Below are 72,089 nucleotides of genomic sequence, written 5' to 3' on the forward strand. Positions count from 1 at the left end.
CTCTTTTTCTCTCTATAATCTTTAAAAATTCCCTATTATTTTTTTAAAAATGTCATCACTATCTTCTTCCTCTTCGTCTTCGAGCGAAGAAAACAACGCTTTTATGTTTCGTGCTTTCGCAACGGGGTTTTATGAGTGGTGGCAACAACAAGAAGAAGAGGCGGGTTCGTCAATACGACACGAAACCCGACGTGAACGTTTGAACCGTGACCGAGCGGCTACGCAAATGAGGATTTTAGAAGACAACGGGTTAGCGATTTGTCAACATAATCCAAATGAGGATGCGCCTATGTCAAGAAATTCGAAGCCGAGAGATTCATGATGCATTAACGGCGGACTTGATCGAATATATTCACGTTCGTTCAAGCAATCGGTAGTTTATTTATGTAACTTTTATTGTAATGTTTTATTTATGTTTATTAGTGTTTGAATGTATTGTAATTTTTATTAATCAATTAAATTTTTATTAGTTAATATTTAAAAACAAAAAATTAAAAAATAATAATAAAATAATTAAGGTTTCACATACCCTGTTTCACACAGGGTATATCCAGTGAAAATGTGCATGTGAAATGAGTATGTAAAAGCTGATGTGGCGCAGACGTGGCAGAAAGAGGGTGTTTCACCCCCCCCCCCCCCCCCCCGTTTCACACAACTCATTTCCATTATTCTTATTGTTATTATTATAATTATTATGATTACGATCATTATTAGCATTATAATTACTTTACGATTATTATTACTATTATAGGGCTTGTCGTTACGAGCTTTTCCCGACTTTTTCCTAGCAACTTCAAGTTATTTGAACAACCTTGTCATCATAACATTTGATTTGTATATTGTATATAGTTTTAATTTGACAACGTAGACATATGTTGTGTCATCAATATGACATGTATGAAAAACTCGGGCTTAATATTTTGTGATGTAAAATAGCATGCATAATCATCAATTTATTATCCTAAAATTGTGAACATTAATAGAATTCGAGAAAATGTATTGGTTCTAACTTCTATTCTAAAGTCGTCATTTTTAAATAAACATTACACCATTCTTTTATAAAATCATATCAAAATTTTGATAAAATAAACACACAGTAACAATTTATTTAATTAAATATGAAATATCATATGCTAAAAATTGGGAAAATCAAAATTTTTACTAAAAACCTAAATGTAATCAAACTTCAATTCTGTCACATACAAATAGTAATTCAAAAGCAAACTCGATGATTTTAATCCTTACAAACTCATTCTTGTCGCCCCTGGCAACAAACATGCATGAACCATTTCACGAAGTATGTGTCCAGATAGTACCGAGTCTCGGTAGTTAGCTCTTGACCTTCACAAGACACTCACATCACATGCGTGGATTTACATGGTTTCGATCCAAGTCCTTGATCTATACTTAGTAAGAGGCTGTTTCCATGACTCGAAACATAACTAGTAAATCGCATGCCAATAAACTTCGTTCCACCAAAATTTCACCAACCCTGAACTATTCCAAGTTGCCACATTTAGCCCCTAAACTTTGGATCCACAATACCAGCTACAATTATGTACCAAGAAACAAACACACACCTCTCATCTTCATCCTATCAACCTCCACCTTCCTTCCTTCCTTCCTTCCTTCCATCCTTCACTACCGTTAATCTCTCCGTTCATCCATCATCATTCCTCCGCCATCATCCGCCTGCAAAACATGGACAACAACAACAACAATTACCCATATTCCACATACCCAGATTCCAACACCTCCACCCCTCGTTCCCGCGAAGTCGATTCATGCGAAACCGCCTCATACGAGGATCAACAACAACTGACGAACAACAACCTTAACGGTTACAAGGTAAAACTCATGTGCAGCTACGGAGGTAAAATATTACCACGTCCGCATGATAACCAGCTCACGTACATCGGCGGAGACACCAAAATACTCACCGTTGATCGGAATATTCGGTACGCATCAATCTCAACCAAACTCCATTCGCTAACAGATTCCACCGATGTATGTTTTAAATACCAATTACGTGAAGATTTGGATGCTTTGATATCCGTTACAAATGATGAGGATTTGGAACACATGACGACGGAATATGATCGCATATTCCGTACATCTGTGAAGCCAGTGAGGCTTAGACTCTTTATGTTTTCGTTATCTCCGCCAACTTACGGCGGAGATAATAAAACGGAGCAGCAATGGTTTGTGGACGCGTTGAACGCCGTGCAAATCTCATCCGCGCAGAATTCGTCACCGGCGCAGGAGAATAACCAGGATTATTTATTCGGGTTTGATTAAGGTAGTGCGCCGGTGGCGGTTCGGTGCAGGATGTGTCGACTTTTGTTGTCGCGCAGGCGAATGTCTCGGATGGCGCTCGCCCGGGTTCAGAATGCTGGTCCGAGGATAGTAATAGTAATAGTAACAGTAATAGTAATTGTAACCGTCATGTGATGGCGGACCCCGTGGTTTCGCCTACGATGGAGATTCGGATGCCAATGCAAGAGTATCAAATGATGCAAATTGCTGCTAGTCATGAGCAAGCGATTAATATTGATCCGAGAACTTACTACGGAGAATACTACACGCAGAAGATACAACCCGCGGCTGCGGCGGGTCAGCCGCGGTACTGGCAGGAGCAGCGGCACATGACATCTGGAGGTTACCAGATGCCGGTGGCGGGAAATGATTCTCCGGTTTATTTAATTCCGTCTTCGACTGGTGTTTATCCGTCACCGTTTCCTACTCCGGTTGCAGCTCCTGGGACCGGTCAGACGCTACGACCGGCGACTCAGGTGGGTCAGAGTCAGACTTATTGTGGCATGCAGAGGGTGGTTAACCAGCCCGAGTTTTATCGGGAACAGCAGGCGAAGGTGGGAACGTATCAAGAAGCGATTGGAATGGTGAGGCCGCAGGCGGAGATTGGGTACGGGCAGGTGTATTATACGACCTCACAGGGCGGAATGACTCCCGGGTATCAACCGGTGGTGGCGGTGAATCAAGAGGGGAAGATGGTTGTTAATCCTAATTCTTAATTAATAAGTTTGTTAAGTTTAATTTAATTTGGTTTATTTCAATTTGGACAGCATGAATAATGGTAGTCCCATAATGATATAGGTGTAAGTGCCTGTTTGCTTGTTGTTTTGAACTATGTTAATTGTATATTAAGTATGGATATTGTTTTTCTTCAATGAATATTGTGTTTGCTAACAAGGCAAAATGTTTTAAAGTAAAACGTTCAGCTGTACAAATTTTTGTTCTCTGGCTCTGTGAGTTTTGCGAAGACAGATTCTCATATTATTATAAATGAAAATTTGAGAATAATTGTTACACCTCACTTTAGGGCCTAGGCGTGTGACAACAAATTGGTATCACTTTTGTAAATACATCAGAGTTGCGGGTTTTATTTCAGCGGAAGTCTTTAATAAAATATTATTATATTGAAAACTTATTAAACTCTCAGGTTCAAATACCCATTTGATATTTCAAATACATTTCTTTATAAAACATAACTCTTTTATATATTTTCAAATAAAATATCTAAGCCATCAGATAGTATCTAATGACTATACTCCAATCTTTTATTTCCTTCTTGCTTGTCTAACATTTCTTGTTCCCTGTAACATGGGGGAAAAATACGTCAGCACAAAGCTGGTGAATAACGCTGACTCTAAAATCTCTTTTCAATACCTTTGTGAAACCAACAATAATACCTTTGTTACTACTCATTAGGCACCCAACTAAATTGGGATCAAATTACCCTAAGTACCATGTACTATTAATTATATACACAATATCATTTCTCTGAACAGTCTCGTAGACCTTCAGAGGCATGTTGATGATATGCATGGCCTCGGGGAAATGCCGAGTCACCATGTATGTTTGGATCCAGACACATGTATACTCTTAATCAGAGTATCCGTTTCTTATTATTGTAACACAAAGTTTTTAAGGATTCGTAAATCCTATGCAAACATTCAGACTCATTATAAAAGGTTTGGGGCGTATTCACCTTGTCTGTTTATAATCAGTTTCTTTTACTGATTCCTGTTTTCTGTTTCTTCTTCTCGTTTTGTTACCTCGGACCTATAGTACGAGAATAACCTTTGTATAAATAACTAGATCAGCGATCTAGCTTCAGACCTTTAGTCCGTTTCGTATAGCTTTAACCTTGATAAAAGCATTTGTTTATTCAAAACATTTGGACCTTTAGTCCCTTTGTTTGTTTATCAATCATATGCTACGTTTCTTCTTCAAGAAGAAACGTCTATATTGAGTTCCTTCTTCAAGAAGAAACATTAATCAAAATTTATTCTTTGAATATCATATTTCTTAATAATAAAGAAATACTATTTTAACTATAACCATCACTTAAGAAAAGTTATATGATTCTTAATCGTAATCAAGGTTTGGCTATAACTTTGACTATGGTCTAAGCCATTTATAATAATAAAATAATAACTTAGGCAGAACTCCTTACCTCGCACGGGTATTTGGAGTTTAGATATTCCTAAGTTTATATGGGCAGCACTTCTACTCTATATGCACGTTTATCGAGGCGTTCTTGATCAACCCTTCTTGGCACGCAAATTGAGACAACTTTCGGGTGTCGCCGGGTCGTGCACGTACTTCGAGACGAAAAATGTCGGGTTTCTTGAGTGGCACGCACTTCGAGGAAAACACCGGGTTTATGGCACGGATTACGAGGTTCGGCACGCCAAAATGATACTCGGCACGCAAAACGATATAGAGAGAGAGTGTAAATCTAGAGAGAGGGAGTATGGGAGGTGTGTGGGAATGAGTCCATGGCCTCCCTTTTTATAGCTGATTTCGGGTCCCATCGCGATACGCGATGGGCTCCTTTCTCATGGTCATCACGTATCGCGATAACACATGTTATCAGACGTTGCCACGTGGCCTGACACGTGTCGCCACGTGGCCTGACACATCTGCCACGTGTCCTGGCCTGCTACCACGTGTCACCAGAGTGTGACACGTGTCCCTGAGTCATCACGGCCCATCGCGTTTCGCGATGGCCGTCTCCTTGGACTCATCGCGTAGCGCGATGGGTTCCTGGATATTATTTTTCAGTTTTAGTCCATCGTCTTTGATAGCTTGTCTTTTCTAGTATAATTCTCGTTGTCCAAAAATACTAAGGCGACTTTAAAGCGACTCGCGGAGATGCGAGCGTGCGAAGTGCGAAGTGCGCCATCAAAGTGCCACATAGCGCCCAACGCCCTTCGCCATCGTCCTCGTCGGCCATCAAAGCGCCCAACGCCCTTCGCCATCGTCCTCGTCCGCCATTAAAGCGTCACATTGCGCCCAACGCCCTTCGCCATCGTCCTCGCACGAGCGTGAGCGCGAGCGTGTGCGCGTTGGATGCCACGCACCCTCCGCTAGGACCACTTGGTGCATGATATTCATAAAAGAATATTACTATGGAAAATCTCTTTCTTATAAAGAGCTTTCATTTCTTTACCACTTTCCATGTGGGATAGATTCCATCTTCCTTATTTATACCTTAGTGGAATGCTTCTACTTTCTTGCATCCTTCCATGTGGGATGGAGTTTCCTTTATGTAAGTAAACTTATCTTAGGAAATATTTTTATTTCCTTATTTAATATTTTCCCATGACTTATCTTTAATATTATTTTTGATCCCTTAACTTTCCTAAGTTGTTAAATTTGGATCAAAATTTTAGAGATGTTACAATAATTGCTCTTAAAGAATTGTGATAAATTTATGATTATAAGAAGAATTAATTATAAGAAGTGACCTAACAAAATTGTTTAATGGGTGGTCTAAAAATGCTAACATAAATTACACGTTTTTATAAAGTCTAAAATTCATTTGTTGATTAGAAAATTAAACTCAAAAACCATATTGAAAGCCATGCCTTGGGAGGAGTCTTAAAGTAACAGCTGTCCAGAAGGAGGGTGATGGAAGCACTAGAGAAAGGTTTTCCATATAAAAAGACACAAAAGGTCACTTTAAGAGCTAGAGTAAACGTGTCACTGCTAAATTATATGTTCATAACATGTCAGTCCATTATGACTTGCAAGTTGCAACTTTAATTAAGAGCTCCATATACACTAACAGGCTGTTTGGCAACTTCTGAAAGGGTAAGTGCTAAACTAGTAAGAAACCTGAATCATTAAGTGCTGAACCAGTAAGAGACCTGAATCATTAAGTGCTGAATCAATAAAAGGTCTAAATCATTAAGAGTCAATATAATGTTTAACCATTCAAAGATAAATGTGTGACCAATTCAGATAAGAGGTCTTAACCATTCAGACTCAGTATAATGCTTACCCATTCAGAGGTAAATGTCTGAATGATTTAGAAATTTACTCACGAAACAAACAGTCTGAACCATTAAGTGCTGAACCAGTAAGAGGTCTGAACCATTAAGAGCCTTATTAAGAGCTAAACAAACAGCCCCTAAGACGCTGTTTGTTTTGTCAGAGGTAAAATGTTTGTAGTCTGTGGACTACATCTGTAAACATCTGGAATAGAAGAGGTGGACCAAATCTCTGCAGTCTGCGACAAGAAGACTGTTTGTTTTTTAATATCAGCAGACTGCTAAAATAAACTGAAATTTAAATAAAAAAGGTCTTCAACATCCAAATTTAAATAATAGTCAACAACACTGAAATAATATCATAATACCACAAACATTTTCTAAATAATTTATTCCGTACTTTACATTAACTGCTTAGCAATTTCATCTCGAAAATGAGTCATACATTCTCGATCTGATGCAGTTCCAAGTGTTTTAACCTCATCTTCATCAGCATTAATTTGCCCACGACTAGAAAGAAATCAAGGAAGAAACACAAACTAGAAAGAAATCAAGCATCCAAAGCCAATTGTTAGATTGCAATCATCAATTCACATATTCACTAATCAAACTATTTGTTTATATGTTGTTTATTATTATTGTTATCATTATTATTATTATTATTATTATTATTATTATGTCAAAGAGATACAAATTGGAATCCAAATTTGGATGACTATGGTTAATGTTTTGTAGCACCCCAATTTGGAACAGGTCGATGTGTTACTATTACAGATATCATAACAAAATTCGAATAAGCCTAAGTCAAATTATAATTACTCAAATAACCGAAAAATGAATAGTCTTTAAAAAGCATGAACTTCATTATTCTCTCTCATCACTAATTTCCCCGAGTCCCAAATTACCTAAAAACAAAATAAGAAAACAAAACAAGAAAATATGAATGAGCCAAAAATTACCCAGCAACGGAAATAACAATAGTATAGGTAAGGACAGATGTAAGAAAATAAATATACGGACTTCAATTCAAACTCGAAACCAACCTTTTTACCGAAACATATACTTAATAAAATTCAGATTTATGATCTGACACTTGGCCAGAACATAATCAAACGCATACAAAAGCATATCAGAAACATATCATAACATATACACACATCAAACCACGTGACTACACATAAAAAAAGAACTCAAAGTCACGTGAAACGGAAGCACCCACGAGCCAAAAGAGAACAGACTGGTACACAGCTAGCTAGTACATGCATCTATGAGACGGTGAGCATGGCGTACACCCGTTATTCCATCTCCACAAAACAAACGCAAACTCAGAGCTAAGATCAATCTATACGCCTCTAGGGGCCAAAGAGCTACGAAAGCACAAGCTAGAGACGCCGTGAACTTTTATTACGCACTGTCACGATAAGTGCATGCCGTTGACGCCCATACGACATTTCAGACAAACTCGGGTGACAGAGTACAAAAGCTAAAAGCATACAACTAAATATATTTATAACCGGAACATGCAATAAAGAGTACAAATAAAAAAATTCTACTGCATGCTATATATTATATAAAACAACTGAACTCAAAATATAACTGACGCGTAACGAAAATCCGTACTACAAAGTAACGGAATAGAGTCAATACTATAAGTAACCGAAAACAGAAACCGAAACGAAGTAACAGAATATAATTTATACTATAAGTGACAGAAACCAGAAACCGAACCTTAATTTGGCAAAGCAAAGTAAACCACAAAACAAATAACCTGTCTTTAACCAATACGAGCACCTATAGTTTAATTAGGTTGTAAATTAGATTTACAAAAAAAAGGCCATGTATGTTGACCGATTCGAGTGGTGATTGATTGTTTGTCCGGCGATGACAACCTTTAGAATAATTAACTACTTTGCTAAACTCATCAAACCATTTACTTGTTCATTTCATTAATCCTGTTACTGATAGTAAATAATTAACATATTATTAAAAAATTATAATATGATTTTCTATATTTAAATCATAAATACGATTTCTACTTACATACAACATATTCAAAATTCTCTTTTTGACTATTATATGATAACTCATTCTTATGTTGTTCTTCTTCTTTTTTTTTTTATTTCTTTTCTTTTTTAGAAAAAAAACCAAAAACAAATAAACATAACCCACCCAATAATCATTAACTGGCTATTTAGCATGAGAGCATAAAACAAAGAAACAAAGGAGTTTTAGAATTTTTTTTTAAATATTATTCAAATAAAATAATTGCCATGTTGGAAACGACGTCGCCGTAAACCAAATAGAACCCATGCACCATATTAAACCATATTGGTTAAACAACAAACGATTAACAAAGACGACCATTACCTTCGTAACCGAGCAACACCGAATGTATGGAGGAGTGAGAGTGGGCGCCGCGCGTGACGATAATTGTCTCCACTAGAACAGAAGGGTCGATGGCGGTGGTGGTAACTGATGTGACGGTGAAGGCTAGCTCCGAATACAAGCGATAGCGGCGGCGGTAGCTTCTGACACGTTGCGGGACGATGGTGGGGGTTAAACTCAGTCACAAACAGAGGCTGGCGGTGCAACGGAGCCGCCGAAGAAGAATAGCGGTTCACGAAGGCAGAATTGATTGCAGCAGCGGACCAGGCTAATTTAATGGTGGCGGTGTGATGCGGTGATGATGATGGGTGCGATGGAGTTTGTTGCAATTTATAACGGAGGTCGTTTGTGAAGTAACGAGGCTTCGGAGTTAATCCAAGTTATCCTGCACGTTTCAATTTGAAACAAGTTGATCTAGATTATGATTGGAATTTAAAATAATAAACATGTGCAAAATCATGAGTTTAAACTCATCCAGGTTTCAATTTTAAATTATTATTATTATTATTATTATTATTATTATTATCTAAACATTAATATATATATTTTGTAAAACTTATATTTACGGGTATTACATGTTTACTGTCATAGAATCTATCTAGCTTACTGAATTTACACATACATTCTTCCCATCGATTATTTCTACTCGTTTAACTTAGCAATTAACCAATAACACCAGACTTAATTTACGTCTTCCCCCAAATTAAGTATCCAATTAGCCGTAATTTCCACAACACATATACAAACTCAAATTCACACAAATTAATCACGCAATTAGATAACTTATTGGAGAGAGAGACGGCATCTGTGTTGGAGAGAGAGAAAGGCAACGGATCTTTGGAGAGAGAGAGAGGCGGACTGCGACGGATCTTTGGAGATAGCCGGCGACGATGGAGGAGGAAGGTCGGCGGCGGCGGCGAGGTTGGAGTCAGCTAGGGTTGGGGTGGAGAAGGAGGAGGGTGGAGGTCTACTAGTGTTGTTGATAATGAAAATAAGAAGAATAAGAGGAGAAGATGTGAGAAGTGATAGGGGCAACACTTCTAGAAGAAGAGGACGCGCATGCGTTTTTAAATGAAATATCTTCTAAAAAACAAACACGCTACAGAGCCCAACGTCTGCGCGTGTTTGCGCGGCGCAGACAAAAGATGTGGAGAAGTGCTTTTAATGAAAAACAAACACCACCTAAGATAGTATTGAATTCGTATGTAGGAATAAGAGAGAATAAAATGAACTATTACGAATGAATGAAAAAAATTATACCTTCAAGCATGTTTTATAATTTAAAACGTTCAAGTAATGAGATTTTAATAGAGTGGATTGATTTACCATCAACAAATCCGGCCAACTAGTAATGAAATGAGCAAGTCTATGGATTCTATGTTAAAAGTCTTCGGTAATCTAAAAAGTCTTCGGCCAAGATTATCGAGAGGGCAGGAAAAGTTTGGTATCATCGAGAGAGTCGAAGAAAACACAAAGGACTCATGTTACAAAACTTGTAAACATGAAGTCAGTCCCTAGTGTATAGAAACCTACTACCGAAAAGGAGTTGCTACCTAAACTGATACATGCATGAGAGTTGATACCAAAATAGAAAAGCTTTCTAAGGGAAATTGTTAAGTCTAATATATATATATATATATATATATATATATATATATATATATATATAATACTCCCTCCGTCCCATTATAAGTGTCATAGTTTGACTTTTCAAGTATTTCTTTTGCAACCTTGACCGTAAATATTTTTGCTCGTGTCATATAATACTTGATGAAAATTATATTAATGTAAAATACATTTAACCCGATCCATTCATATATCTTACATCAAGTATTATATAACACAAACAAAAAGATTATCGGTCAAAGTTAAACAAGAAAGACTTGAAAAATCAAATTAGGACACCTATAATGGGACGGAGGGGGGAGTATAATAAAAGAGTCATTGTTTGCTGAATAAGTTATATATTAATTAATATTATGTTGGTGGGGGAGGCAGGTGACCCCCACCTTCTCCTGTTCCCAGATATTTTTGGAAGTCTCACGAAGTCAGTCACCATCTCTCGCTCACATCATGTCTTTGCTAACAATAACATGAACACATTACCCCCACACACCACAGGCATGTTTTCTGCTTCCTTCTATCAAACATCATGCATCTTAAATACGATGCACCATGAAATCAATTAATATCAGTTCATGTTTTTCTACTTTTTTTTCTTTCTGGAAGTACTTTGATCCATCAAATTTGAACTACCAAGTCACAACGAATTTAATCTTCTTCTTTTCTGGAAGGTTTTGTTATTTCAGACAAACAAATTGAATGGATTACATGTTGGAAATTGGATGGCTGGATTTAAGAGCTTCTAAGTTTTAACTCTAGTTGTTAAAACTTTATGAGTTGCCTATTTATTTATTATCATTGTTTTGTTCCAACAAATGACTTGAATATTGGTTAAGGTCTTACTGAATAAATTAATTGCTTGTTAACTAGGAACTGTAATGTGTTTTTGTTTGCATTAGTGTTTAATAGGCAGAACATAGCTTTAATCCAATCTTCTAACTTACCAGGATCGGTTTAGACTTAGACTCATGGGATGGATGTATGTCATCTCTAATTTGTTTATCATCAGTAGGCTAATTAAGAGTGTCTTTTAAACTATTGTGATTGTAGAAAGTAGGTAGTGATCTATACTGAGTTGTGGACTTGTGGTGTTTCAACATATTATGAACATGTGGAGTTGGAATATCTCTTATCTGTTAGGTTAGTGTAGTCTTGATTGGGCTCTGTTTAATGAAGACAACGCTACACGTTTGATGGAGATCGATAGATAAGTTTTGGGCAGGCGCCTTAATTCTTTATTTAGGCCTATTTATCTTGTCTAGCTTGTGCACTAAGTTATTAACCTTAATGTTTTTCTATACATACTGATCTTGTACTATGTAATTCCTCATGAGTGAGGCACACAGCAATAAAAGAGTTATCCTAGTTGCAGGCATGCAACCCCGTGGATGTAGGTCACCTTGCTTGATTGAACCATGTAAATCTCGCGTGTTCATCTTTGTTTGATTTTCTCTCTGTTTCAATTGTGTGTCGTGCGTGTTGATCTATACTCGAATCCCTAACATTGTCAAGTTAGAATCACGAGGGGTCTGTTGTCGTGAATATTTGTGTTAAACTATTCTGTGGTTTTATATAATCTATTGATCTATAAATATAATATAAAAAACTTTCATCTTTGTTTATATATGACTTTTTGTGACACATGTTAGTAGTTTCGTTGTTCATTCAGAAATAGGTAAAATATTCCTCAAGTATGAATTAGTAAAGACCCTGCAAAATTTGATGCATGGTATTATCATCTAAAATAATATGTTGAAGATTCCTGCTTCCGTGATTTGAACAATGGCATCGTGATATACTGATATGCTCTCCATTCTAAGCAGTTATATTTTAGATTAGACTCAAGTACTCACAATATCGATTTCTATGACCAATTTTACTTGTTTCAGCGTATCAGTATTATTCCTGTTTTGAGCATTTACATTGTATCTCAGTAGCTATCTTTTTCTTAATTAAATGCTTATATCGAACTTCGAAAAGTATTTCTTTTGACTTTTAATAATATGCACCGGTTCCTTGTTCTTGGACAGAGGAAATTGTTCTCACAGAAATAGCGTTCAGGAGTTTCTCTTTGGTCAATGAATATGCATTCGTAGTACAGTATGCCATCATTTAAATAATAAAGATCCAGTTAAATGTGAAAAGGTACCATATCTTTCCTCACAGTCTCCATTTATCAAAAGCTTATATTTGGTAGGAGTAACCATCTCAAAATAAATGTGATTCAGCTTATTCATTATATAACTAGTGAAAGTATTTGAAGAATAGTAATACAGCATTTGGTAAGCAAACACATGGTACTACTAGATAGAAATTATTTCTAGTTCAAACGGATGTTCGTTCACTAATGCCTTTCACAAGAAAGTTTACATTAGTGCTTGGTCTTTAGTTCTAGGAGTGTTCATGTATTAAATTTATATCATATGCATGTAAGACAATGCATGGGTGTAAAATGCATAAGAAGATTAATCTCAAGAAACAATTATTTTGTTAAAGTTTCATCTTTACTACCGACGTGTTAGAAAAATTTCGAGCTGCACTTAAAAATAAATGATAAAATGTTATAAAATGCCCTGGTTTTTCTAATGAGGCCTTATTTAATGTTTTCTATGTTTAAAGATGAATAAGATGTGACAGCATAGGCCTTAGTGGTTATTCTTACTTATGTGCACAATAGTGAAATGTTACTTATGTGCTTCTTTATTCCAAGAAGAATACGCAAATGTGTTATGTTAGATAAAAGTCTAGAACTATGTAGTAACACTTAAATATGTCCTCTTTAAGGATTATTAACTTGTAATAATTTACTAATTTAGATTGCCCTCACAGAATTTTAACTTCTAGTTGAATTGTGGTTCTTATTCATGTTTTCTTCTAGTAACAGTAAGTGTTTTGACATTTTAATGACCAATGAGCTTTTGATTAATGAAGTTGCATTCGTTATAAAATTGAACAGTATGGTACACTTTGGCTACTTGTTGAAATAGTTGTGGTATGATATGATGTTCAAACAGATAAATATATACATTTCTGTCTATGATGACAGTCGTTTCATCTCAATACTTAAATCTGAAATGACAATGTTCATTACACATAATGTAAAACCGGACTCAACCAGTTATTCGGCCTTCACTTTATTAACTTTGATCTAAATTGTGCATGATCCAGAACCCACTGACTAATAATAGATACATTTCAACTATATGCGCATTACTCCCGTCATCTTTTTAGTGCAGCTGTAATCTGCAAAGTTTTTATAAATAGTTATTGTTCATTCGTGGTTGCGTGTATAGGATTAAGAAGTAGGAAAGAGTGAATCATAAATTACCCCAAATTAGTAGACCGTAGTGACGCTTCATTTGGTTCATGTTGGTCTGGCTGTGACAGCTGGAGGTGGATGGTGGCATGTGGATTCTCTCTTATACTTAAAGCATTTGGTAAAAATACGTTTCTGTTTGTTGCGTCTGCTTCCCTCATTTCATAAACCTTTTTATACAGTTCTGCGTTTTCTTCACGAATTTGGTTTACCTTCTCACACAGTTCCACATTTTCATGGTGGATAAGACTCCCCTGAACAAGCAAATACTATTTAGTTAAAGATACTTTCTCGAGCGCTTACGTGTAATAATCGGTTATAGGTTTTGGGTTGACCTTCCGGGTTAGTTCTTCGATTTCCTCAAAAAGAAGCTTGTCCTAGCGATTCAACAGTTGTTAATGAGGTAATTTTTCCTTATATACCTTTGGTTATAAAAGCATATAAGGCTAGTGTTCAAACCTTTTTCATGCGGACGCTTCGCAGACTCATTTCCAGTTGGTTTTCCATGGCCTGTAGATCTTTGACAGCTAAACCAGAAAGCTCTTCACCCATCATTCTCCTGTAATTGTCAAAAATATCAAGATGATATTGTAAAGACAGTATTAGTACCTTCTTCTACTAGTCTTTGTATTCATGTCAGTCGGATGAGTTTACAGATTTTTGTTCACTCTTTAAACATGTTATAAATAATGAATATGTATTAAATGAAATAGAAAGAAAGGGTTGAATCAGATTTCTCGTCGCTTCTCGTGGATTTTCATAACCCAATATCCGGTGTGGGTGTTAGAGCATTGAGAGGACCGTATGGCTGACCGGCGATTACTAGCGATTCAGGCTTCTAATGAAGACGAAGTTTTCTATTTCAATTGGCGTACCGTCTATTAATCTATTATTGATGGTAGCATGATGGCACATGATATAAAAAAACTAGTATACTTTTTGGGTCTGCAAAGTCAGCAGCAAATATATTTAAAAGGCTTTCTAATGAAGACCTACCTGTAGATGATGCCATTCTTCCCAAAGAATCCAATGCAGTTGGCTAAATTGTTTTGAACCGGTTGGGTGTTGTCTCAAGTTGGAGGTCAGTATATGATTGTATCACATTAAACTATATAGTCCGCACCGCTAGTTTTAATGCTTCGTAAAAAATGCACACATATGTTCTTCATCGGATAGAAAAATTACCTATGATTCTCTTGCAGACTCTGTAGTTGTTGCTTTAACACTGCAGCCTCCCTCTGCCAGAACTGCATTTATAAATTAGAGATTTTGAGGGCCTTCTGTGTAATTATCATTAATTAAATGAAAACATGCAGCAGATTACATTGTGTTTAAGAAATTATAAAGAGAAATTTCAATACAGCTAAGATAGTTGGTGACTGGTGACGACTTTTTTATTATGTTTGCTTGTGCTAGTTTTCTAAGTAGTCATGCATGAGACTAGATGAAGCTTTATCAAATGGCGAAATTACTGCAAGTTCATTTGGATAATAAAACCAATTCATAGTGCGGATTGCTTGTGGTGCAAATTATGAAATTTTCCTGCTTAAGATATTATATAGTCTTGGTTTTATGCACTTAAATCATTTTATATTCGGAGAAAGTTTCTATTTTATATTGTTCCAAAAATTCCATGTTTTTGGAGGTGGATTCCAATCAAAAGTTTCCTATATGGTATTTAGCAAGTTGCAGCATTGGCAAACCCTAATTTAATATTTTACGTAGTTTGTGCTTGTAGGGATTTCAGGTCACAGTCTTTCATGACAGGGTATGGCTTACCTTAATCCGTGTTTTAAAAGCGTTTGGTTGAGCTGGGCGGTTACCTTACGTTCTAAAGCTTAATTGTTAAAGAAAGGATCAACAGACATCAAAGTGGATGCATGGTTCGCTTAATTAAAAATTTGTTTCTACATATTTTTGGTAAGCTGTTTCCTAGCATAACTAGTTTCATTGTTCAATAGATGTGAAGATTGCTCCCTACTTGAGAAAGTCGATTGTTTGCACTGGTCATATAAGTAGATTAATCTCCTCGTTATTTTTCAAACTTACACTTCGAGAATTACTTGCTAATCCAAGTGGTTGTGAAAAGTGAAGGTGGGGGTTGCTTAACTTTGGCAGCTAATTTTGTGGTCTTAACTTAAGTCACTTTGTATGTACAAACATGTCAGCAGTAAGTTTCTGGTTGTGAACCAAAACATATTGTTGATTTTGTATATGCTTCTTTCTGAGTCATGCCTATAGTTCGGAGTAGAAAACATCTGTTGAAACTTTAAGAATTTTGTGAACTCTTGTAAAGTAGTTGTGATCTTAGCTTTTCTAATTCAAGTTTTGACAGATCACATCATCTGGTTCTTTAACCTAAAATATTAGGATCTATCTTAAGTCAAAGCTTCATCTGTTCCCTACTTCTCTTTACTCTTTAGCCTTGTTATTTATATATATTATCTTTTTCTATCCTTAATGCATACACTAATTAAGCGTTCTTCTTGCTAGCATCTCATCTCATTGTCTGATTATGCATATGAGGAACATTATATGCTGCGAAGTTTCACAGAGAAGTCTTGTCATGGGTACGGAGAAAGCTATATAATTGATATTGATCATATTCTGTTACTCACACAATATAAGTTTAACTTAACACCTTTCTTTTGCATGTATATCACTTTGTGCCTCGAATGTGCTTGGTGACTTTGGCTACTATGAGAACCTTAAGTGGAAGGTTGTGGCTCAAGCATGGATTTAAGCTTTACTTTGTCATGATCTTCATTTGTGTTTTGTTTCGTGCCTTTTTTTTCTCAATATTTGGTTCCACTATTCTATCTGCAAATTATCTCCCATGAATCCCATAAAGAATCATGTGATGTCCCAGCACTATGGCTCAACGGTAAGGAGGTGGGAATCTATAGAGGACACAAGATCGAAAATGAGCACCAACCAGCTTCCCTAAGACATGTTCTTTGCCATCCCTCTGACCCTTCCTTGGTCATGGGACCGTCAGAGGAACCTCCTAATGGTTGTGTTGTGCGCACGATAAGGAGCCATGTAGGGTCTATTCATTTTCGATAATGTTGTATGGTCCTTCCTAGGCCAACGTAAGCTTTTCAATGGGAACTTGGGCCAACGAGGATTTGCATTTGTTGTATGATCCTATATATGGTGGTTTTGTGTTCCTACATTTTAGTATTAAAGCTTATCGAATAAGAAAAGGTGAGACTTCATTTTAATTGATTGGGCATGGAGTATAATCAGCATGGTGAAAGGAAATAAGGACAAATTGATCCAGGAAATCAATGTATCCTTGAGGTTGATAGGTGTAAGAAAGGGCAAGCCCGGGGCACGAGGCTCTCATGGATGCAGGGTTAGGGGGGCTTGACGTACGCATCCTTACCCTGCATTTTTACGAGAGGCTGTCTCCATGACTTGACCGGTGATCTCTGTCACATTGGCAATCTTATCGTTGCTCAAAGGTTTGCCCCTCGAGGTTGATAGGTATGAACTTGCATGTAATTTCCAAGACTTTCGTGGAAATTATTCATTTTGTTATCATGTGAATTTCTGTGCAGGAGTTCATGATATTGCATTGAAAGGAGCTCTAGTCTGGAGAAAGATAGTTGAGTAGAGGGAGTGTCAAATTAATGAACCAAGAGGTTGACGGTCACCATTTTTTGGTTTTTATGCCCCGTTTGGTTCGCAGAAGTCATTGAAAATTGAATTAATTCCACTAAAAATATGTTTGGTTGGTTAGATATGGCAGTGTAATCAAGTTCTCCCAACTAAAGGAATTCAAGATTCAAAAACTTGAAACACTCCGGTGGAATTTGTACACTTTTACCAAAATGCCCTTAAAAGAAACTACATTTTAATTTATATAGTCTAAAGTTTTAAGAACTTAAAAAAGTTAATAACTAAAACAGCTTCAGTATTTCGAATTATATAATTTTACTCAAAAGTTAACAAAACAAACATTAAAAAGTATATATAGTATATAAATAGAGCTGTATAAGTTGAAAATGTTATGAAGTTTGAAAGGCTAGTTTATTGGGTCAAAAAAATTAAAGATTATATGGAGTGTGTTTAAAATTGAAAAGATTGGGAGAAAGTTTATAAAACACTATAGGGACATTTACTTATTTGCCATTATTTACATTCCAATTCCTTTTGACAAATTTTCAATCCAAACATGAATTCTATTTCTAATTCCTTTCACAATTTTTGGATCCTTTGAAACACATTTTGCTAACTAAACATCCCCCTTAAGGTAGGTTCCTACTTTCATATATTATTTACTTCACCAACATCTGAAATTATACCTTTATTTGGTTGTAGGGAAGTGTATTTTTAAACCTTTTAATATGTTTACTAGCTAGCTTGTTTATAACTTTATATCATGCAAACATTCACATCACTAAGTGTTAACTTTTAAGCTCTATCTGCATTAAAATATAGTAATCTAGAAATTCTATAACCCCTCCCCATTTTTTTTGTTGTAACTTATTGGATAATTTTGCTCCAGTGAAAGTAAGTTTTATTAATCCAATGCTGCTTTAGGAATCACAAATGAGACAAAACTAAGGGCTGATGTTCAGAGGGATTGGATCATTGTGATCCCTGCATTTCAAGTTTTCCTCTTAACAATTGATCACCTTCACTTCAAGGTTTATCGATCCTAGAGTGTGTTTGGTTCACAGAATTTAATAGAACTGAAATTTGAATTCCATCTCTTTATATACTCCGTTCGCAGAATTTGTTCATTTTCGGAATTGTAATTAATTCCATCATATTCTTTCAATTTAAGGATTTCACAATCCTTCCAAAATGTGAAGGACCATTTTGCGACCCTTGCTTCCAAAATGCGAAAATCTTGGTACCACTTCGTCCCAGTACCGATATAGTTTGGGCATCAATACGTTGTATGGACCAGACCGGTCAACGTCTGGCTCTAGGTTTATGCGTCTTGGGACAGTACGTGCTACGATGCGGTGCTGGTACGTTTGGTGCCGATAGGTTCCAGATGTAAGTGCCAATATATTTTGATACCGATACGATCCAAGGTGGCGACAGGGTGAGTTGTTGGCGGTGGTTCAACCGATTGGTGGTGGTTGCATTGATAGATTCTAAATCCTTTATGATTGGTTTGGCACTCAAATTCATTACAAGTTCAAAATCCTTTCATAGATTCCAATGAATTATAATTTATTGGAAAACTACGGCGAACCAAACGCACCGTTAGTCACTAAACCTCACCCTCATCAACTCATGCACACACAACCAAAATAGCCTTTGGACAGTGATTATTGAATAGTTAAGGTTGGGACTTGGGGTACATATGCCATAAACACACACAGCTGCTTTGGTCTTAGGTGTGCACTGTCTTAATGAAAGTGATGTCTAGTGACCATTTTAGGAAAATCTTGGAAGCAAGGGTCAAACAATTAATAATTCTTTGGTCAGATAATTTCTAGTTGAATCCTTGCTGGCATTTAGTAATTTACCAGATTTATTGAATCTGTTCCTTGCCCGTAAAACATGCGGATTCCATGTTTATTAGCACTCCTGGATGTAGAAAGTAGAGACAATAAGACTGTAGCACTAAATTGCTTCTTTCACCTGCATCTTTATAAGAAATTGGGACTCTGTGTTCCCTGATTTCTCATTATGACACATGCTGTGTGACTGATTAACTTGAAGATTGATCTGTTAAGAAACAACGAACTATTTTTCAATGGAAAAGTTCCAGAGTCGCGCCGTTTCTTGGATGCTTTTGTGTTTCCCTTGCTGTTGAAGAAGAGCATTTTCTTTCCTAATTCAATAACATTTTTAGAAGTCTCGTATAAAATGATGAAGATATAAAAACATATGTAATAGGTACTTTTAGAGCAGTCTCTATGCAAGTCATCCATGCTGCTGAAGACATCTGCCACCTTGTGCAGTATAATTAGGCAATATTAGAAGTCAATTGTCTGTCATGAATCATTTTCAATTTGGAGGTATATCGAAGGGAGTGCGTGCGTATATTGTCTTTGATAGGATGGAAGAGACAAATCAGGCACTATGGAAATCTTAAGCAAAAGGTAAGAATACTAGTTCTAATGATATCTTAAATTCTACAACATTTATCGGTTATCCTGATACCTCCTAATGTACACAACTAAAGCACCAAAAAAGGTGCCGGCTTCCTTATGAATCGAACATCCATTCTATCTATCAACGATTTGGACAAAGAGACATGGGATTTGTCTTGTTTTATCTTTTATGTTTTGCTATTCCTTATTATACTCACCTGCGGGTTACTTTTGCATTGTGTTGAATTAACATGACTATCACAACACAATGCACATTCTTGATTTACGTTAGTTTAATTATACGATAATGTGCCTATTAATCATGGTATATAAATAAAAGCTTACGTACCCTAACATCTGAAACCGGATTTGTAAGTTGCTGTTCCTCTTTTGCTTTGTGGTATCGATCAATCACCGACTTCATGCTGCACACATTTTTCTTTAGTTTATAGCTGCAATTATTGTATGTATAAAAAAAGAAAGAAAATGTATATGAGATATGATTTAAGGTTCTTCCGAGTGCTGGTTTCAACACTTCAAAACTGAAGTTGCTGAGGGCCAATTGCTAAAATACTTGCAAACCCAAATAACTTTTACAAGAACTGATTTAGGCTGGAAGTAGATACGTACGGGACCCAGACCTTGAGTTGAGTCAATTCATACATGACATGTTACAATAAAAAGGTCAAACTGACCCGTTTTAAGTGTATTAAAAAAGGTTTCTGTTATGAACACGCGTACCTAAGTTGGGGAATGTTGTGTTCAAGCTCTCTTGTAAGTTACACGAGCTCGAGCTCCACTCAGCTCGTTTACACCCCTAATGGGGAGAATTAAGGTGACTATAAAACACAAATTGTAACCTAAGTACAATCTCTCTATTTTCATTAAACGAATAGATATAAAGTAACCGAAAAACACCCAAGTAACAAACAACAATCTAACAAAACCGTAAAACGAAAATAGTTTACATTTTACAATACATTTAACTCAACAGTCCAATAAAAACCCAATTACATAAGATGGGGCCAAGCCCATTGAACCACCCCTAATTCCCTAAATTCATAATTCATATCCTAACAACAAAACAAAGCAACATAAAACCACATTTGTTCAATTTATACAGTAAAAATCTTATTATTTGTTTTTTCTTACAAAATCAATTTTAGTGAGGCATAATACACGTGAATGTAGTGCTTGACAAATATAATTAATTATGAGAGCTTGAAAGAGATTGTAGTGAGCTACATGACTATCTTATGTGTTTACATTTATGTATTATGCGGTTTTTGTTATTATCTGTTTAAAATTGGTTATGTTTGTATTAAGGGGGGCCTTCACACACATGTGATGTGTGTGTATTTTTTATATATGATGGATTCAAAGCCAAGATAAGAAGTTCACAAAGCTTTAGAGGCTAGTTTACAAATCCAACCATATGCATATTTAACTCAATAACCGATGCATGTTGTAAGTTTATCCAAATAATGAGAAAAATAGGATACCAACATATATTAATAAACAAACAGGTAGAAGTAGCTAGTTTCCAGTTTCCATACATGTTTATTATATCAGTTTAGAAAACCACTAATGAATTTGGGAAAACATATTATTGATTTATTTTGATATTGATGAAGATTGGAAGTTGTCAGTTGCTATGGAGGCATTGTAGTTGCGATGCCTGAAAATTGAGACCATTTTTGTTAGTTCATAATCTTCTTGTGAGTAGCTATGAACTTTTAAATTGTAATTTGAATATCTTGGATGTTGACTTGTATTCTTTATTTTAAAATAAAAAGTCAAGTTCGTAGTGTTGGACTTAATCATTTGAGCTCACATGTTAATCAGGTCAAAATCTTGAAAGTTGTCTAATTTGGGTTAAGAATGTTCTAGAGGTTTTTTTTTTTGTTTTTTTAGAACGACAACTTTGTAATTATGCTACCGCACTTTCCAAATTTGAAGAGTCCCGATGTCCACTCTGGCCAAACTATGTTGTCCTAACCGGGCCTACGCTGGCTTCATAGTTTGGCTTGGGCGTACCCCCGGGAAACCATACCGCCGACTGTCACTTGACAGTCGTTGTGTCACCACAACAGCAGAACTCTCTGGCGTAACACACGGTGGGACGAAAACCCTGGAGAGCTCAGAGTTCGAACTAACAACTTCTTAATAAGGCTTCAAATCCTTCATTGTCAAGATCCATCCAAAAGTGATACAAGTGAGATTCAAACTTAAACATTCACTAAAGAACCCAACATTCTACCACTAGACCACATATGAGGGATTCTAGTGGTTTTTATATTACTTATTTTGGGTATTACTTAATAAGTTGGGTTGTTTTATTTTTGAAAATTCTATTTTAGAATTAAATAGTGGTTTTTACTTAGTTTCTATTTTGATTGGTTTTAGGTTTCTTGTTATTCAAGTTTGGGTTTTCTGGTTCATAAAGAGTCGATCAAAATTTTGATCAGGATTTTGAGTTTTTGTTCTTCATGCTTATGATTTAACTAGTGCCATTAGTTGGTATCTAATTGGTTTGACAAGGAAGCAGTTTTAAAAGTTGACTCTTGAGCGAGGCGAGTAGCCCGTTGTAGCTATGGGCTGGGGAGAATAAGTTGGATGAGTGGTAACTTGTGATGTTGGAGAAATAAGTACAACACGGAGCTTCAAACCCGGTTTTTTTATTGTATTTTATTTTTTTCGGACACTCTTTCTTGCCATGGAAGAAATTTGCAGCTTGGAGTTCGATTTTTTTTGGCAGGAAAAAACAATGATTATGTCTCGGAAAGAGCATGGAGCTACAAAATTTCGTTTCGCGATCGAAAAGATATAATAGCAAGGAGCTAGTTGTTCTCTTTGTTGGTGTTTGATACTAGAGGGGCATAGCAAGGAATGATTGTGACATGGTAGTAAAACCATAATTAAAAAAGGATTGAGATAGAAGAAGTGTTATGGGAGTTCAAACTCAAACTTTGAAGACCTAGGATATGACTGAGGCGAAGGTTATGGGGTCCGAGAGAGGTTGATATGATGGCCAGTCTAAAGAAGATGCGTCTAAAGAAGATGCTGATGGTTCAACAATGTTTTGCATGTCAGTGTGAACATCAAACAATTTGGGGCGTGATTATTGGACTTATTCGTTTGAGCTTACATGTTAATCGAGTCTTAATTGGGATTAAGAATGTTCTAGAATCAGTTTTTGGGTATTATTCATTTCTTGGGTTATCTTAGTTTTAGTCTTATTTTGGAAATTATGTTTTAAGATCTATGTGTTGGTCTTTATTGATTTCCTATTTGATTCGATTTAGGTTTCTTAAGCTATGAAGTATGGTCAAACGATGGGAGAGTGGTCATATGTGCCATGTAAATGCTGAGAATTGTGGGAATGGAACAACGCGCTCCTTATTCTCACCATTCTTTTCCATTATCTATGTGGTAGATTTTAATTGATATAAGTTTTTTATTTTTTTATTATTAATTTTTTTTCAAATAAAATGGGTAGCGAAGAATGATGGTTGAGTTGCTGAGGTGACAAATGATTAGGAATGGAGAATGATATGTATAATACTACTCTCATTAGTGATATAGGATTGCAATCCTAATGATTAAGAAAAAAAAAAGAAAAAATGGCATAAAAGGGGCAAACAGATCGGTCCACCAATTGGGATTGCAATCCCATATTTTTCCCAATAATGGCCACTTGTCACCATATGAATGGATGTGCTTTTATTTTATTTTTTCTTTTTAATTCATAACAATTATTTATATATACATTTTGGTTTTTGTTTTATAACTTATTATATTTGACTTTTTAAAAAAATCTAAAAACACAGTCTTACTTATTTTTTTTGTAAGCATTCGGTATAAATTTCGTTAAAAATAGAGTTTGTTTAAAAAATCGTATTTTTTATATAAAATTTTAGTTTTAACCATTATTGAATTATCTTATTTGAACCACTAGTTTTCTATTGGTTAGTCAGGTTTTTGGATAAGATTTATAATCTAAAAAATTTTAGTTTTCTATTCAGTTATATGACGAATAGGGCACAACTTCGTAATAGAGAATCTCATAACATTCTAAAAAACGATTTGATTTAGCATATATGACAAAAATTTGGTGTTGATGAATAAGTATGTAGTTTTGTATCATTAATATGTGTAATTTTGTATTTCATGCTACTATTGTAACTTATTTTTATCTATTTTATAAAATGTGTTTGATTAATATATATTTAAAAAAATATAATTACTTAATTATATTTATATAGTTATATAAATTGAATTTATTTAATAAAAAAAGGATGAGATTGGGTTGTTAATGGGAGTAAAAGATTGGAGTGGGTTAAATTTTGTAGATTGAAAAGAGAGAAATTAATTTTATAATGTGAGATTGAGATTGTGAGATTGTTGATGGGGGTAGTCTAATGCAAGCCTAAATAGAATCATGGAATCTTTGTAATATAATTAGATTTCTAGGTAATATTAATAACAAGAGTAGATTATAATTTTAATCAAGATTTTGTGTTTTTTATTTTAATTAGATTATTCGAAATTCGATTTGTGGAACATCCCCTGATTCAAATGGCTAGATATAAGATTTATTTTGTTTGAGACGTTAAACACCCCTAATGCTTCAAACATGTATTCATATGACTAAGAATACTTATGTATTTAGTGGTTGTATATATAATTTTAATGTTGATTAACAAATTAAGATTTGCTTAAAAATGGTTGTCGTTCAATTTTTGTAGTAAAATATGAGTTAGTAATAGCATTTATTTAGTAACTATTACTAATTAGTTCGAAGTTCAATATTTTTAACACAATTTTTTTAATTCTCCATGTTTGCCTATTGTGAGACTCAATCTCAGCCTTTATTGGATAACACCAATACATTTACCATCACACTAGAAGGGGCGGAGTAGATATTTTTTTAATTGAACTTTCTAATCAAAAGTTTTATTGATCAAATATCATTCTATACAAAAGTATCTTCATTTATATTTCTTCAATGCGTCAAATATTATATGCATGTATTGCCAACACATATTCATATACTATGTAACTGCTATCACGAATGTGTATATAAATTTTACAAATGTAGGTTATTAGCATTATTTGTCATTAATTATTATATGAAGGTTTAATGTGGAGATAAAAAATAGTTTATTTTCAGTATATGTTCACATATGTGTAATGTGTAGACAGCACTACGAATTGTGTTTATGTAACTTTTGTTGTGCGTAATTCATACATATATTATGTAGGTGGTATTACGAAGTGTGTATGTTATATTAAGAAGCTTGAATTGGGGTTACTAAATCAAAACGAGGTTGAATCAAGTTTATTTGGATATTGTCAACAAAAAGTTTTGTACATTTGTAAAAACAAATTAGGATGATGAAAAATCATGAATATTGTAGTTGAGATCAAATAAAAAGAAACATAAATGAAAATATAATGATTTGTAACTTACCAATAATTCGTATTAGTTATCAAAAAATCTGAAATTTTTACTAATACACCTCTATAATTAAATAATTTAAAAAAAAAGAAAATTTTTGATTGGTTATAATAATTTCTCGCACTAAGAAAAGTAGTATGTATACATTATGTGAATCTTTTCAGAATTTTAAATAGTATAAGGCTTTTAAAGATTCTTAATAACTTATTAAACAGTATGTATACGTTATTGTGTATTGTGTAATTTATTCTATAATATATTATATCTTTATATATGTTAAACAAATATTTTATATTTCACATTGTGTTATTATTTAAATTTATTTATTCTAACTTGTGATATACACAGGTACCTAACCTAGTTTTTAATATTATCTGAGAATAGTTTTGCATTTATTATATGTAACCGTATGATTATATGTAAATTGGTTAGTAGAGCATTCTAAGATTAGAACATTTTTAGTATGTGCCCTGTAATTATGTGAGTAAGTTTTACGCTCACAATCATCACTCAAATCCAAAGCCTCTACTCTAATGGATCTGCTACTTAGGCCGCACCGAACAACTATGATTTCTGTAACTTTTTGAGTATCAAACTCACTTCCTTTCGTGGTGAGGAAAATGCCACCAAGCTGCTACAATGGTTTGAAAAGATAGAGAATGTGTTCATCCACTATGAATGTCCGGATGCCAAACGGACTAATTTCTCCTCTAGCGGTTTTGAGGACCGAACTATCACATGGTGGAACGCTTTGAAGGCTGACCAAGGACCTGATTTGGTGGTAGCCATGCCTTGGGAAGACCTCAAAGAGGCAATGAAGAAGGAATTCTGCCCTGAACATGAGCTGCAAAAGCTTGAAGCCGAGTTTTGGGAACTCAAGCAAGTTGGTGGGGATAACTCTACCTACTCTAACCGCTTCTGTGAACTTAGCCGATCATACCCCACTTTGTAACCCCCAAGAACTGCGACATTCAAAACTACATTCGTGGTTTACCAAACATTTTCCATGATGTTGTGGTTAGTCATGGCCCCTTAACCATCGGTGAGGCTATGGACCTAGCTGCCTCCATCACCGACAGTCATGTTAGGGATGGAACCTTGTCCCACAAGGATTCCAAGCCTTTCCTGACAAGACCGAAACCGACTCATCCTCTGATGCTAAAGCTGAACCCAAGCCTGCTTCAAACAATAACAATCACCGCAACAACCACAACAACAGGCGTAAAGCGAACCATCAGAACTATGCCGTTAACCAACCCAATTACCAACCTCCTCCTAACCAAAACCAAAATGCCTCGAACAAAAAGGCCTATGCCAGACCTTGTCCCCTATGTGTCAAGTGTAACCTTCATCACTCTGCTCAATCCTATTGCCGACTATGCACCCAATGCAATCATTATGACCACTTTTCTAACACTTGTCGTGTTCCACTTAACACATAAGCTGCCTCACATGCTCAACCCGGTGTTCCTAATACCCGTGCTTGCTACCAGTGTGGAGAACCAAATCATCTCCGTAATACGTGCCCTCAACTTATCCATGCTCATCAAGCACAAACTATGACTGCACCCTACTACTTTACCCATGCTCACCAAGTTTAAACCCATCAGCCCGTTGTCCTTCAAGCTCCTCCCATCAATCAAAGTCAATCTTACTTAGCCCAACTCTATCAAACCCCGCACCCGCAAGCTCAAGTGTACCAAGTATACTCTACTCAAACCCCTACTATGCAAATTCAACCATTCAAGCTATCCCAAGTCAATCTACTTCGACTGCTCCAACTCCTATGAATGCAACTCCTCATGGTGATTCAAGTCACGCCAATTGAGCTACCCAAGGACCTTGAAGAATTTTGTTGTTTTCCTTATTTTATCTTAATCTATATTTTTCCTAATTACGTATTGTAACGCCTTTTTATGGCATTGAATTATTTCAGTTTGAACTATTTATCCTTCACGTGTCGTACCTTATGAATAAAGTTTCTTTTGTTTAAATAGATTGTTTATTAAAGCCTACCTCTGTCCTATTTTCTTACCCTCATTCATCACTCATTTTACTAACCTCAACTAATAATAAGTTATCTCTTTTCAACTTTAATACTTATACTTTTACGTTTAAAAGTTCTTTTAGAAATTTTTTTTGTTTTATTTAAAACTCACTACAACTTTTGAAATATCTTATACATTGGTGATTTTCTGGTTTTGTAATATAAAACTCCTTAAAACTTTTGTTTCCTCAAAAATCATGTTCTTTCAAATGTTTTGTAGCCCACACTGGGACGAGTTATGAGAACTATCCGACAAATTATGAGTCAACACATAATTACCAAAGTCCTCGCATGAAAATCCTAATCCGAATAATTGTGTGCCATAATATAGAATCGTAAGTAGTTGAGATAACGGTACAAATGTAAAGATGATATGGACATGATGGATACGCCGCTGGTACATCCTATATATAAGTGTCATTATCGGATTTCATTTGGAGCGTTGCTTCAACTATTCAAAGTTATGTATTATGATTAGTTTTAAATCATATGTAATATTGTTATTTTTCTTAAAATTTAATGGTGCTGGTATATTATTCTTTAATTTCAGGACGAAATTCCCTAAAGTAAGGGAGACTGTAACAACTCTGACTTTTCAAAATTTATATTTTTATCAAATGCCCGACCCATTTCGATGTTTGGGAAATTTTACCGCATTTATCGAGTAAATTAACTAATATTATACTATTATTTAATTACTTATAAAATATATAGTTATAACTTTCAATATATGACAATTTTAGCCCTAAACTAAACTTTAACCCAAATATGTTTCCACCTTCTTAATCCAGGGACTAATGTGTAACTTTTACATTATAACCCACATAATCTGGTGACCCTGATCCAAACCCGTTAACCCATACCCATTCAGTAAACCCGTTCGTATCTCGATTCTCTATTAGTTTATTCATTGATTCGTCGTATTCCTCGTTATTACACTTGTTAGGATTTGTCTTTGTTGCGTCTCGGCAAGCGTGACTCATAATATTTGTGTCCTTATCATATTCCAACTGTTGCTTATTTACTAAGGTGAGTATTTCACTTCCCTTTTTTACTTATTTTATCTTTTGGGGACATATGTGTAAGTAGATATTTTTATTTTTTATAGTATTCAACCGAAACTTTTATCCATCTATGTATATCAGTAATTGCGTAACTTGCTATTTGCTTACTTGCTTTATTTGAACGCATTTCGAAAGGTCCATCATTTATAGTATGATCATACGACTATCTTTGGTAACCAATGTCCATTTGTATGGAAATGGTTTAGCTCTATCTTTATTGTTTGGTTGAATTGTTTATGTGCTATGACTTAACTGTATATCTCACAGGAACAATTTTCATCTTTCATTATTTATTATATATTTTACTTATCTGGTGTTTTACTCGCTCAACCTCGTGTTGACAAAACCTATTTTTATTTTCAACGCATATGCAGGTCACCAAGTGATATGATTGTTTAGGATATTTTGAAGAAACTTAGGCTTTATTATGCTAGAAAGAAGATATAAAAATTAATTTGGATTTTGTCTTGTTCGTTTATTTATGGATTGTTGTATTTTTTTTTATTCGAATCTTGTTGGAATATTTGAAATTAATTAATAGATATTGTCATTTTAAATATTGCATGATATTACCTTGAGAGCTGTGAGAAATCAGCTCACGCCCCGACATTTCTGCCTTAGGTTGGGGTGTGACATGGCGGATCCAGGAAATTTTTCCAATGGGTTCACTGTTTTTAGGTGCTCGATTTAATAAGATTAGGCATAAAACTTTCGGGTTGATGCAACAGTTTGGGTCAAGTAAGGTTAAGCACATAATAAAAATACGATATAGTAATTAAAAAAAACGTCTCCATTAAAAAACAGAGGACAATCCATATGCATTTGCCATTTGTGTAACTTTACGAGTGGGCTGATGACCGCATTTTTTCCTACAGTTAAGTCTATCTTAAATTTCCTCTTAATTTCACAAGTCATAAGCAAATAAAGTTTCATAAAAATAAATACAAATGCTGCAATTGCATACACCTTTACACTTAGAACAAACCTATTTGTTTAATTAGGCCACATCTTCATATTTTTTTCCATATCCAGATTCTAGATATATATAAAGCATATACATTGATAAATAAATTATTAAACCATAAATTTTGTCATAAATATTTAAAAAAAGACATTAGCACAATTACACATCACAACAAGAAAGCTAACATGGAGGCATGTCCAACAATACTTCATGGCTTAGCCTTTGCTTGAATCTAGTTAATGTATATTATGATGTATGGTGGAAGCTGTGATGGAGAGTGAAAGAAAGAAACCCTAAATCTGTTTTGAATAAAAAAAATATTAGAAAACATGCAACAAGAGAGAATTGAACGTGTATCTTCAATTACAAAGTACAACCTTAACTACTAGAGCATTTTTTCAATTTTTTTATGGGTTCACTTTGTATTTTATATATTGGTTCACTCTAGTCTTTTTATATGACCGTTCTATGAAAACTCCGAAACTCAGTTGGTTCTCGTAAACCAGGGGAACCCATAGTAGATCCGCCCCTGGGAATGCTCTTATGAATATGTAAATTAGTAATAATCTAACTATACTATTGAAACAAGACATATTGTGCACATGACATTCAACTAGGCCTTTATGTGAAATGTACAAGTTTCAAATATAACAAATTTCACTTCATGGGTCATGTTATTCTACAAAGTGAGACAAAAATTAGAGGATTTGTAGGAAAAAAGAAAAATCCCTCAAATAAATAATGAAAAATTAATTAAAAAAATCATAACTGAATTTTTAATAAAAAACAAAAAATATAAAAACACAAAAATGTTTTCACTATCTTTATCATTCTAAGAACAAAAAGCTTGAAAAAGACACAATATTGAGAATAAATAATCATAATGTCTTTTTATTTATCATTGTATTTTTTTATTTTTGATATTGATTGTGTCTTTTTCCTTTACTTGTGTCTTTTTTCTTGATATTGTGTAATATTACTGAACATTGTGTTCACCATTGTGTTATATTTGCGATCAATTGTGTCTTTTTTTGTTTATCATTTTTCGACATTGTGTCTTTTTTTTGGAACGGGAATGACGGGGGAAACATTTCGGTCTTCTAAAACTTTTTTGACTTTTATTTATATTTTAAGTTATGATTTTTTTAATATCTATTTGAAAGATTTTTAGTGTGGCTACAAATCTTTCTTTTACTTTCATTTTTGTCTTCTTTGTATTTTAACTTTACTCTCCACTTCTATTTTGGTTTAATTAAAATTTTTGATGGGGATCGAACTCACTACCTTGATTTTAAAATGTTTATGGCTTGCCAACTCATTTAAGATAATTTGATGCCAACCCTTTCTTTTCCTTAATATATATGTATAGATTTACAAATTTTCATTTTAATTTCTTTTAAAATACACATACAAACTATTGTACTAATATATCTATTTTAGAAAATATGCAATTACTCATTCATTATATAATAACTTATAATTTATAGAAGTATAATGTTCACTATTTAATTTATATATGTATATTTTATATTTTATATATTTTTCACTCATGTATTATACGGGACATTAATCTAAGTATTACACTACAGCAAAACTGAGGTATGGTAATAATATTTGCTACTTTAAGATAATTACATTGGCATTTAGTATCGTATAACATTATTTACATAAATGCAATTGTGTGTTTTTCTTTTGATTCATATGCTTGCCATCGAAGCCTCTTTGTATTTAATCATAATCTATACTCTCTAATAAAAGGCTACAAGTTTCAAAACTTGTCATTCCTATATTAAACCTCATCCTTTTTAACAAACTTATAATAGTAAAATAATAGTTATCATTCTTAAAATTTATGCTTCAAAATTTGTTATCTTAATATTTACTTCCTTTTTTTTCAAACATTTGATATTTATAATTATCTTTTACTTTAAAATTGTTTTATAGACTATTGTACAACGATTGTATTAATAGTGTTTAACGGGTTTATTGTTCTTGTACATTAATTATTTATTGAATATTGTATTTTCTAGTACTACTCGTGTAATACACGAGCCTCAAATAGTTAACACTATATACATGTATATATTACAAACACATACATGCACATGGTGGAATCTTTTACAAATTAAGGTGTCATGAAGCCTAAAAACAAACTATAGTAATTATATAGTAATTATGTCGGAACTGGAAATATTATCATTATTATTATTATTATTATGCTATAAATTTGAAGTGACGTGACAATAATTTCTATAGTTATCCATATGCTATTCATAATGTTTGGATTTTATCCTTACACTATATAACACTTTGAGAGACTCCTTGAGTTGCGAGAACTCGAAAGATCTCCATTTAGTAATGTTTTAAAAAAAATCATATGTAAAATAAGTAATTTACATTTAGGGAAAAAAATATGTGGATCGATCGGCTTCAGACACATGTTTAACAAATATGTAAATGCTCGTTATGCTTATTTAAATTGCGGCATTCATAGAAACATGTAAATGTTCGTTACGTACATATTTTAAAAGTCGATCAATGAAAAAGAAAATTGTAGATATAACTTGTTTATAGGACATAAAAAACAAAGTTTAAAGATATTGTTAAGTTATTTACAGTTTTCACAGCTTCAAAGAAACATGAATTTGAATGGCCATGCAGCAAAGTCTTGACCTTTTCTGACTAGTTATTACACATTATATATGGTTGTAATTTGAGCAAGCTAAACTTGTTGAGATCAATAGTGTAGCTGTGATGAATATGCTTTAAAAAAGAGTACCCTTGCATGCAAAGTTGCAATTTCTCATGCACTCATGACTCATGCAACCGTATTTTTCTTCATATGGTAATCCCGTGAAAATTATTCCTATTCCATACATTATTTATTGGAATCATAAGTTGATCCTTCCCTATATATATAAATTATTATGTTATAACCTAAAATATGAAAAACCATCCAATAAGATATTACATATCTTTGTATATTATCATCAGCCTCGCTTCAAATGATCATCCCTACATAAGTCTTAGTTCTCGATCTATATTTTTTAGTTTTACACATAATCCTTGTTATGATCACTTGAATCCTCAACCTTAAATACATGATCTTGGCTGAAAAACTCGGTCTAGATTAATTCTTAGTATCGAGAGTGAGTTTTTGGAAGAAATATGTTCTAATTTTAACTACACTAGCTGGTTAAAATGGCTGAATATGAGCACCGAGTAGGCTTATCATAATTTATTATAGTGTATATATATATATATATACCTACTTGGTCTTGATTAATACAATAATACATATATAATTATAATTTCAGGAATGAACTACGTAATTTGATAAACCTAATGCTGATCCTTCAGCATTTGTAGATAGCCTATGCATGCAACAAGAATGTTATCTCCATACGGAGATAACAAGTTTCATTTCATTGGATCGAAATTTACAAGTATGATGAGTTACAAACTACAAGTATAAAAGATAAATATACAAAATTTGATGAAGGGCTTCTCAAGTCTCCACGTCGACGTCAGCCGCTTCATCATCCTCATCATCTCGCGCAGCATCTGGCGCGGTCTGCTCTTCATCTCCGAACTGACCATAGTCAAGTTCTTCCTCCTCATTGGAGTCTTCGATCACAACGGTGTCACGAGCAGATTCTTTCGCCGCGCCAGAGCCGCTGGCAGGGGCAACATCCCCCGCGCCACCATCATCGCCACCAGCCCTCTCGCAATCATCAAGCAACTTCTTTAGTGCGCCGAGGTCGGGCTGGTCAGCAAGCGCAGCTATCTGTAAATCATTAGAAAAGTAATGAGTACAAACACTTAGAAAAGTTAGTAAAGTAAAACTCATTAAGATCAAGGTACCTGCATAAGGATGGGGATGGGAGTATTCATATACTTTTCCCCCACCGCGGCCATGTCCGCGCAGGCCGCATCGAACTTGTAAGGGTACTCGGATGGGTTCTTCCTCAACATGCCATACTCATACCCATCCGTAAACCCTTCAGCTCGGCCCACCAAACGCGCGGCGGCATTGCAGTCCATCACAAGGGCTTGAAACTCGGCGGAATATTTCATCGCCAAAGCGCAGCGAGCCATGCCCTGTGACACCAGCCATTGGCGATCCTGCGCGAGGCCAGCAACAGACGTCTCGAGGGCAGGAACCTGAGAGTTTAATAACTCAACAGTTTCCTTAGCCTTTTTTAGTTCCTCCTTGTCAGACGCTGCTGCTGCCAAAATTTTTTCTTTCTCCGCCTGCGCAGCACCAAGTGCTTCCTGGCTGGACGCCGCCGTGGCCAAGGCCTCATCTCTATCGGCCTGCGCGGCCGCCATATCCCTTTTCAGGCGCGCAACCTCGCTCTCCAACGATGATTTCTCAGTAATACTCTTGATGATAGCTTGGTCACGCGCCTCGGCCTGCTGTTCCAAGACACGCACTCTGCGCGCGTACTTGGCAACTTCGGCCTCCGCCAACTGCTGCTTCTCCCGCGCAGCCTGGAGCTCATGCCCGCGCTTGATGTATGCGGTGTTGGCACTTGCTCGGTTTTCACTGAGCTCCGCCTGGAGTTTCTCAGCTCGCGCGCGAGCATCAGACAGGTTCCAGGCGGCCACCTTAGCCTCTCGCTGGGCTTCCACAAGAGCGTCGCGTACTTTAATATAATCACGACGAAGCTCTTGGGAAGCAGCGAAAAAAGCCGACCCAGCGAAAACATGGTCGTTCAGCAAGTCCGCGCGAGTGCGCTCCTCTTGATACCTCCTTTCAGTAGGAGGCACGGCATGAGCCCAGAAGTCCTCGCATACGCCCATGGATTGAAAGGAACTTTCTTCATTAATATTCCATCTCGGGCGGTAAACGTGGTCACCTTCCTGCAAAAATGTAAGAAAAGTTCTAAGTCATAAAACATACTTATAGGGAGATACGCGCAGCGGACCAACAAATCAATACATACCTGCGGGGATGAAGCAGGAAAGTCAGCGCCAGCCCCACCAGAGGTCTGCGCTGCGAACACTTGCGGCATCGCAGGGCTGGCGCGATCTCCTAAGGAGTCTTCACCTTGAAACCCCTCGTCCTCCTCGTCTCCTTCAACAGGCCTCTTCTGCTGCGACCTGGAAGGCTCCAAACCAGCCTCGCGGGGAGGGCTACGTGCAGGAGGAGGCGAAGGAGGTCTCGACGCCGCCAGTTCGGCGCGCAACACCGTTTCCTGCTCCTTGGTTATCCCAACAAGGGGAGACTCAGCACTAGCAGGAGCAGGACCAGAACCAGCGGCGCCGGCAGCTGCGCCAGGAGTATCATCAGCAACTGTTGTACCAGCTACAACTCCTATGAACAAATAAACAAGGAATGGTTTATGACTAAGTCCAAAAGGAAAAATTCAGAAGACAAATGTGCAACACTTACCTTGGCGCAACTCTGTTCGCGCGTCGAACATCGCCATAAAATTCATTCTACCCTTTTCAGAGGGTAGAACAGGGGACTTCGATGGAGTCCCCGGCGCAGCCGTAGCACCTTGTGGCGCCTGCGGCTGATCTGTTACCGTCGCCGGCTCTGCAATCATTCAAATAACCAACGGTTTAATAATAACTCAGTCAGATGAAGATAAGCAAAGTATACCTGTTGCAGGCGCGGCGCGGCTTCTCTCTTCAGCAGCGCGAACGGAGGAGGCGACGGCACCATACCTCAAGTGGACAGGAGGTCTGCCCACTCTCACAGGCAGAGAACTTAAAGAAACCTTTGTGGTTTCCTTAGGTCTCTTCGTTTGAGCATGGGGATGAGCGACAGGGGTGTCCTCTTTCTTCTGTTTCTTACTGGCCCCTGCGCCAGATTTCCCCTTAGCTTTGCGCTTTAGTAGAGGCACCTCCTCTTCCTCCTCCTCCTCTTCCGCGAGCTCTAGCTCGTAGTTTTCAAGCGCATCTACAAAAACAAGCGACAGAACTGTTAATAAACTTGGGTATTCTAAAGGAATGAGCAGGATTGCGAAGGCTTACCAGGCGCGTCACCGTCAAAGTCAAAATCCAGATCCACTGGGATGAACATGTCATCGAAGCGATCCGGGAAACCAACCTCCCCAACGCCAAGTTCGACGGAGCCGCCCTCCACATGTTCATCATAAGCGGCAAGGATGTAATCCTTGGTGACTGCGCAAAGACAAGTTAAATGATATCAGCAAAAGAACGATGTTCGCGCAACAACAAAAAAAAAAAAAAAAAAAAAAAAAAAAAAAAAAAAAAACAAAAACACTTACACAACCCGTCGACTTGGATAACGGGCTCAAGCGCGCTGTCGGCCCAGAGCCTGCTCATGCCGACCCCAACCAGCGCCTCCTCGCAAATTTTCTTCGCGGGGGATGGTTCGGCGGTCAGCTTTTTAACCCATGCGCCAGTTGGGTTCTTGAGGACATCCTCATCCGCAGGCGCAGAAGTGATAGAGCGCATGGTCATACGGATGGGGATCACACCGGCCTTAATGTAAAAAAACCTCTCAGACCAGTCATGAAGGCTCTTGAATGAAACAGTGGAGCACTTCACCTTCTGACTGCGAGGAATAAAAGAGATCCAATTGTCTTGGATCTTGGCCTTATAAAAATATTGAAAGCGCCGAGGAGTGGGTTCCTCGCGCTGGGATTTGCACATGAACTCAAAGTGAGTCACGCGCACGAGTCCAAACGGATGGACTTGGGATATGTGAATCCCATAGAACTTCAACAGTGCACCCACAAACCTTGTCATCGGGAGACGAAGGTTGCAGTGGGTGAAAAAGTGGCTATATAGGGATATATAGCCGGCAGGCGGGTCCGCCGCCGTTTGCCCGGACCTAGGCAACATGCAGCCAAACAGGGTGGGAAACCCCTGAGAGGCGATGAGGTTGTCGAGATCGGCCTGCTTCAATTTGCAGGGGATTTCATTCCACCTTTTGGTGGCCTTGGTCCTCCCTACTTCCTCCGATGTGGTTTCAACAACCTTCTTCCCCTTTCCTTTTTGCTTCAATGTCGACATCACCACAGATTTCACACGGCGTCTTCGAGAGGCAACGGAGGTGATTGAAGGGCTAGACGAGTATGAACTATCAGACATACAACTGTAATAGCCGATAATCGAGGATTCCAATCGATGTAAACACTCAAATCAGAATTTGAAAGCAGAAATTTGAATTTTAGAAACAATGAAGATGAAGATAAAAATTTCCTAAGGGCCTGCTTTTATAGGACCAGGAGAGAGAAAAGTGGCAGCTGATCGGATTCCACGCGCCCCCACTCGCAGGGGCAACCCAAGGAAGGCGCGACACGTGTCCCTAGCAGCTGTGTGAGGGGACAGAAAGATGTAACCGACCTGCCACGGAACAGACACGCGCCCTCACTCGCATGTACAAACCAATGCGAGTGCGACACGTGTTCAAGACAGTTGTGAGGGGACGTGAAAGGCAACTGTAGCACCTCGAGCACACGAAACGTCTGACACGTTTACGGCGCACGTCATCACCAACCAACCACGTGTTTGGACCTTTCGTTTTCAACCAAATGGATAGAACTTCGCGCGACGATGGAAACAACCAAGAAAACGACAAAACCCCCTACAAAAGGACAACTCAGTGAGTCTAATATCTATCTTACCACGCTCGCGCGAGATAAGACACACATCAGACTGGGGGGGCTTGAAGAGGTATGTACCCGCCTCAACACCAAGCAAGCCGGGTCAACCCGCAAGATAAAGACATTATGAAGGCACAAAGCCAAAACCCAGGCGCATGGCGCATACAAAACATGCTCAGGCATCATATGCTCGCGCATCACATATGCGCGCGGCGCATATCGCATGCTCTTGCACATCACATATGCTCGCGCGTCACAATTGCGCGTGGCGCACCAGCGCGCGGCGCATATCACACGCTCGTGCATATCACACCTGCGCATGAAATATCTGCGCGTGAGAATAAAAAGAAGACTTCGCGCATCCTCAGGATGGGCGCATATCACACGTGCACATAATCAACCTCGTCCTTATCCAAATCAGGGTTAGGGCAACCTTGATTGTGCACGTCAGACAATCTTCTAGAAGGCATCTTTTTAAGGAGTAAGAATATGCTGATGTTGATAGCTGCCAAATGAAAGGTCGACAACTCAGCATGACACATGTGCTACCACATGATTACAACCAACGAGAAAGCGCCAGGTGTCCCAGAGGACACATGGCGCAGTGCGGTTGGAGGAGGCCAACGAGGCTGAGCCCAACCAGTGGAAACCCTAGCACTATAAATACAGCATCAACTCCACTTTGATGACACATTCATTCACACTCAATCATTGACAGTTACAAGCAGTGATATCACATTCAATCATATTGAATCATATTCACTCACAGTCAGTTACAGGAAAACACACAGTCACATCATCAAGGGTATTCAGCGATTCAGCAATACTCTTGAGATTGACTTACCTACAAACATTATTATCTTCTCCAAAAGATACTGATTCTCACGCCGGAGGGTTACCCCAAAGAGGACCCCTCTGTCCCTTTCTGAGGGGTAAGTAACGGCGCTGTTCATTTTGTAGGTGGAAGAACTCGGATCCAGAAGAACCATCGGTGAAATAGTTTAATCACACCCGAGGAAAGTAGATCTGCTACCAGTGAGTAGATCCACGTTTCTTCAGTAGGTTAGTGACACAATTTTTCTTTGTTATTATTTTATTAAGCTTCCAATCCTATATATAATTGTTTGAATTTATATTGAAGTTTGGTTGCTTTTAATCTGCACCTTCAACCAGTGCAACAAAGTGGTTAAAAATCACACCTCTGATCCCCCAGTTTCTAGTTTATAGATTATGTGTTTTTAAAGTTACAATAAATAACATATTTCTTTTAGAAAACTGTTATACAGCTTTAGGGTTAAAGTGTAACAATTTAAACATAAATTGCTGATGCTTTTTGGATTTTCACTAATACACAATTGAATATATATACATAAACGATGTATAGATATGTGAGTACACATAGATAGTTCTTCAAAAAGTAATTGTGATTCATTTTCTTAAAAGAATTTGTTAACATGCATGGTCCAGAAAGTTAAGAATTTTATATTAATGTAAGGGAGGTATCCTTATGAGATTCACAGTGTCCATAAATTAATTGTGCTCTTGAAGGAACACTTCCATTTAATAACATATGAAAATCAGCTAAGTGATTAATTAACTTCTTTGGAGCATGAATTACTGCCTAACATACATATGAACTTATATTAAAGATCTAATGATTCTCTTACAAATCATAACAAGAATTACACATTAACAAAGTATTACTTAGTTAGGACTGTTAGTTAACTATTAACTTTTAACACACACAATGAACAAATAAAATAAAACACACATGTATGTATGAATACTAAATAAACACATGACATACATAATTATACATAAAGTAAGACAGAAATTAAGATGACAACAAGTAGATCTGGTGAAATTAACTGACCTTGTGTTAGAAAACTCATGAAGCTTGCCTGTGCTAGAGAAGATCATAACACCAACCTCGGCATCACACAAGATCGCGAGCTCTTTAGCCTTCTTCAGCAATCCACTCCTTCTCTTCGAGAATGTTACTTGTCGGCTAGTCGAATTGTCAATCCTTCTAATCACAATCTTACCTCTCCCCATCCCTACTTATTCATCCATCAATATTCAATTTACTCAACAAACAAGTAAATATTGTGCACATATGTATACAACACAATAGATATTAATTGTGCATATGTACACAACAAACATATGATTCAAAGATCAAACGTTGAATCTAAGAGATCTAGTGTGTGACTTGTCAAAATCAGGAATTGAAACCATTGCTTACTCTCACTTTGATGCGGTCTTGACCAAAACAATCAAGCAGTCTTCTTTTGTTTTCTTTTCACTTTCTCTCTCTAAATCTTTATCTTTATCTATATGACCTCTCTATGTGGTTTCCCAATTGAGCTAAGAGTCGTCTTCTACATAAGGAAACTTGTGTTTCAACTCCCTATAAATGGTAGGTACTATAAATCATCTTTCTCTTTTTACAAAACCACTCTCTCTCTCTAGAAAACCGCCCGCTTGTATTCATAAAACCGCTGTTGCTTTATTACTTAATTTAGAAAATGAATAGCATGATGACAAGTGGACCAATCCTTTTGCCAGCTCGTTGTTTATTGGCCCTGACAATATAAACCCTATAGATCGCTGACACGTGTGTGTTTTTTCAGAATAAAAGCTAGACTTTTCATGTTTTAAGGATAGTGCTCCTCTTATTTTTTGAGGGTTCCGAGGATGAGCTGTATGACGATACTACCCTTCCCTTGTCTGTGGATGTTGAGCTTTTACCTTTTTCTGTTATATTCCTTTGTCTTTCTTCCTTTAGCAATAAGCCCCCTCAATGTTTTCAATAAAAAACATTAATGACGGAAACATAGTCTCTCCTATACACCTTAAGCACCACACCTACACTCCGCATGATTTGAATCCACAACCACTTGAATGATCACATAACTACAAAAGAAAACTAAGGGGCTGTTTGGTTCATTCATATCTGAATGAGTCAGGTCTGAATGAGTCTCTGTCCCATTTAGTAACAACAAAAAGTCTGAATGATTCAGACCTGATTTTAACCATTCAGATGTTTTTCTGTTTAGAACCAAACAGTCTGAAGTCTGAATGAATCAGATGTTTATATCTGAATGGTTTCATTCAGACGTAAACAAACAGCCATTTAGTCAGAAATAGAGTTGGTCCCAACTTAAAGCCTTTTAAGATATACAATAAAGCATAACATGAAGCATAAATCGCCAGTTATAACCAACCCTAGAGTTGTACATTATTAAACGGGCTATGGTTCCTATATAACCCATGTCTTTAAAAGTTTGAAAAACATGTTGATCAATAAAATTTGTTTTGCCTTTTTCATCAAGATGTGTTGAGAAATTCAATGGGAAACTGACACATAGCATAATTGTAACATTCCCAAAATTTTGATCCAGAATTGACAACTTAGGAAAGTTGAGGGATAAAAAATAATCTCAAGATAATAATGAGAAAATATTAAATAAGGAGTTATGAGGAAAATAAGGAAATAAAAATATTTCCTAAGTTAAAGTTTACTTACATGAAAAAAATTCCATCCCACATTGGAATATGTAAGAAAGTGGAAGCATTCCACCAAGGTATAAATAAGGAAGATGGAATCCATCCCACATGGAAAGTGGTAAAGAAATGGAAGCTCTTTATAAGAAAGAGATTTTCCATAGTAATATTCTTTTATGAATATCATGCACCAAGTGGTCCTAGCGCACCCGACGCGCACGCGCTTGGGCTCGGGCTCGGACGAGGACGAGGCGATGGCGAAGGGCGTTGGGCGCAATGTGGCGCTTTGATGGCGCACTTTGCACTTCGCACGCTTTAAGATGAGCCTTAGTATTTTTGGACAACGAGAATTAGACTAAAAATGGCAAGCTATCAAAGACGAGGGACTGAAAACGAAAAATATTATCCAAGGACCCATCGCGCTACGTGATGAGTCCAAAAGGACGGCCATCGCGGTACGCGATGGGCCGTGATGACTCACAAACACGTGTCACACTCCGGCGACACGTGGCAGCACACCATGACACGTGGCAGAACGTGTCACACCACGTGGCGACACGTGGCAGACGTGTCAGGTCACGTGGCGACACATGGCGCAGCCTCAGGAAAGTAACCCGTCGCGGTACGCGACGGTGTTGAAGAAGGGGTCCATCGCGGTACGCGATGGGACCCGAAAATTTCTATAAATAGAGGAGGCTACGGCATTATTCACACACACCACAACCACTCTCTCTCTAACTACTTTCTCTTTCTACATCGTTTTGCGTGCCGAACCTCGTAATCCGTGCCAAGTACCCGGCATTTTCTCGGAGTACGTGCCACCCAAAAGTAACCCGACATTCCGTGCATGACCCGACGACAGAACTTTGCCTCGATTTGCGTGCCAAGAAGAGTTGATCAAGAATGCCTCGATAAATGTGCGTATAGAGTAGAAGTGCTGTCCGTATAACCTTAGGAATATCCAAACTCCGAATACCCGTGCGAGGTAAGGGGTTCTGCATAAGTTATTATATTATTATAAATGGCTTAGACCATAGTCAAAGTTATAGCCGAACCTTGATTATGATTAAGAATAATATAACTTTTGTTAAGCAAAGGTTATAGTTAAAAAATATAGTTTCTTCTTGACTTAGAAACATAAGTAATTATATACCAATGGTATAATAAATAGCATTCTTTATTATTAAGAAATATGATATTCAAAGAATAATGTATAGACGTTTCTTCTTGAAGAAGAAACGTAGCATATGATTGATAAATAAAGAAAGGGACTAAAGGTCCAAGTGTTTTATAAACAAATGCTTTTTATCAAGGTTAAAGCTATACGAAACGGACTAAAGGTCTGAAGCTAGATCGTTGATCTAGTTATTTATACAAAATGTTATTACGTACTATAGGTCTGAGGTAACAAAACAAGAAGAAGGAATCAGAAAACAACAGGAATCAGTAACAGAAACTGATTATAAACACAAAAGGTGAATACGCCCCAAACCTTTTATACTGAGTCTGACTGTTTAAAAACTTTGTGTACAATAATAAGAAACAGACACTCTGATTAAGAGTATACATGTGTCTGGATCCAAACATACATGGTGACTCGGCATTTCCCCGAGGCCATGCATATCATCAACATGCCTCTGAAGGTCTACGGGACTGTTTAGAGAAATGATATTGTGTATATAATTAATTGTACATGGTACTTAGGGTAATTTGATCCCAATTTAGTTGGGTGCCTAATGAGTAGTCACAAAGGTATTATTGTTGGTTTCACAAAGGTATTGAAAAGAGATTTTAGAGTCAGCGTTATTCACCAGCTTTGTGCTGACGTATTTTTTCCCCATGTTACAGGGAACAAGAAAGGTTAGACAAGCAAGAAGGAATAAAAGATTGGAGTTATAGTCATTAGATGCTATCTGATGGCTCAGATATTTTATATTACAAAGAGTTATGTTTTATAAAGAAACGTATTTGAAATATCAAATTGGTATTTAAACCCGAGTTTTTAATAATAAGTTTTTAATATGATTTTATTAAAGACTTCCGCTGAAATAAAACCCGCTACTCTGATGAATTTACAAAAGTGGTACCAACTATTGGTCACACGCCTAGGCCCTAAAGTGGGGTGTGACAATAATTGTGGGGAATCAATGCAAAATCGATATATGCTAATCAACAACAACCGAGGTCTCGTCACGAGCTTGAAAAAAAAAAGTCAACAAGAACCCCGACACGAGACATTAAGACTATGAACGGCAAAGGTAATCTGATATGGGAATGAGCATGATCTAAAATGTTTTCTAGATTAGTCTCCATGTTTATAAAAATATAATTTATAAAGCAAATGCGATTTCCTAAAAACATTTTATAAAACGTGGCTAAGCTTTTATAAAGTTAAATCTTTATAAAATAAAGCAATGAACCTGGCTAAAAGTTGTTTCGAAATCATAAAAGTTGTTGAAAGTTGCTTGAGTTTGATTATCAACATTAACTCTGTTCTTTAGCATAAAAATTGTCATTAGAACCGGAATTGTTCTTCATTACCAAAAATTGCCTTCGGCACTAGATTTTGGCAATTAGAATTAACTTTGGTCTTCATAACACAAATCGGTGATCAAAATAATAAATATGATCTTTAGAATCAAATTAGTTGTTGGCCATAATTAACTTTGGTATTCAAAAGCAAAGTTGTATGTATATAGGTCATAACTATAAAGCTTAATCTTAAAAAAAAAAACGATTATATATAGGTCTTTTTAGTATTCGTATGAAACACCCAAAATCTTGAAGACGACGCTCCTCTTGCCAAACATATTACCTCGTTAGATCACTTCATTATAACTAACATATATTGATTTTACTAATAGTATTGATTTTACTACAAGTATTATTAATCTTATTGATTTTACTACAAGTTAATCACAACAAAAATACAAGGTATTATTAATTATAAAGTAAGTAGTTTTGTAACCATACTTTTATAACCGTGTGTTAAAATAGAAACTTTCATATTAATCACTTCAAATTACAGTGTTAAATCATTAGAAACAAATCATGACTGATGCCCTAATTGGTAGAAAACTTGATGTGCGCTTCTGTAGAGTTGGCTTAACGTTTCTCTAAGCCTAAAGCGAACGCTATAATTGAGGTATTTTTTAAATGTCTTAGAATTTGAAAGTCTAAAGTTCTGGAAATGAATATTTAACACTATAATAGTGGCCCTAATTTTGAAGGCTTGAAATTTGGAGCACTAAAACACCTCCCTTGGCTTATGCTAAATATAGCCTGAGCATCTGGTAATCTGATATTATACTTATTGTTATACAGTCAAGCCTTTTGCGTTAACTATATATATGCATCATTAATTTTCTAGCTAGTTTTAACAAATATATATTATCGTAATATATATCTGCATGATAGTCATATATATATAACATCATTAGATTTGTTGTACCAACCTTGAAAGACGTGGAAAGTTTCAATTGTTAGGGCGCCTTCTTGAAACCATCGATGGCACAAGTGTGTGGACTTTTAATACACAAAGTAGGAGGAGGCAATATTAAAATAGAGGGTAATTTAGTCCTTCTAACCAGATGAACGTGACAAGTACTTGTCTTAAGAATTAAAAGATTTATATATAAAAAAGTGTGGCTTTTCTTGTTCAGAGAAATTAAGGTTACCTCATTAGGAAATATTTGAAATTGCTAAAATTGATGACAAACTGAAGAAACACTAATCGACCCCGGGCAGATTACGGATAATCTGGGGTTAAATAGATGTTTCCCACGAGGGGTTAGATCCGGCAAAGATGGTTCTTCTGATAACCTGCAAAACAGACACCGTGAGCTCGTCACTGAGAAGGGGGGGGGGGGGTACCTCCTTGTGACCACCCTCCGGCGTGAGAATCAGACTAGATTGCTCTTGAATATAAGTGTATATTAAGAGATTGCTAGAGCAGATATCAGGTATAAGATATAAGATACAAGATAAGATGAGATGATCATACCATTTGGGGTATTTATAGCCGAAGGTAGGTTTTCAAGAAGGTATAGCCGGCTGAATAGTATTCCTGTTCTACCAACTGTAGCCTACGCACGTGCCATGCTGGTAGTTGGTGGGTAGGCAGCGGCTGACAGTGACCAGGCCTGCTGTGTACTATTCCTTTTCCACCAACTGCAGGCTATGCACGTGGTATGACAGGAGTTGGTGAGTAGGCAGCGGCTAATAGTGACATACAGTACAAGAGCATGCTGCTCGCCATACTGTTGTCAATGAGCTGTCGTATCTCTGGTCAGATCTTTTGCCCATACCTCGTCAGGTACAGTACAAAAGATCCTCCAGTATTGTACGGACTGGCTCATTTGGGCGGGAGTATTCCCCCTCCCGCCTTTGTGCGGGATTGTTCCCGGCTTTGCTCATTCCTTCTTCAGGTGACATTACTGAATTATTTTGAGAGCTAAGTGCCTTGTGCGTGTAGCCTTGCTGCGCGGGTGGCCTTCCCTGATGGCTTGTATCCGCAGCTGCGGGAACAGGCGGAGTACTTCACCATTGGGAGGCATTTCCTGCGGGAACAGCTTGCGTACTGCGCGTAAGGACGTCACGTCTCTGAGCATGGTGGGTCCTGCAGATCCAGTTGGTTTCTGCGCAGACGTCTCTCTTCAAGGTGAGTCCTGCGGGTCCAACTGGGCTCTGCTGGGACCTACCTCTTCAAGTCCCCCCAGTCCAATGTTCTTCTCATGAATGTTTAATAAGTGAGGTGAACTTTTGGACTTAAGCAAAGGGTTTTGAAAAGGGTTTAGTTTTAAGGTTTTCCATGGGGATTCTTCCCGCGGAAGTCCTAATGTCACTTGCAGAAATTCCCGACTTTCCTGCTTGATCTTTGGGTATGATGCGGGTAGGTCTGTAACCTCCTCGCAAGTCAGGAGCGTTGAGTCCCACTTGTGTAGATTCTCCATGAGGTTTTGGTAGTTTTGAACATAGTGATCAATTATGTTAAAACAACCAATTCCATCTTGGAGCTTCAAACAATATAGTTCTCGACGTTCCCGCTATGCGGGGATGTTATTCCCGTTTCCTCAGCATGGCCCAGAAGATCCTTCTTGGTTTCAATTCCCTGCAGAGTGCTAGGTATGTAAAGGGTTTTGCCTTGACACTGTACCCGCACTCGTCTTATAGTTACTTTACTTCCAAGGTATTCCTGGCTTCAATTCCCTGCGGGTGCTAAGTATGTGAAGGGTTTTGCCTTGACACTGTACTCGCACCCGTCTTATGGTTACTTGGTTGCCTAGGTATTCTTGGCTTCAATTCCCTGCAGGTGCTAAGTATGTGAAGGGTTTTGCCTTAACACTGTACTCGCACCTGTCTTATAGTCTCTTGGTTGCCAAGGTAAGGGGTATTTTCCCGCTTACTTTTGAATCTTTTTGAAATTTTGAAATTCGAAGTTGGTGAAAGGATAAGAATAGTCCAAACTGTTGAAACGTTGTCCGACGGTTTCTTTTGACTGTGTCAGGACGTGCAGGAAGTTATGGCGACGTGACAGTACATGGTCATTCCAGACGCTTTTTCAGGCGCGTGGGCGCGATTTTTCGGGCGCGTGGCCGCTAAATTAATGGCACGCGTCCTTTCAACAGCTGTTGCCAGCTTGCACTTTGCCACGTGTCATAGTTTCATTGCACCTGCGATTTCTCTCTCTTCCGCATTAAATTCATCGCATTAATTGCGATGAGTATATAAAGGGGGAGAGGGTCTTTTGTAATTCACACTTTCACTCTTCTCTTCTTGTAAACGATTTCCGGCGAATACTTTCTGCCAAGCATTCTCCTGAAATCACTCTTCTTTACCTCCAAACCATGTCTTCTACTCACGATTTTGAAGCTGCTGCCGAAGAATCTGACGTGCACGTCGAGATCCCGACGTCTACGTCTGATAAAGACGATAAGAGCACTGCTGGCGAATGCCAGTGTGCTCTTCCGGCCGACCTCTATCGGTACGTCGTCCGGAAGTTCATGCTCGAGCCGTTCGAGCCTGAGTTTCCGGAGCCATACCAGACGGTGTACGATGCCCCCAAGGGCAAGATAGGGGTGTACGCTGCATTCTTCGTTTATGGGAATCTCAGGTTCCCATTGACGAAGTTTGTATACCGTGTCTTGGAGAGGCACGGGGTGCATTTGACGGAGGTACACCCGATGGCGATCGCCAAGATCCGCCACTTTGAGTGGGTGTGCCTCATTCTGGGCGTGGAGCCCCATGTTGACCGGTTGATGACCTTCTATTCTTGGAGGTGCATCCAGGGATGGTACACCTTGGTCAATCGTATCAAGGGGTTGAAGATCTGCGCTACCGAGCGCAGTCTTCGGTCGTGGAAGCGTGAGTTTTTTTATATCTCCGCTCGCGTCGTCCCCCTTGCGATGACGTTTAAGAATGGGAGAGCACTCCCAGCCCTTCACGCCCTCAACTACCAAGAGGCGGAATGGTTCGCCAAGATCTCCCGGATCCAGACTCCGGTGTACCGCTTTGCGGAGTCTGGGATGGTGATGCTTGGGATGAGCCGGGTGTGGAAGGAGGCGTCCCAGATTCCCATCGTCCTCGAATACGGTTTGAACTCTGTCCCTTACGGTATGCTCTGTCTTCTTTGTTAATATAGGTTTTTCTTCTAATTGTTTCTTTTTTATTTCAGAGGGGAACGACTTGCAGTCTCTCCTGCAGCCGCGGGAGAGTGATGGTCCCGCTCGGATGGGTACTCGTGCTCTAGATGAGAACGAGTTGCCCATCCTTGAACAGACGGCGGATCGGTTCGTGGAGGTCTACCCGCCAGGCCACGAGATCCTGAGCGCCAGGCGGCCAGGTAAGGAGTTATTCAACCCTCGACCTCTCAATGCTGAAACCTCTGCTGGAATTCCTCTAATCTTGTGTTCTGATGAGGAATCCGCAGATGGTCCTCCGTTGGTGCGGAAAAAGAAGGCTGCCGGCGGGAAGGGGAAGGCGAAGGTTGCCTCCACTGCCGATCCGGTGCATCGGTCTGATTCAGAGACCGAAAGCGAGGAGGTGGCGGGGAACCCTGGTGGTGATAAGACCACTGCTCCGGAGGCTGAGACGACCGTCACCTCCGAGCAACCCAGGACAACGACGGTGAGCGGCGTGAAGAGGCCGGCTCCATCGGGTTCGTCCCCGCCTGTTCGCACTTTTAGGCTCAAGAAAACCCGTAAGTACAAACTTTACTTTTTAACTTCATATCTTTCCGCCATTATACTTATATCTTCTTTGTGCAGGCGTGGATGCTACCGCATTCCAGGGTGGAGCGGGGAGGAGCACCTCCGGACCCATGACGGTAGGCTTGGTCAACCTACCTGAGGCGATGACCCAGGCGGCTGCGCCTGCTTCAGTTGTTTCAGTTGCTCACCCAGTTGAGCCAACTGTTCCAACTGTGATGACATCTCCGCCGGCTGTCAGTGCCATATTTACTGAATCTTTCACTGAGCCGGCGGTGACTATTTCTGCGGGTACTTCCGCAGTGGCGACCACGGTTGTGAGTTCACCTCCGGTGAGTTCACCTCCGTTGGTTTCTACCGCGGCGGCTTCTATGCCTCCTCCGACGTCGGTAGCTACGGCCGATCCTTCAGGTATGCTTGGGGCTTCTCGCCAACCTCTGCCTCCTTCCCATCTGCCTGACCTCTTGGATGGATTTCCCTTGGGTTCAGGTGATGGGTTTGGCGGCTATCGGCCTGTTGTCGACCCTACAGGTGCGTAGGGTTCTTTTGGCCTTTTTTTTATATCATATTTTCCTAACTGCTTTTTGTTTTTTGCAGTGTCGGATTCCAATGAAGTGTATGTTCCACGATGGAACATCCGCCGAGGAACAACCCTTCGCACGCCTGTGGAGTGCATGGAGTGGGCTCGTCACGCAGCTCCCAGTGGTGCGTTGGGGGAAGCAATGGCTAGCTACCAGGAGGGTAGGCTAACCAACAAGCTTCGGATTCTCCTGGCCCGGATGCAGCCGCGCGTCGAGCTGCTCTGTCGTGAAAACGACAAGTTAAAAGCAGCTCGTATTCAAAAAGTAGCTCAGGCGCGGGCTGTCCGGGAGGAGAATAAGAGGCTTACCGCAGTGGCTGCGGAAAAGGAGAAGGCCTTCAAGGCCCTCGAGGTTGAAGTTCAGGCCCGGCTCGAGGCCCGTTCCAAGGCTGCCCAAGCTGTTAACGAACAGCTTCGGCTGGCTAAGGAAACTGCACGGAACGCAACTGAGAGGGCCACCAAGGCTGAAGCTGTTGCTGAGCCTCTACGCCTCGAGAATGAGGAACTTAAAGCCAAACTAGAGGCGCTCCAACAGGCTCATGATGCCTTGGCGATGGAAGACGCCAAGAAGCTCCAAGAGATCTTGGACCAGAGGGGGGTGCTTGACCATACTGAGCGGAAGCTAAAGGGCGTTGAAGAGGCTGCGGCTAAAGAAGTGTTGCTTGCCAACCTCAACAAAAGTGAAGCCGAACGCGCCCGTAACCAAGCTCAAGCTGCCCTCCAGGAAGCTCTGGTTACCAAGGAATGGCTTCTTCGAGAAGCGTTGTCGCAGGTAAGCTTAGCTTCATAATGTCTTCACGCTTTTCTTTGTAAATAGAAAAGGTTTTGATACTTGTATTTTTTCTTGTAGGTTGTGCATCGAGTCTTCACGGACACATCATACGACGATGCCATGAGCGCAGCCCTCAACGCTTCTCACGAGGATGGGGAAAAGGCCGGCTTCCTGCTTGGTCTAGGGTTCGTTGAGAAAGGCATCCCGCCTTCCAACTTCCCTTTATATGATGTTGATACTGAAGCTGTATATGACCAAGCAGTGAATCAGTATGCCGCCTTCCCGCATCCGGTGGTGGAGAAGGTGAACGAAGTTGCTGCTGCTGATGATGGGCTAGCCATTCTAAAGACCTTCCTTGAACGCCACAGCCAACTGATGGTGCGGATACAAGTGGGTTTGGCGGGAGTGGTCCTGAAGCTTGAACCTTAAGATCCCTTCCCACTGTTAGGATAGGTTTACATTGTATAGATTTATATTCTTGTAGGCGGGTAGTTACCCGGCCATTCTTGTAATACTTGAATTATTATGAAATATAAATCTTTTTTCACTGGATTACTTGCTTTATAAACGTTATATGACTTGCTCATGCATACTTTAGTTTAAATTAGCAACTTTCCAAGTGTGTAGAATAAGTTAACCCTTAAACGTGGTAGATAATAGGTTGAAGTTTTGCTTCCTCCGTGATTGTGCGGGTAAGACCGTCACTTGCACTTAGTAGGATGGCTAAACTTTACCTATATCTGACCTGCGTGGAGGTTTTCCTCATCTTTTCGTTAGAAATTTTCTAAGGGTTTAGAATAAGTTAACCTTTGAACGTGGTAGATAATAGGTTGAAGTTTTGATTCCTCCTTCGTGATTGTGCGGGTAAAACCGTCACTTGCACTTGGTAGGATGGCTAAACTTCACCTATATCTGACCTGCGTGGAGGTTTTCCTCATCCTTCCGTTAGGAATTTTCTAAGTATTTTGAATAGGTTAACCGTTCGACGCGTGGTTGTCAATAGGTTAGTTCGGTTTCTTCTATCATGATTTGTGCGGTTAGGACCGGCACTTTCATTTAGTGGGATCACCAAATTTTACCTATGACTGACCTGCGTGAAGGTTTTCCTTTTTTTGTGTTTATGCGGGTTTTGCCGCCTTCCACAAGCAACGATTTCTTTACACTTATTTATGCGGTGAAAACCGGCATCAGTGTTTTGAATAAATTAACCGTTCGACGCGCGGTTGTCAATAGGTTAGTTCGGTTTCCTCTATCATGATTTGTGCGGTTAGGACCGGCACTTTCATTTAGTGGGATCACCAAATTTTACCTATGACTGACCTGCGTGAAGGTTTGCCGTTTTTTGTGTTTATGCGGGTTTTGCCGCCTTCCACAAGCAACGACTTCCCCACTTATGTATGCGGTGAAGACCGGCATATCAGTGTGGAAAGTTCATAAAGTATAAATGTAAGATCATCAGCATCAATGTTCTAAGGAGAATCATTTCCATTATAAGTGGCTCTGGGCCTTTACAAGTTTGGAATTGATCTACATGCAAACTGTGTGATTGAGCTCCCTTCCATGTTATTGGGATGGGAGTGCCATCGAGCCGATATGCACCTGGTTCGGGATCTCGTTGTTTACGCATTATGTAGTCTCCAACATTGAAGCTGCAATTTCATTCGTGTTTTCCCCAGCTGGGGTTCTACACGCATCGGCCTGCTCAGCGTTCGTTACGCCACGAGGTGCGCGAGCGTCCCATCTCTTACAAATGCTTCGACGATGTCCTTCACGTCTGTGCATTCTTCAGTGTTGTGGCCTTTTGTCCTGTGAAAGTCACAGTATTTGCTCCGATCAGCATTGTGACGATGTCGGATTATTGGAGCCTTTGGCCATGGGAGCTCTTCAGTGGCGAATATCTCGGTGACGCTTTTGGTGAGTGGCGTCCATCTGGAGTTCTGGTTCGACTGTACGTTATCCCTTCCGCCTAACCGATGTTGCAAGCCGGATGAGGTGTCAAAGTTTACCCTTGACTGCCAAATGCCTAGCTTCCGCTTTTTGTTTAGTCGGGCGGTAAGGATGTTGTCTTCTCTTGTTTTCTGGGTGTAGAGGTTTGTGCTCTGGGGGAGATCTATACCCAGTTGCTTTTCCATTTCCGCAAAGCGTTTAGATGCTGTCATGATGGCATCCCATGTGGATGGCATGCCATCTCTACCCGTTAAGGTGCGGATGAGCTCTGGGTCGTTCGCGCCCTGGATGAAAGCAGCGCGAACAAGATCTTCGCTGATATTACCCAGACTTAGCTTCTTTGAGTTGAAGCGAGTGATGAAGTCTGGCAAAGATTCATCTTTTTCTCGAATGCAATTGAGGATTGTCCATTGCTCCTCGGTATACTTTCTTTGTTGGCTGAAGTGTTGGCTAAACTTCTGCTGGAAGTATTCCCAATCGTAGATGTGGTGGACCGGTAGTCGATCGAACCACGCTCTAGCTGCCCCAACAAGCGTCATTTGGAACATGTAACACCACGTAGGTTCCGTCCAACTACTGACGGTTGCCCCCGCTATGAACCTGTTCAAATGATCGTCTGGATCAGATATACCATCGTAAGTGCCGATGTTGGACATCTGTTTGGCACTTTTCGGGACGATTGCTTCCGCAATGTCCCTTGCAAATTTGGACGTTCCCGCCTTTGCAGCAGTTGGTGTAAATGTTTTGGAGAAGTCACGTGGGTTTCCACCCGTGTTTTTTGGTTTGAAGGTTTCTCCAAAACGCCTTCTCGGTTGGGAGTCCGTTTCCTTACGCTTCCCTTTCGCCCTATGACGAGGGTTTGCGTCACTATCGGATTCCTCCGAATCATCGTCCAAGTACTCTCCGAATTCCTCAGGCTGTTGGAGTGAACGTAAGCGTTCATCCAACGCAGCTTGGAATTCTTTTTGACGTGCTTCCGCCCACGCTTTAACTTCATCGAGTGTTTGGCGGGGGAGCCTCGTTCTTTGTCTCTCTAACTGGGTATCGGTGAATCCTAGTGAGAGATTATTTACTGCACTTGCCCCAGCTTGGGTAACTGGGGTAGTGTTCGTAAAAACTGTGTAGTCGCCGGTATTCCCCCCAGTAGATGGGGTTGTGGTTACCGGAGTTTCTTTAACCATCTTTCCAGAAGTTTGAAAAAACTGAAAAGAAATGAAGTTCTAGCTTTTATGCACGGATGGCGCAAATGAAGAAACACTAATCGACCCCGGGCAGATTACGGATAATCTGGGGGTTAAATAGATGTTTCCCACGAGGGGTTAGATCCGGCAAAGATGGTTCTTCTGATAACCTGCAAAACAGACACCGTGAGCTCGTCACTGAGAAGGGGGGGGGGGTACCTCCTTGTGACCACCCTCCGGCGTGAGAATCAGACTAGATTGCTCTTGAATATAAGTGTATATTAAGAGATTGCTAGAGCAGATATCAGGTATAAGATATAAGATACAAGATAAGATGAGATGATCATACCATTTGGGGTATTTATAGTCGAAGGTAGGTTTCCAAGAAGGTATAGCCGGCTGAATAGTATTCCTGTTCTACCAACTGTAGCCTACGCACGTGCCATGCTGGTAGTTGGTGGGTTGGCAGCGGCTGACAGTGACCAGGCCTGCTGTGTACTATTCCTTTTCCACCAACTGCAGGCTATGCACGTGGTATGACAGGAGTTGGTGAGTAGGCAGCGGCTAATAGTGACATACAGTACAAGAGCATGCTGCTCGCCATACTGTTGTCAATGAGCTGTCGTATCTCTGGTCAGATCTTTTGCCCATACCTCGTCAGGTACAGTACAAAAGATCCTCCAGTATTGTACGGACTGGCTCATTTGGGCGGAAGTATTCCCCCTCCCGCCTTTGTGCGGGATTGTTCCCGGCTTTGCTCATTCCTTCTTCAGGTGACATTACTGAATTATTTTGAGAACTAAGTGCCTTGTGCGTGTAGCCTTGCTGCGCGGGTGGCCTTCCCTGATGGCTTGTATCCGCAGCTGCGGGAACAGGCGGAGTACTTCACCATTGGGAGGCATTTCCTGCGGAAACAGCTTGCGTACTGCGCGTAAGGACGTCACGTCTCTGAGCATGGTGGGTCCTGCGGATCCAGTTGGTTTCTGCGCAGACGTCTCTCTTCAAGGTGAGTCCTGCGGGTCCAACTGGGCTCTGCTGGGACTTACCTCTTCACAAACTGTCTTTTATCTTTTCATAAATTACAAGTTGGTACTATATGGAGATCATCTATCCTAAAAGAAGAACATATTAAATCTACACACATAGTTAATAATCAAGTGGGTAATTTTTTAATTATTTGAATAGACATTACCACATGGGTATGTCATATGTCATTTGATTTCAATTAACATGATAAGATTATTCGTAACTGAGATTTAATTTTCGGTTCTTAGTTAACTTCATCCAACAAAACAAGGCTATCTACATTTAACGTCTTGATAACATACATGTGTCTGTTGGAAGTAATTTCGGACTCTATATCATAAGTCGGTGAACTTGATGGACCAGTATTGACAAGTAGGTCATAGTTGGTTATATTTCCTAATTACAATATGTTTCATAATTGTATTGTAATTATAATAGGTAATGTTTTGGCTTGCAAGTTAGGTTATTCTATATAAATCAAGTTATGGTTAGACATTATAGATTGTGGGTGTGAGGTGTAACCGAGTTAGGGTTCATCTTAGAGACACACACGAGATGTAACCGAGTTAGGGTTCATCTAGATGCAACCGTGTTAGGGTTTATCAAGAGTCAAACCGAGTTAGGGTTTGATAGATTGTAATCAGTTTTTTGAGTTATATTTTCTGATTAATATAAACGAGAGTTATTCTTTTAATTCGTGTGTTGATTATCGATACGGGACTTGAGTATCTAGAACCTTTATTTTTCTTTTATTTTTAATTTTTTATTATGAAAGAACAAGGTGTTGATAATTGGTCAACGTGCTCTTTTATGAAGTAACTGATATATTCCTTTGCAATTCTAATATATATAATTAAAATTGGTATAGCTAAACATCAAGCAATACAGAAGTATCAAACTGGTGACATGATTCTTGAGACACCCGAGGCTCGAGACCTACTCTTATATGGGTTGTAAATAAGTTTACATGCATTTTACCTTTTCACTACAACCCTAATGTTTTGGTATGGCTTCTTTATTTGTTACTTCGATCTCACCATGCGCGTTCTCATATTTGATTGATAATTCATCTCATGTTTTACTTTTTATCATGATGTTTGAATTTTAATAGACTTGATGTATATTAAGTGTGTGATGCATATATAAACATGTATAACTATATATGAACTTTATTCATTTGCTCGTACATGTCCTTATGATATTATGGTTCATACATGATCATATTTTTTTGTGTATATGATAAATTAAATATAAAAAAAATCAATACAAATAAGAGTTAAAAGGGTGGGAGGGGTGCTCAAAGTATCTTAATAATGCACCCTTAACTATTTTAAAACGCCCTTAACTATGGATGATAATTTTGTCTCAGATACTTGTACTTGTACTGATTTAGCCTATTCGGTACAGATATTCGTACTCATTTTTGTTGAATTTTGGTACAGGTACAATCGGGTACATGTACAAGTACGGGTATGTTTGGTATTTTGTACATATTTGGAATACGTAGGGGTTTAACTGAGATTATTCATATTTAATATATAAAATAAATTCTCCAGCCATGTACCATTAAACAAGTATCAAACGTTTCTTCTATATTAAATAATATAAAATCCAAGACTCGAACAAAGAAACAAATCACTTAAAGTCGGCGGCCAATTTGGTACTTGTACTAATTTGGTACCCGTCACGTACCTGTATGAGTACTGATACCTGGACTAATTCAAGTTGTTTTTATACTCGTACTGATACCGTTTCAAGATCGTCGAAGATTTGTAAATAAAAAGCAAAATGATACAAAAACGGAAACCGTACCAAAATACCCATACCTGTACCATACCGAAAAATTTGGTACGGGTACTGGTACATGTTTTTTTATTGATTTTCCTACGGTATAATCGGATACATGTACGAGTACGAATACATGTATTGGTATCATCCCTACCCTTAACTATATGCACTGTCATGTCATTTACACCCTTAACTATTTTAAAACACCGTAATAACATGCTATACTCCTCTTAAATATTCTAAAACATTTTCTTCTTTTTTTTCAGAAAAAATACTAAGTATAAACATGATGCATGTATTAGGGTGCCCGCTAAAAGCCCCTCATACCCTAACAGCCGTTTTGAGAAGGAAAAAAAAAATAAGAAAAGTCACTTTTTTTCCCTTCACTTCCCTTCCACCATTAATCTTTTTTCTCCCGTTATATTCACTCATTCTCTTTCATATTCATCAAGTCACTCTCAATTTGTTTCCACTCATTTTACCAAAATATATTTATTTATACAATAATCTATGTACATACTATCAAGTTGTGTTTATTTAAACATCATTTTTATAGTGGAAAACGACTCATTATATTTTATGATTTCTAAAGAACGTGTTTACTCACATGAACATATAATATTAATTAAGTAATTAAAGTATATATTGTTTCGATCATCATCATAGTTCAAATATGCTGTTGAATTATTGATGAACTAGCTTTTGACCTCGTGTAATATACGGGGTTTATCAAATATTAAAATAAATAAGATGAGTTATTTCAAAGAAATGAACAAAAATAAAAGTAAAAGATAGATCAATATATAGTACAAACAATAAGAAGTTGAGACTATAAAATTTACACATTTGAGAAGATTCTATTTATATACAACATTTGTTTTTTTATATTATAAGTATTCTCTTCACCACTTCTGCTGGTTACTCTGGATAACGTAACGTCAATGGAAAAAAAAACGGATAATGGAGGAACAAACAAATCCTAGAAAGTGATTATCAATGGCTCTTGTTTATTGTCATAACAAAGCATACAAAAAGCGAAAACTGTCTTCATTGAAATTTGAATGTAAACTTTTATCGGATAGTCAAATTAACTCTTTTTACCAACATTTGAATTTGTATTCATAGTTTTTTTAATTTTTATCCAATATTAATAACTTTAGATCACGTCTTTGTCTACACTTACTCTTTAAACACTACCAAGAAACTTGATTTTCGACCTCCAACTTTAATTAGTAAAACAAATATAGTGAACCAACGTGCTCTTTTATTATGATAGAACCCCAATAATTAATCCCAAACCACCCGATGCAATCTAAACATAAGAAAAGCCAATCCCTCAACCTTGAGTATTGAAAATGATCAAAAACGGTGAATTAACAATGGGTTGAAACGGGTAGGGTTGGGCCCTATTAAATTTTTTTTTCTCTGTTAATTGATTAGCTTTGATGTTTTCTTTCAAAAAAATTTGCTTATAACTCATAAATATATATAAGAAACCTCCTTACATTCTCTCAAGCTACCATATTGCTTTATTTATAAATTGAGGCTTATCATGCATTTGCATTTGATCCGAATTCACGGGTATGAGTCTCACCAAACCTAGACAGCCTTTAAATGGGTTATAATATCTCACTAAATTAAAAAATAATCTCACCAAATATTTGACATGAAAATCCTATGAACTAGAATTATACTAAAAATTTGTATCCGAATTTTCTTAAAAAATATATTATTTATAATTAACAAACAATTTTATAGCAAAAAAAAAAAAATCATAAGCGGGTCATGTGTCTCACCAAACCCAAATACCTTTTAAACCATGTTATGACATCTCATTTATTTGTGAAATCATTTCATCATCAAATCGTAAGTGTATTATTGACTTCCTTACAATAAATAAAATTAATATCCAAAAAGATACATAAATATTATAAACGAATAATATATAACAATCTCGTAATACGGGGGATAAAAAATAGTTACTCATATATCCGAAATTTTGAAATGACAATGTACCCGGTCTTATAACTTATATTTGACAAAGTTATCTTGTTGAGTTAGTATTTTATATCGATTAATGAATGTTTAAAAACATTAAAATGTTTACCTCTTGAAACTTTTGCACCATATCTTGAGCTGATTAATAAATCATGCAATTGCAAATTACCTGTGTACATACCATCTACAACGTTTATAAAAATATATGAAATTATGGGTGTTATGCATGGTACATACAATCTCCGATATGTCATTTAATGTATAACAAAATCAAGTTCTTTTTTCTTTTTTGATATTTATGATCTTGAATCATAAATTAAAAACTCACCTCCAGCTGAATAGTTGCTTGAACCACCCTCACAGATCTATAATCGTGCTCATCATCTTATTTGAGTTGAAGCATATGCTTCTTGACTCTTCTTAGTATTTGGTGACTTCTGTAAGTTCTGTAACTTTTCAACTTGTAACAACTCGAACTTTTCAAAAATTTATATTTTAGTAAAATCCGACCCTTTTAGATGTTTGAGAAATTTCACGAGTTATGTAATTAATTATATAAATCATATTTATAGCTTTCTAATAGTGGCAATTTTAATCCAAACATAAACTATTACCTTATTGTGTTTTCACTTCAATCTTCAGGGACCATACTGCAATTTTTGTTATTATATTAAGACCCATCAGGGACCCGTTTACCCAAAAATTCGACCCAGATCCTAACCCGTATTGAGAACCCGTTTATACTTGGTATAGCTTGGACCACAATTCTTGCGTTCAATATGGAAATTTCATCAATTTTATGTCGGTCTTTCCTAGTTCGGCCTCACCGACTATCGTGATTAGGTAACAAGATCATGTATTATTCGTATTAACCATTATGAACGATCCGTCCTAGCCCTAAATCAATATATTTTATATTCATCATCATAATTCAATTAAAAGGGCAGACACCTTCCTCATAGCAGCGCCAACACTTCCCCTGTGATCAATTATACACGTACTGATGTTTGATTCGTGTTTGTAAACAAGTTCCAGTCGGCTTTCTTTGATCTGATTAACCAATTAAACCCTATCGTGTAAGGTAATTAATTGTATGGCATTGTTCGCCTTAATTCTCTGATCAAAAGCCCTATAACGAATTCTGTTAACAATCATTATTCATCTCGATTGTAAATTCTAGGGTTTGTTTGATTAGAGATCTGCTTCTGTCATCTTATATTTATTTAAAACTGTAATGTAACCAGATAAGCCACCTGCCCAGTTGGCCGGTGCGCCCCTGGCCAAGCTTTCTTTTGAGGGGTCAAGGGTTCGACGTTCGACCCCTGCCAACCCCGAGTTTTTAGCATTTTATGGTTATTTTTCTTTAATAAATGTATTATTAATTATCATAAACAACTAAAATTATTCTATTGAAGACTATATAATACTTGTTTTTCTCACGTTTTAGTTCGTATATGTATGTTTATTTAAACATATATGTATATACACATAATAATATGAAAACTAATATTTTGATATATAAGTATATAACAAGTAAACTATAAATAAATACATTTATAAAACTAATAATAATATTATAAAGATGTATTTTACTTATATAATATTTTTACATAATAAAATATTTTAATATAGTTAACGAATTAATTAATTTCGAATGATGTATTTTATTTATACAAATGTTACTACGTCATAAAATATAATAAGGTTAAATATGATTTATAAACTAAGTTTAAATAATGTAATGTAAACTTAATAAATATTATAACTATCAACGCTCTTATCCGATTTATTAACTTAGTATCTTTGTATTCTATTATCCTTATTAGGCTTTATCGTCAACGCGTGATCCACAATCATCATTCTTAATATTCCTTTTCTATTTTTGTTCGTCTATCGAGGTGAGTACCACATTCCCCTATTTTACTCGTTTTCCACGTTTTGGGGACATATGCGTAAATAATATTTCTCATATATACTTATACTCAAAACTGCAACTTTGTCTTATGTGTTAACAACTTATACCTTACTTGTTTATGTGCTTATTTGCTTTGTATGCTTCCGCATTCGGAGAAGTCCAACATAATCTCAGTCTAGTATGATCATACGCCAGTCGTTAGCCTTTGTGCTTCTCGACATCTCAGTTATACTTGCTCATTTGGTTAATTTGTTATTCTCATATGGCTTGTTGCAGCTACATATTTTTGTTATATATACTATATGTACAACTAAACTGGTGTGGTGCTCACTCAACATGTGTTGTTGATAAAATTTTATTTTATACGCATATGCAGGTTAACCCTTGAATTAGTTGCAAGACTTTGTGAAGATTTAGTGAAGAATTATTTTAGAAAAGATAAAATCAAGAATTAAATTTGTGTTTATTGTTTGTTTACGAGTTGTATTTTGTATTTAATTTATTTGGAAATTGAATAAAATTAATAGATATTGTCATATAAATATTGCATGATAGTACCTTGAGAGCTGTGGCAATCAGTTCACGTCCCGACATTTTCGTCGTAGGTTGGGGTGTGACACAACTGCCTTGCTTAATGGCTCAAACCAGCCAGCAAAAAATGATTTCACATAAGGCAGATAAGGTGTCAATTTCTTCTCACATGCCTCCCTTTTATATTCCTTATATTTCCAGTCATATTGTCCTAAGCCTTTTTTATTACCTTCATTTGCCTCCTCCTCAATACACAATACTCCTCAATATACAATAAATTCTTTTATAGAATTCCACTTTTAATCTCTTCTTATCATTTTCTGACCCGTCTTAAATATTGCAGCCCATTCTAACCTGTGAGATATAATTACTATCGAATCCATTTAATCCATTGTTAAACTAGTATTTTACTCGTCCGGTGGACGGGAATATTAAAGCTGGAATATGACGACTACCTTAATTCAGTAATGAAATAAGAAAATTTACAAAATAAATGCACTCAAAGAGATCAGAGTATACTTGAATTGCTTCCTAAACAAAAATCGTTTTGTATATGACCAAAGTACACCTTATTAACATCAACTATTACTTTTGATTACAAATTAATTTAAACCATTATAATAACAGGTCCACTTATACATTAAAAAAAGATCATTATCTCAAACACCGAATTTCAATCAAACGTTGGAATGTCTGAACAGTTATCACACCTGATATGATGAGCATGAGCTTGTGTCTAGGAAGGGAAGAAGTTTATCATTTCATTCTTTGATAGGCCAAGCTCTTTGCATTACAAAAGACCCTGCCCCTAATACCTTACAAACAAACATACAACAATTATAAATACAATTTACTTAATCTTATATATATGTATACATAAGACTGCAAAGTGAAAGACTTACCAATTAATAATCCCTGTAATCGTGTTTCTCTCACCATTATGTCCCGCATAGGCTGAGGTGTTGAACTTGAGCATGATCCCATTAATAATAATAAAATTATTACCCGTTTACGGGTTAATTTTTACTCGTCAACGAAAACCTTTTGACTCGTTAATACTAAAATTCCAACCCGTTACCGTAATTTTGACCCATTAATAATTAAAAAAAATATTACCCTTACCCGTTTCCGAAATAATTTTTACTCGTGAATATAAACCTTTTAACCCGTCTTTTAAGAACACAGTTTCGACACATATCGTCAATAATACCAAAGCTTTACATGTTACTGAGAAAATTTTGACCCGTGAATAACGAATATTGTTATGCCCCGTAACCCATTAGTAATACCAAATTTCTAACTCGTTACCTGGATAATTTTGACCCGTGAATAATACACACACAAACACACATGACACATGTATTACCTATTGCTGGTGGCCAGTTATTTTAATGTCATAAAGAGTATAAGTATCTTTTCTTTTGGTTAAAACAAATGCATTAATAGAAAAAGGTCGGATGAATAGGTCAAAAAATCATCTTAAAATGTACAAAACTTCCTAAATTACATAATTAATACTCAAATAGAATTTGTGGGTTGGTTAAACCAGCCCGGACCTGCTTTAATGTAAGGCCCCGTTACCGGTAACCCTACTTTCGTGTTGGATTTACTCATAAACGCAGTTCTAATATCAGAGTTAATTAAAACATTCGCGGAATATAAAAGCTTTCATAAAACATTTCATAACAAAACACATCTTGTCTTAAAACAACATCTTGTCTTTCAAAATAAACAAAACGTTAAACTTAAACGTCTTGAGTCTTCCGATGCCAGCCTCTTATTCAGTGCCACGTGTCTCCTCAAGCGAGCTGCCTCATCCTACTCACCTGCGTGCATACTAAAAGTCAGCTACGCTGAGTGAGTTTAGTTAATCATACATTATACAATACACACCAACTTATATTCTTTCATTCATACTTTCATACTTTCTTTTGTATTAACTTGCTTTCATATCTCACGTTATAAAGAGCATTACGCCCTACATTCCTCGAGTATTATTAGGGCTCGGTACCCTCCTTCCTCGAGTATTATTAGGGCTCGGTACCCTCCTTCCTCGAGTATTATTAGGGCTCGGTACCCTCTTTCCTCGAATATTAGTAGGGTTCGGTTCCCTAGTTCTCGAATATTAGTAGGGTTCGATTCCCTCTTCGTTACCATACAACCATACATCATACCTCGAGTATTATTAGGGCCCGGTACCCTCTTCGTAACCATACAACCATACAACCATCATTTCCTTCTTTTATTAACTTTATCACATTCATACACATACGCATACATATCATACTTACCTTATACATAGCATTACAACCTGACAGTACGTGCAATATCCGAAGATCGTTCACGTACTAACAAGCAATCATTCATACATTTCACATCATTCATATAAGGCATACACTTATCACTTAGGATAAGTGTATTAACAAACATATAGAGTATGCACACAGCCCTGAAAACATAACACAGAAGTGGGGCTAGAAACTCACCTGAATCCTGTTACGCTCTCCGTTAATCGTTATTCCCTTCTTGAGCTGTGCACGGCTAATTGTATAATATTTACATGTATCAATTAACTACTACTACTCATATCATCTTTCTAGTCTTAGCTACTACCCACAACGAACGGGGGTCCGGGGGCAGCGCCCCTGGCAGCGGGGTTCTAGGGGCGGCAGCCCCTAGCAGGGTCCAAGGGGCAGAGCCCCTGGCTGGGGTCGAGCTGTCTTAATTAGGTTTTTATTTCCATTAACTGTCTTAACACATTTTTCATTAGGTTTTTAATTTATTTTCTAATTTGCTAACTCCAGCGAACTTATCATTAAGCGAACTTAACAATAAGCGAACTTAACATTAAGCGAACTTAAGCATAGGCGAAATTAGTGTTCGGCGAAGTTAACCCTAGGCGAACATATGCCAGGCGAAGTTATCAGTTAGGCGAACTTGTCACCAGGCGAAGTTATCAGTTAGGCGAACTTGTCACCAGGCGAAGTTATCAGTTAGGCGAACTTGGCCTTAGGCAAAGTTATCAGTTAGGAGAACTTGGCCTTAGGCGAAGTTACCAGTTAGGCGAACTTGCTTACAAGCGAACTTGCTTGCAGGCGAAGTTCGCTTGTAGGCGAAGTTGTGCAGCAGCCGCCGCTGTTCATCCTTAATCCCCAAAATCATCATCGTTTTACCAAGAAATCCATGGGTATGGCGTTAACAAGTCCCGCGATCATTCCCATGGCCTTGTTTGGGTAAAACTTAGCCCGGAATGACATAAAGTTTGGACCTTTATGGAAAAACGTTCAATACTAATGTTAAGGGTTCATTAATCGAGCCGTTTCCATTTTCGGGTTCATTACACTCGTATTTATCATCAAGCTTACAACTTTATGTTTCATTTATACCCGATCTACTCTCGTTCTAAGTTTCAAGACTAAACGTTTATAAAAACGAAATCTTTAGGATCAAAACATACCTTTTATACGTTCGGTGTGGTCGCGGTTTGCTTGGTTATCTCGTATATTGAAGATCTAATAATGGTCGGCTTGATTTTTGGACTCGAATCCGCTCTCTCTCTCTCTCGGCCGTATGAGGTGTAGTGTATGTGTGTGTTTTTGAGTGTGTAGAGATTTATGAAAGATGGAAATGATAGTTAGGGTTTTAGGATGGTTTAAGGGGATATTTATATCCCTTAAAGCCCATGGACCTAAGGCCCATTACCCTTAATCCATCTTAATTAATCTAAGTCCATGATCCGTTCTTTACTCGGTATTACTTACTTAATAACGCGAAATCACGAAACGTAACTTTCTTTATTTATCATTATAATATTCAGGATGTTACATTCTCTTTCGATAGTTTCAGTAATAGCCACATTTGCATAGTTTGGGTTAGGCCGCCTTATTCTTTCCGATCGACGAACAATAGATGGGCCCGTTTGGGTATTGTTTCCTGCATTTTGACCAGGTTGCTGGCTTGGGGACAGACCCGTTTGCCAGGCTGATCGTTTCGGAGATGACTGTTTAGAGGTTTCGGTTGTTCTCTCGTCCACTTCTGACTCGTCTTCGGTTTCTTCCAATCTTAACGAAACTTGTTCATCCAATTCTTTCTTTAAGTTATTTGAATCCGGTAGTTGTTCATATTTAGTTGACCACTATGAAGACGCTTCGTCAAAAATTACGTTTCGGGACACGTAACACTTCCCGGTTACCGGTTCGCAACAACGCCACCCTTTCTTTTCGTTATCATACCCAACAAATATGAATCGAACCGCTTTCTTTTCCAACTTGTGTCTTAGATGACTCGGGATGAACACGTAACACACGCATCCAAAAACTTAAAAATGACTAACATTCGGCTTAATCTTGAACAATCTTTCAAATGGTGACTCATAATCCATACCTTGTTGTGGCAAATGGTTACTCACGTACGTAGCCGTTTTCATACCTTCAGCCCAAAATCTTCCAGGAACATTCTTTTCATGCATCATACTTCCACACAACTCTATTAGGTGACGGTTTTTCCTTTCTGAAACGCCGTTTTGTTGAGATACGAACCGCCTGACACACGTCTAATCACCTTCTTTACAGTAAATTTGAAATTCAAAATGACAGCTGTATTCCACTGTCACCCGCCATTTTGGGGGCAATTGTTAGGCCATGAATTTTATACTGAGCATCCTTTATCCTTGACTATCTTATGGATAGTTTATCCTTGAAATATGTATCAGGATATAAAGGATCGACGATCCTCGGTATTACTTGTTTCCTAATGATTGCGTGTAGTATGGTGATGTGTTAGACAGGTGTGGCAACTTTAAGACGTACTTGCATCAATTATCCTCGCAGAGTACTCTATAGCTGTAGTATGGATCCAGGATCCTAATTCAACGTTGCTGTTAATGGATGAACTCATATGAAGATGGATGTTTAAATATCAACAACGGCTACAAGACTCGTTCTCCCGCTTATCTCGCTACTGGACGGCTATTGGCACGTGGTCAAAGGTCGTGGAGCGGCTAGTGGAAGACTTCCGGATAGTTAGGAAATATTGTTGGTGATATTTTCTTATTTAATTGAGATATGATCGACTAGAAAACACACATGTATTATCACACACTAGAGCAGAAACAAACATGCTCTCTATTCACTAGCTTACTTTTGTAATCTCGATCATATACTTCACAACGATTGTAACACCCTTTTTATCTAATATAAATGACGGTGATAGTTTTCACCGTCCGGGGGTTTTTGTGCCGGAGATCACGATAATCACATACTCATCGACCAAAGGTTACCTTGTTGATCCTTGACTGAAAAAATTCGACCAACGATTACTTAGTTAATCCTTAACCGAAGAGATTCGACCAAAGGTTACCTTGATAAGTTTTGACCGAAATAAGACTATCTTGGTTAAGGGCTTTTTCCCTCGTAATCACATCGCTGAGTTCAACAAGATTTCACTTATACATTAGTTATTATCGAGTTAGCACCTTACCTCACATTTACAAATTTGGATACTTGATCCTTAGCAGATTTTTGTCCAAAACAATTTGGCGCCCACCGTGGGGCAATTGGTGCTATAATCCATATCATTTCCATCGACTCTCGACATTTTCATACCCATATCACTTTCAATGGTCTCTCAATCAACCTCTGCTTCATCAACCATGCCATCATCAGTTTCTCTCTCATCAAGGACCTTGCCACCAATGCCTCCGCCAATCACGGGAGCACAACAAACTGCTGCTACTGGAAGCAAGACGCAATTACCAGTCTTCCAGAGCTCAAAAACCGCTGCTGCTGCGCCGGTGGTTAACAATAACAATGATGTTTCATCTATGTTTTCGCAGGTTAAGACATATATGGAGCAAAAGAACAAGACTAACCAGAGGATCCTTCGTGAGATAGAAGACATCAAGAAATCTAAGAGGCCGGCAGAGGATCTCACCCTTCTGATGCCTAGGATGCTGGATTTCACAAGTCCAGGATCCCTGGCACAGCTTCCGCAAGGATCATCCATCCTTCAACAAGGATCCATGGGTCCTCAGACTCAAGGATCCTCAGTCTTTCAGTAAGGATCATCCATCCTTCAACAAGGATCCATGGGTCCTCAGACTCAAGGATCCTCGGCCTTTCAACAAGGATCATCCATCCTCCAGCAGGGATCCATGGGTCATCAGATCCAAGGATACTCGGATTTCCAACAAGGACCATCTAGCTTCAACCATGGGCCGATGGGTCAACTGACGCAAAGTTCCTCATTGTTCCAAACGGGATCAGGGATGCTTCCGCCAGGATCCTCCGGGATTCCTTATCAAGGATCCTTCATTCAGGATCAAGGATCCTTTGGATCCCAACATCAACGTTCTTCCGAAGTCCATGATGGGGACATAATCCCCATGCAGACCATAACTTCTGGAGGACCCACTCCAATTGCTGACTCCTCTTATCCCAGATACTCGTCCGGGATGCCAAACTTCACCCAACAGAGAGGTAGCTGGTATAATCCTATATCCTTAGACACTAAACATGGTTCCATGTAGGATGCAGATATCAACCAGGCAATGGCCAAGGAGTTGCAAAAACTCAAGGATATGATATCCAGTGTTCCTGGGGTGATACGTCCGATTCCTGAGATACCAGAAGGAAGTCACAAGTTATCCAGATTCACTCCACCAATCTGTGATGCAGACATCCCGAAGCGGTTCCAAACTCCCAACATGAAGACTTATGACGGGAGCACTGATCATGAGGAACACGTTGCCCAATATAAGGAAAGGATGGAAATGAATCCTGTACCTGAAAGACTCAAGGAGGCTTGCCTTTGCAAAGGATTTGGAGCCACACTAACGGGAGCTGCACTGAAATGGCTGCTAAGTCTCCCCCTTTCTCGGTTACATCTTTCTCTCATTTAGTTAATTTGTTTAACACTCAGTTTTCCTGTAGTCGGAAATTTGAGAGGTTAACCAGTGATTTATATCGTGTTATCCAACCTAGTGATCAATCCCTTAGGGATTTCGTTACCAGGTTCGGCAAGGAAGCTCTGGAAATCCCAAACCTTGATATGACTACTGCTGTTGAAGCATTCAAGATGGGAATTCAAAAGAGCTCCCCTTTTTATGATGTTATAGTGATGACTCCATGCAGGACATTAGATGAAGTCAGAAACAGGGCATTAAGATACATCAGATTAGAAGAAGATAAAAAGATCCAGGATCGTCTCGGGGGAAAAACGAAACAAGAAACTCCCGAAAAGAATAAAGGATCCTGGAATAGGAACAACAATTCGAAGTCGTACGCCAAGTTCAACAATCAGAACGTACGGGCAGTTGAAGAAGGAGATGACGATGAAGACTATCCTTGCATCTCCGACTATTGTTTCTCTGTGGATACTCATGGCTTGATCTGTGCCATGAAGGATCTGAAAGAAAAAGCAAGGTGGCCCCGAAAGAATGAGAAGGTTGTCGGCTTCAAGGACAAGTCTAAGTGGTGCGCCTTCCACGAAGATTTTGGCCACGCGACAGACGAGTGCATCGGCTTAAGGAGGGAAATTGGATACCTCCTGAGCAAGGGTCACTTTAAAGAACTTTTGGGACGGAAGAAATCTGAGATCCGAAATCCTGAAGATCTTCCACAGAAAGCAACACCACCACCTCCAGATGCTCATGTGATCAACTTTGTCTCCAGAGACTACGAATTATTTAAAGATTCTTGTGCCATAGAAGAAAGTCCCGTAGAACAATTCGAGTTGGATAATGAGAGAAGACCGCTCATCCCCACTACTCGAGTGACTGATCAGAGAGTCTTTTTCAATTCAAGGATCTAGGATCCTCATCAGGACAAGCTGGATGTGCAAGCGGTAAACATCTCTGGAGGTTCAGACGTATGTGGAACTTCTTTCTCTGCAGCAAAAAGACTCGCCAAAGAGATCAAGATGGATAACTGGGATCGTCCAATAGTGTCAACCACATTAACAACAGACAAGAGAATCTTCTTCGATGAGGTAGACAAGCTGAACATTCAGGATCCTCATCATGACGGTTTGATTATTACTTTATTTATCTCTAACCATTATGTACGCAGGATCCAAGTGGAAGGTGGCAGCTCAGTCAACATTATCCAACATGATGTCCTCAAGAAGATGAACATCCCAGATTCATAAATCATTCCTAGAACATCGGTGTTAGTCGGTTTCAGTGGTGAAACTAAGAAGACATTGGGGGACATCAACCTCCCAATTTACATCGAAGGGTTAAATTCATACCAAAAATTTTGTGTTATAGATAACCTTTCCTGTTGAAATGTTATTTTAGGTAGGCCCTGGCTCCATGGGATGAAGGCAGTAGCTTCAACTTATCACCAATGCATCAAGTTACCTACTTCTTAGGGAGTTGTAAAGATAGTCGGTGACCAAGCGGAGGCCAAGAATTATTATTCTTCATCAATGAAGCCAACAGCCAAGCAAACTATAGCATAGCAACTACAGCAACATCCTAGGGACGTGCTGGAAGCTCGGAAGAAAGACCTTAAAGAAGTATCATTGGACCCCGAGGATCCCGAAATAAAGGTGTTCCTAGGATCCAGTATCCCCAGTAAGAAGATCTACCTTTGCCTTCAAGCATTCTGACATGACAGGTATTTCAAAAGAGGTAATCACCCATAAACTCGGCCTTGATCTATTTGTTAAACCCGTCCATCAGAAGCGAAGGAAATTTGCTCCTGAGAGGAACAATATCATACAAGAAAAAGTTGAAAAACTTCTTAAGGCCGGTATGATCAGAGAGGTTCAATATCCTCGATGGCTAGCTAATGTGGTCGTTATTTCAAAAAAGAATGGAAAGTGGAGGGTATGTGTCGATTTTACCGATTTAAACAAGGCATGCCCCAAGGATCCCTTCCCATTACCACATATAGATTCCATGGTGGATGCAATGGCAGGACATGAAATGCTTACTTTTATGGATGCTTCCTCTGGATTTCAACAAATTCAGATGGAACCATCTGATCAAGAGAATACAGCATTCATGACTCCTACCGGCATATACTGTTATACTGCTATGCCGTTTGGATTAAGAAATGCAGGGGCAACATACCAAAGATTGGTCAATGTTTTGGACAAAAATCTGCTAAGGATCAAGTATCCAAATATGTTATGTGAGGTAAGGTGCTAAGTCTATAAGGACAAGTGTATAAGCGTAATATTGGTGAACACAAAGGTTTGATCATGAGGGAAAAAGCCCTTAACCAAGATAGTCTTACTTCGGTCAAAACTTATCAAGGTAATCTTTGGTAAAATAACCTCGGCCAAGGATTAATAAGATAATCTTTGGTCGAATTACTTTAGTCAATGATCAATAAGGTAACCTTTGGTCGGTAAGTATGTGATTATCGTGGTCTCCGGCACAAAAAACCCCCGGGCGGTGAAAACTATCACCGTCAATTATATTGATAAATAAAAGGTGGTTACAAGTGCGGCGGAGTATATGATCGAGGTTACAAAGTTAGCTAGTGTGTAGAGAGAATGCTTGCTTCTGCTCTAGTGTGTGTGTAAGTACATGTGTTTACCTATTCGATCATCACTCGTTTAAATAAGATAATATCACTAACTATATCTCCTATATATCCGGAAGTCTTCCACCTAGCCGCTCCATGACCTTTGACCACGTGCCAATAGCCATCCAGTAGCGAGATAAGCGGAAGAATGAGTCTCATAGCCGTTGTTGATATTTGCACGTTCATCTTCACATGAATTCGTCCGTTTACAGCTACATTGAAGTAGGATCCTGGATCCACGTTCCAGCTAGAGGACGTTCTGTGAGGATAATTGATGCAACTTCATCTTAAAGTTTCTACACCTGTTTAGCACATCACCATACTAAACGCAATCATTAGTAAACAAGTAATACCGAGGATCGTCGATCCTTTATATCCTGATATATATTTCAAGGATAAACTATCCATAAGATAGTTAAGGATAAAGGATCCTCAGTATAAAAATCATGGCCTAACAATTACCCCCAAAATGGCGGGTGAGAGTGGAATACAGCTGTCATTTTGAAATTCAAAATTGCTGCAAAACTGATAGATGGGACGGTTTTGACAGAGTATTTACCATTTAACCCCTGAGGTTAATTATAACCGTCTATATATGCCACCCTATATCTTTGATTATATACGCGCTTTCTTCCATCTCATCAGGTATCCTTTCTCTCTTATTTTCTTACATTATGTTTGTTGCTTCGTCTTCTTCTTCTCCGGCTCTTTCTAACCCTTCCAAACAGATTTCTGATGACTGTGAGTTGTCGGAAATGTAACCTCAATGTCTCATTTCCAATCTGTCGACCGAGATTTACAAGTTTACAGATCCCAAGTTTAATAGTTTCCACTTGTTATTTCCTCCGAGAACCCTATTCCGATCCTATGAATCCAGTGTCAGGTGTGATGTGTACTCCAAGGTGTGGATCTGTTTTCCGGCGACTCCCTTTTTGATCGGCTACAAGTACCCTTTTCCATCCTTTACCCAAAGTTTTTTCAATTCCATCGGCATCTCTTACATACAGGCCATGCCGATGATTTGGAGGGTTCTCAGCACTATCGAGAAAATCATTGAAGAATTCGGTCTTCCCGAGCTGTCATTCTTATATACCCTTACTACCCATGGTCCTGCTCCTTTCATCTTCAAATCCAAGCCCCGAGAGCCCCACCCGATCTCAAAAGCCACGCTAAATGATTATGTGTGGAGAATCAGTTTTTCTTCGTAAAACGCGACTCAATACCAGGGGGGACTGATCTTCCTTCAATGTGGGTCACTAAGGGTAGGATCCTGGATCCTTAAGGAATAGCAGGATCCTTTATTCTTCAATTTCAATCCTTATTCTTTTTTATTGTCTGCAGTTGAGAACTTCGCTTCATTGAGTAAGCTACCTGGAACAGAAGAGAAAGCAAAACGGTTCCTAGCACTGGATATCAAAGTTAGGACCTTTCAAGCTCGGTTTATTGAAGGTTTTTGCGATATGTCCTCAAGTTCAAACATGTCAAGTAAGTTAACAATTTTAAGGTAAATAAAATAAAATAGAATACTTATCTGTCGATTTCTCTTCTACAGGCACCAAGAAATCTGGAAAGTCCGCCCTCAAGTTCTCCCTAGACGACATCGACTGTATGGTGACTTCTACTGTCAAGAAGGAGGCTTCAAAGGCAGGTACTAGCTCCGAGCCTAAGACTGCCACGACCAGGGCCAAGTCCGCAGCTTCCAAGAGGAAAAGATCCTCTGATCCCGAGTGTTAGTGCACAGAAATATGACACTGTGGATATGTTATCCTGGCATATGTTTTGGATCAGTTATCCTTAGCGTGTGTTCTAGATCCCGTCAAGATCAAGGATCCATAGTACTTATTATTTACTAACGGTTGTTCTCATATGTGGTCTTATATTTAGCAGGTATAACGGTTAGAAGACTCAGTCTATCCACTAAATTGCAGTCAAGAAGATATTGACGTGTCTGGATTAATTGTCCTTCTAAAGAGTTCCAGAGCTATGTTAGGATCATGAATCCTCGGTATTTGCTGCTATTAACGGTTGTATCTTATATGAAGGCTGATATTTAATAAGTGTACCGGCTAGAAGACCTGGTCTACCACCTATTTCGCAGCCTGAGTGATGAAGCACGTGGTCAAAGTGGTTGTTACGATTATATTGAAGACATGGCGGATTTTTAAGGATCATTAGTTAATAGTCATTATTACTCATAACTCCCTTGAATTATTATCTTTTATATATAAGGGAGATTGTGATCAGTTAGGGGACACATATACTTACACACACACTTGAGCAGAAATAAACATTCTCTCAACACTAGCTTTCATTGTAATCTCTATCATATTCTCCAACACACTTGTAATCGTGTTTTGTTCATTAATAAACTTGACGGTGATAGTTTTCACCGTCCGGGGGTTTTTTGTGCCGGAGACCGAGATAACCATATACTCATCGACCAAAGGTTACCTTGTTGATCATTGACTAAAGTGTTTCGACCAAAGATTATCTTATTAATCATTGACCGGAGCTATTTTACCAATGATTGCCTTGATAAGTTTTGACCGAAGTAAGACTATCTTGGTTAAGGGCTTTTTCCCTCGTGATCAAACCATTGTGTTCACCGATATCACGCTTATACACTTGTTATTATCGAATTGGCACTTTACCTCACATAACAGATTTGGATACTTGATCCTTAGCAGATTTTTGTCCACAACAATTTGGCGCCCACCGTGGGGCGATTGGTGCTATAATCCATATTATTTCCTATCAATTTTCAACTTTTCATACCCATATCACCATCAATGGCCTCTCAATCAACCTCTTCTTCATCAACAATGTCGTCTTCGGTTTCTCTCTCATCAAGATCTTTGCCGCCGATGCCCCCTCCAATTACGGGAGCACCAAGGACCATCGCGGCTGGAAACAACACACAAATTCCAGTCTTCCAGAGCTCAAAAACCACTACTGCCACTTCGGTGGTCAAATCTAACAATGATGTTTCTGCAATGTTTTCACATGTTAAGGCATACATGGAGCAGCAGAACAAAACCAACCAGATGATCCTGCGTGAAATCGAAGATCTCAAGAAAAGAAAGAGGCCAGCGGAGGATCAGAATCCCTTGACGCCTAGGGTGCTGGATTTCACTACTCCAGGATCCGTGGCTCAACATACTCAAGGATCCTTGATCCTTCAGCAAGGATCATCCATCCTTCAACCAGGGTCCGTGGGTCAACAAACTCAAGGATCCTCGTTCTTTCAGCCAGGATCATCTATCCTTCAACAGGGGTCCATGGCTCAACAAACTCAA

At 38.2% G+C, this 72,089-nt stretch overlaps 2 protein-coding genes across 5 annotated transcripts; one reads left to right on the forward strand and one right to left on the reverse strand.

The window, feature by feature from the left end:
* The first annotated feature begins 1,625 nt into the window (after positions 1-1,625).
* On the forward strand, positions 1,626-2,314 carry LOC143581339 (RAF-like serine/threonine-protein kinase PRAF). Its single transcript, XM_077064162.1, has one exon. The coding sequence runs from the start codon at positions 1,702-1,704 to the stop codon at positions 2,296-2,298; it is 597 nt and encodes a 198-aa protein (XP_076920277.1). The 5' UTR covers positions 1,626-1,701; the 3' UTR covers positions 2,299-2,314.
* An 11,095-nt stretch (positions 2,315-13,409) lies between these two features.
* On the reverse strand, positions 13,410-39,545 carry LOC143583539 (MADS-box transcription factor 27-like). Of its 4 annotated transcripts, XM_077065824.1 has the most exons (8): positions 39,053-39,524; positions 38,681-38,864; positions 20,035-20,110; positions 14,809-14,870; positions 14,083-14,182; positions 13,959-14,000; positions 13,636-13,877; positions 13,410-13,550 (listed from the first exon to the last, which is right to left on the reverse strand). In XM_077065824.1, the coding sequence occupies exons 2-8, from the start codon at positions 38,860-38,862 to the stop codon at positions 13,535-13,537; spliced, it is 720 nt and encodes a 239-aa protein (XP_076921939.1). In that variant the 5' UTR covers positions 38,863-38,864; positions 39,053-39,524; the 3' UTR covers positions 13,410-13,534. The 4 variants fall into 4 exon arrangements, with proteins under 4 accessions (XP_076921939.1, XP_076921950.1, XP_076921945.1 ...); XM_077065835.1 differs by lacking the exons at positions 13,410-13,550; positions 13,636-13,877; positions 13,959-14,000 and having other exon boundaries at positions 14,077-14,182; XM_077065830.1 differs by lacking the exons at positions 13,410-13,550; positions 13,636-13,877; positions 13,959-14,000; positions 14,083-14,182; positions 14,809-14,870 and adding exons at positions 19,178-19,423; positions 19,493-19,544 and having other exon boundaries at positions 39,053-39,545.
* Between the last annotated feature and the right edge of the window lie 32,544 nt (positions 39,546-72,089).

Source organism: Bidens hawaiensis, unplaced genomic scaffold (assembly GCF_021521415.1).
Source record: "Bidens hawaiensis isolate Kalapana, Puna unplaced genomic scaffold, B.hawaiensis_p1.1 tig00001511_1, whole genome shotgun sequence".
Classification (NCBI taxonomy): Eukaryota; Viridiplantae; Streptophyta; class Magnoliopsida; order Asterales; family Asteraceae; genus Bidens; species Bidens hawaiensis.

Bases quoted from the DNA above. Each gene is read 5' to 3' on its own strand.
- LOC143581339 (XM_077064162.1), top strand. From the start codon at position 1,702: ATGGACAACAACAACAACAATTACCCATATTCCACATACCCAGATTCC.
- LOC143583539 (XM_077065824.1), bottom strand. From the start codon at position 38,862: ATGGGGAGAGGTAAGATTGTGATTAGAAGGATTGACAATTCGACTAGC. The intron at 14,001-14,082 runs GTTTGAACACTA...TTGAATCGCTAG, and splicing joins GAAGCGTCCGCATGAAAAAG to GACAAGCTTCTTTTTGAGGA. The intron at 13,878-13,958 runs GTCAACCCAAAA...TTGCTTGTTCAG, and splicing joins TCGAAGAACTAACCCGGAAG to GGGAGTCTTATCCACCATGA.